Here is a 71,259-nt window from a genome sequence, read left to right on the forward strand (position 1 = left end):
AGCATATTTTCTGTTCATTGTTAATCTGACAACATCATCCCAAAATCTTTTGGGCTGGGAATCTTTGGGTGTCTCAGAATTCCATTCAATTTTGTTTCTTGGAGTCACAATTTGATTCAGAATGTATTCAAGGATCCATGGACTCTAAATCTATTTTTGAATTAGTAGGTTACATACTATAGGATCTACTCTAGTCAGTTAAATCTATTTGCTGCCCCATTTGGCATTCTACTGAGTTAAAGAGCTAGCTGTAGCACTTAGCAGGGAGTGACTAATTTGCCCAAAAAAATATTTTTGAAGTTATAATTGTATTTAAAATCTCATAAGATAAGAATAACAATTTTTACATTAAATTATTAATTTTATTGTTTATTGTCTATTATTGTTATCATCAGCCTTATTGTCCGTCTAGAATTGGCTGTCCATATTCCAAGCTAAATATGTATCTACTTGGTTAGTTCACCCCTTTGTTAATTGTTTAATGCGCATTCCAAAACTATACAGCCCCTCATTCAAACATACATTTGCTAGTATAAAATGTCTATTGTTTCCCAAAAGTCATAAATTACCAGTTTATTAGTGTATTACTAAGAAATATTTCATCAAGTTTGGAGGAGGTCCAATTAAGTATGAAAGGCAAATGTATTGTGTCCTTAACTTTCACCTGAAAACAATACTGTGAACATGGTTTGATTTTCCAACCCTATACTTTGTGTGTCATTCACCATTATGTGCCCTGATTTTAAATAGAGGAAGAATGCATTTGAGTGCTTACTATGGCTTATAGTTTATATCATCCAATCAAACAAAAATACAGTGAGGCAGAAACACTTCTTGTAGCTAAAATACAATTTATTCTGCTAACAGTTCACAATTTTTACAATATGAAGAATCATTAGTACATTTTCACACTTGCATTTTGCACTGCAGTGAAATGTAATGATGTGCTTAACAGCAAGAAACAAGACAGCCACAGTTGTTGAACGGTTTGTTGTCAGTGCAGATGTACAGTATGGCTTCCAGTTCTACACACTGCACTGCAGATACAGGTCAGAAGTACAGTTTAGGATCAGGCCAACACAGAGAAAGCTATCTATCCCTCTTAGTAAAGGAAATTCTCGTCTCAAATACTTTTCCAGGGTGACAATAACACCAATAAGAGCTATGTCTCTATATCAAAGCACAGACTAACATTTGAATACAGACAATATTCTTGTGGTCATCTGAAAGTGAGAGATCAGTCCATGTTTCTGAAGAATGAATGCTGTTTCCAAGTGATTGATGATGATGCAGTTTCTCACGGGAATGAGGCACTTGACCTGGAGAGCCAAAGAGAGGACAGTCAGTAAAGCTTCCTATTTGTGCCTGTAGGCAAATCAAGTTTTATCAGAATGTGGTTCATACCTTTCCATACCATTAATTGTGTATCAAATGAACAAAACATCACATAATTTTGTCTATTTTCATGCTGAAACTGTTGAAGTTTAAATTCATTCAAGAAGCCTGTCTGTTAACTGTAACTCTCACATTGGTTAAAAAAAAAGAAGAAAAGAATGATGTTGTGATGCATACGTTTCCAGTAATAACATACATTTGATCTCTTGTTCTCACACAGGGCCCCGCCGCTTTCTTCTGCCAAACGCCTGAGCTCCTACGTTGGTGGGAACGAAGTTGGCGTGTCCAAGCCCTCCTGACCGACTAAGGAAGTCAGCCAATCGGTGGGTTACACAGGTGGCTGTGTTGCATGCCCGCTTCTGCACTGTTGCATTACTTGTAAGAAACATAATAAACACATTTTTATATGATACTAAAGATCAGATCAGACATTAGAATTTAAACAGCATATGGAACATAATGGAGATATGTGGAGGGTAAAATTCCATTCATTGTATGTGTATAGACATTTACGGCCATGCTTACCCCTTTCTCCTTTCATTTGCATAGTCAGTGATTTTTATCTGTTGTCAATCTTGAAAGGATTAATTACAGCTCAATTGTAAAATATTCATTTATTATAAGAGGCACATTATTACATTGATGAGACAAGTCAATATCAGAAAGGTTTTTAGCTGTTCCTATGTTTTATTATAATTAAGAAAGTTGCCAGAGAAACGCAGCTTTTGTGGTTGATCCAAAGTTTTTTAAGTCTGTCATAAATCTACTGCCTGCCAGAGGAAAATAATGCAGGATCCTAATGCATCAGCATTCTTGTGAATGAATAGAGCTGGATGAACAAGCAAAAGTTCACACAGACAGAAAGAAGAATAGATGGGCTGAAAACTCAGGGATTCAGTTGTTTGAGTTGCTCATATAGCTCGGATAAACTTCGCTTCTTGCCAGGCGTCCCTGCTCCCACATCTGTGCGGGGATAGGTTTGTAGTTTGTGAATATCCTGGGAGAGTTTGCCCAGCACACATGTGCTTAAGCCAGTGCAGCGCTTAGACACGGGTCTATCCAGGCTGTTAGAGACAGAGACAAACATGCAGAAACAGGCTTACAGTAACTGTGGCATGCAGATGAATATTATAAATGACGTGCATGTTGTTTCTCTGAATTGTCATGTGTTTACAGAAAAGCTGTGATAAGAATCCAATTCAAACGCATGCTAACAGATCAAACAGGCATATGAAGACATCTCATTCACCAAAAACATGTTCTTCAGTTATGGTGCTATTATATTCTGCCAAATTTTCTATAAAAATGTATCATGCTTGTTCTTCGTGTTTATAATATCATGCTCTCTTCAGTTTTAACATGAAAATAAAAAATGAATGAATGAATGAATGAATGAATGGATAACTGCTGATCCATGCATATGGAGATTATGACGGAGAGTAAACTAACTTCATTATATATACCTTAATTATCTATCAAAACAGCAAAGATGGAGCTGTTTGGGCTTATAAAAACATGTGGTTATATTGTGTCTAAGTGTTGATGCGATAGATAGATAGATAGATAGATAGATAGATAGATAGATAGATAGCACAACCCTTTACAGTACAATAACTTCAACATTATTATTTTCAGGTTAAATATACTAGAATGAATGTCTTAAGCCATACCTGTTTCCATCAGCTGCTTGCTGCTCTTGCTCATCTGAGGTAATCTGCATGAACTCCTTCATAGCTCTGAGTAGCTTTTGTGCATCATCGTCGGATAGTGTGACTCCATCTGATATCAACTCCTTACTAGTTCAAAATATTAACAGGGATAGGGTTTCAAGGCATAGTTTTGAAGCATTTGTTTTTCCTTTTTTTTTTTCAAAATAATGCCTCAACAACATTTACCTGGAGGGAGCTGCCTGTGAGACATACATCTGACAAACCATCAGTGCATAGGCGAGAAGGAGAGTCCAGAGTTTTAGCATTTTCCTGCTTTCCTGTGGAAAACAAGGGGGAACAAATCTGATACAAGGAAGAAACATTTCTCAATTAAGCATGTTATTTTTTCCACTGCATGCATTCACAGCTATATAAATCCTCCTTCTATCTGACCCTATCTTCCCTGCTCCTCTCTGTGCCTCTCTGTTAGTGCTGCTGAACTTGTAGAGGCTGATCAAAGACTTATAGGGATACTTAAAGCATTGCCAGCAAATATAACAGCAGCTCTGTCCATTAGCAGAATCAGGAGCAGCCTGTGCATGCAATGCCATAATGCCACTTGTTAGAAACAACTTTCTATTAGTACAGTGAGGTTTCAAGTTCACTCAGTCCTCACCTCCTTAAAAAAAATGTACAATTGTTTATATCTTGTATTTGACTGCGACCACATACTCTTAGCAATAAATTAAAATGTTTAGCCAAACTCACCTCAAGATTTCAGATCCTCTGGTAAGGAATAATTTAGTGTAAGACTCACTTGTGAATCTGCTGAACACTCCCCACAGTGCAGGGTTTTATATATGTTCCCCATGGGTGTCTGTGTGAGAACTTAATCATCCTCTATTGGCCAGTCAAGCATTTTACATCCAGTTGTTAGCCAATCAGAAGTCCCACGTCACTAACAGCAAGCCAATAAAAGAAGCGGTACACAAATGACATCAATGTACTGAATCCGTTCCAAGCTAAATTTACAGTACTGCCATCCTTCAACAAGCTTTTGTGGGACTTTAAAATAAACAGTAGATTCATCAGATCAACAGAGCAAATGAGAGACAGGGGGCCCTGATACTTCTGCAGTATACTTCTATTAATCAAATTGACTGAAAAAATATATTACCATTTAGCAATCACGACAGTGAGGTGAGCTTGAAGCTACAACTGAACTCAAATGGTTATTTAGGCCCTTGTTGAAACTATTCAGTAAAGATGTATTATCGGCTAGCAAAGGTTAACAGGGTCAGATATGTAGTGACAGCAAAGTTCTCTTTAAAAAGGAAACAGCTGTTCCACAAAGAGAGACTTCAAAAAAATGTGCAAAATAATTCAAATCAACAGCATTCAATAACAGGCTTTTGTTCAAAATACCCTGAACAAAATCTAAAGCCACCAAAAACAGAACATGTAAATCTATTTAGCATCGTGTGCAGAGATCGTATGGTTCTAGTTGTATTCTGCTGCTGTACCTGCTTATGTTTCAATGTAACATTGCACCAATCCAATGTGCAGTTTAAAAGTGTGTCATTGCAGTTTTAGTCTCTAACTTGTCATTAGGGCTGGACATCTTTGGACCATTTTGCAGATCGTTTTCATATCTGTACAAATAGCTGGATAAAATAATGCCTTTGCTCTGAAGGAAGAGCTTCAGAGTGAATCCTTCCCGTGGATAATCTAAACCTTACCTCCGATTTCTGTAGTGTCCATCCGGTCGCTCTGAGCTAATTACTGGGCTGTTGGTCTCTGGCCATCTTCTAATTACCCCTTATGTAACAATATTGGATGATGTATTATAAAGCATCCAGCCTCCCAGTTAGTTTGTGCGTAAGAAGTAAACTCGTTAGTGTGGATGAGCCTTTCAGAGCTGTTGAGCAGATCTTCAGTAATTGAATTAGTTGAACAAAATCTCAGGTTGATGAACTAAAGACTTTAGAGGGTGCTTGGGTACTTTACTAAGAAACATGTAGTTTGTATGTTTGACATTTGAGGTAAAAGCTTCTCATTGGACATCAACCATGGAGAGCTCATACTGTATGTCAAGAGAAAGAAAACGATATATTACATATCAGAAGAGATTAAAGTGCTTACAATTGAACAAATTAAGTTATTTTCTCAATATTTAAACTATAGCTCATGTAAACAATCTTTCTTACTCTGGATGTCTCTCCTTCAATTACAAGAACCATATAAGCAATTAAAGATCCATCTCATACTAGTCTGCATAGAAGTAGGTCCTTCCACACTTTTGGACCCAAATTGCTCCCAAGCCCCAATTCACCCCTGCATGCTCTGAGCAGGGACATCAGTTGATGCAGAGACATTGCATTCCAAGGGGGAAAAGTTTATTGTCAAGATTGCAATTAACTCACACTGTTCACATTCCCTAATGTTAGGCATGAATTGGCCTGGAAAATTAATTACAACACAGGAGAGCATTCATGACGGAGAGGGCAACGTTATGCTCACTGCATTGCTCATCAATGACAGCCTCAGCTGAGTCAGTGTGAATGTTTCTTCACCCAAACAGAAGCAGGGCCTTTCTTGGCAGAAACTCAAAAACCCCCAAAGAGAATTTCCTTCAAAGCTGTCCCATATCGCCACCTTACTTTATTTAATTTAGCAGCATGAATTGAACATCAGCTGGAATGATCTCACAGTGGGGTTGTTTTAAAGTTATAACACAAAAGCATTTGGTGTTTAAGAGCAAAGCAACATTAGTGTACATCTGTCCTTTGTATGATTTTCATTCTCCAGGGTTGTGTTTGAGGCCATTAGCACTTTCAGAGGGGAACCTTAAATATGTTTTTGACATTATACAAAATTATAAGGTGAGCAGGACTTATATAAAGAGAATTTTCTATTTCAGAATAAAGGCCTCCTTTTTGTGTGAAATTTGGTGTGTGAGTATGGGGAAAGAAGCAGAACGATACTTCTACTACTACTTAGTTTCAAGCAAAAAAAAAGTACAAAATTAGATTTGTGCTACCTGTTCTGCATGAACACTTTAGCATGGCCACTCAACTCACCTCAACTAAAGCAGATTCATTTAGAGCCATGAAACAGAGATTTGACACAATTCAACAGGAATTCACTTGCGAGCATGACAGTGAGAAACACAGATTTTACAATCGTCCAATCGTGTTGGAAAGATACAGTGTACCCACAAACTAAGTTTGAAAGTTTGAAATCATTGTCTTTCGCTCACAGATCATCTAGAAATTTCCATTCTTACAGTTAAAGATCCCCCACCCACAAACATATTTTGAAGGTTTAAACTGTAGTGCACAAGTGCTAGGAGGAGAGAGTGGGGGACGACATGCAGCCAAAGGCTGAGGTCGGATTGTAACGCACAGAGCTGCAAAGAGGAATATAGCCTCTGTACAATGTGGAAAGAGGCAACATTTATTTTAAGTAAACTTGGAAAGTGGGAAATTATCTTTAACTTCACCAACACAATAAAATACAGCTGGCAGCCATGGGTAGTGGAGAATACAAACAGAAATGCTGTATTGTGTAGTTAACCTACTGTATGAACATGAAGTAACTAAAACAAATGTGTCTTACGACTCAAAAAGAACACCATTTAACAAATGAGGCTCCTGGAGTTATCAGCATGAGGTCAAGTATCCATTAGCAAAAGGACTTACACTTGCTGCTCTCCATTAGAAAGGTGACCATCCTAAGCTAACATTTAAACACCTGGCCAATGGATGCAGAAGGATTACAAGACCTCTTGATCTTCCTGCAAAAGCCATTATGTTGTTTGCAAAAAAAGTTCTGGACAGCATTAGTATTTCCAGGGAAGGTCGATAATTATATTTCCTCGTACACATTATAATTCCAGTCATCCGGATGGTAAATAATTTACTGTAGAACGACAGTAGTCAAGGGACCCACTCAATCAAACATGCACATAGTCCACATTATAGCACAACAGGAAGAACACTGTTCAAATGAGCTCTTAATGTTAAGACTGATGCTGATCTACCATGTATACCATAGCTGCATGAAAGCATTTACATTGATCACCTAGGATAGTGTTGGCCAACCATGCAAAAGAATGTATAAAGCACTATGCCATTTATAGGTTTATATCTATTGTTTCTATAATTTTAGTGTTACAGGTATAGTATTTTGGTGGTATGAGGCCTTTCTGGACAATGTTGCAAAAAAGTAAATACAAATAAATCATTATTAAACATCTTCCTTCTATCAACCCATCCTTTGCTGAATAAGTTAATTTTACCCTGGTGATTCATCTGTTGACAATTAAAGGGATTTGCAAGAAAAATCCAAAAGAAGAGATGGCCCTTAATGATAGATGGGAAGCTGAGGCCTTTAAAGCCTTTTTTCATGCCCAAGTATAAGTTGAGCGCCAAAAGTCAACATTGTTTTTTTTCACCCATTTTCTTTAGCTTATCTTGAGCAAAAGCAGTGGCAGCAGGGCTAAGCAAAGATACTCTGTATATACCCTATACACTTTTACAAAGAAGTAAAGGAGTCAAACATAAGGAGAAGACTTCTCTTTACCCAGCTTTGTTCTTTCCAGCTGTTCCTCTGGTATCCTTAAGCGTTCCCAACCCAGATGAATCTTTTGCACATGTTTCGAGTCTATCCTAGTTCTGAACACCAGCTGGACATGAAAAAAAACTCCTAACCAATTCACCTGGTTCCTTTTTGATGCTGTGAATCAGCTGCCCCACTTTATGGTCCCATTGCAAGGATTTAATTTTTATCTATGGAAAGCTTTTTTCAGAACTAAATGGAAATAAAACTGTTCAGTTTGACTTTTAACCGTAACTTGATTTATAAACTTTGTGACATTTAAAAAAAGATGTAAAACCATATTACAGTGTCCCACCCCAGGACATATGAACCCAATTCAAAGATGTCATTCACATGACAATTTAAATATTTCCAGATAAGATTAATTACTTTGCACACCAGACCAAATCTTAGAATAATTATACCCTCAACAAACAGCTAATTCCATCACAACGCTGTTTTAACACCTACAATTTCCAAATGATATCCCTTTTGTGGTTAGTTTTTATATTTTAACATTTACTACCTTTTCACTCTCATTTAACAACTGTACATCCTGTAGCATTGCACAGCATTCTCAGTTGTAGAATTAAAAAAGTTTCACTCTTCCTTTAAATTTCCCAGTAATTGTAATTATGATGGTATCAAATATTTTAACAAATAATAATGATAACAACTGTATTGATATAGCACATTTAAAACGCTTTAAATCACTCTGGGTAAGTTTTCCTGAGTCTATGCAATTACAAAATATGGTCCCCAATAAGCACCTGGACACTGGTGTTGCTGGCATTTTGATGAACCCAGCCAGACGATACAGCAGTGAGAACATGTTTGTTTGATTCCAGCTGACTGATGTGTTAAGTGATTCCAGAAAACTTTTTGAGTCTGGGGATCTGGCTGGAAGCGAATAAGTAATTTGCAAGAAAGTCCTCATGAGGTAGTCCTGACAAATCTGAACTATTGGGAGAGGTCTGTAAAGGCCATTCAAGGCATCTGAGAAAAAAATGCTTACCAGCTGCCTCAGCAGGAAGGACCGGCTGACTAAACAACGTTACGTCTAATGAGGAGTGAGTCATGATGAACTGATCACACAGCAGAGTGGAGAGCAAGGCTTTACAAAAGTGCTAATTGTTTATGGTTTAAAATCCCTTTGACGAGATCATATTAATAACCTTGATTACCTTCTGCAAGCTTTTCTTTTCTCCAGTTCTGTCTACCATGCAGAAAAAAATTTAGGAAATAAATGAATCAGGAAATAAATATGACTAAAGTGCAAATAGTCTATAAATAGTGTGTAAAGTGTGTTTTTGGATTTCCACCATTTCCCAGTCCAAGGTCTTATGTGTTCATTAAATATCCACAATCTTGCACTGTGTGGACCAGTTCAGGTTTTTTTGGTTACAAGCTTGAAAAATATCACCCAACTTTGCAGGTCTGGAATGTGGTGCGCACCGCAACCTTTAACCTCTGACTATCGTGCATGACCTAACCTTTAACATGTTGAGGTGAAGGAACCTGCACCAACTTAGTAGGGCAAAGTTTATTTGCAGGAGTAACACACAAACATTCTTTACCAGGGCTTTTTAACTAGGTAACTACTTTCAGGATTTATTTGGGGATTGACGCATACTTTTTAAAGATTTCTGTCCATAAAATGCAGTAATGACTTCTGATCTATTATACAAAATGGCCATTAGTACATTTTCTAACAGTAGTTATGTGTTTTAGAAAAAAGACTTGTGTGAGTACATCCAATCAACTTGCATACAGGTGCAGGACAAAAAGTATAAACTGCAGAAGATTCTTCAAGAAGATCCTTTGGATCAAAAAGTTGCCCTTAATAAAGTGGCTGATTGGGAGCTGAACAGTGTGCAGACCTTCCCTTTCTTCTCCAGTGTGTATAAATTAGACATTTAATGAAACATGATGTTAATAATGTAAAAGTAAGAAAAACGTAGGCATGACAAAACAACTACATTGTTTAATAGAAGAAGTAAGTACTATACAAAACGTACATTTCAAAATGTTTTTGTCAATGATCCTTCACAGATTTTAGACTTTTTTACTCACCGAACATAACTTTGCAATGTGCATGTTCAGTTTGTTTTCCAGTGTAGTCAGATGCCAGTTAGTACATTAATTTGAAATTGTCAAAGCAATAGAATTAAATGATCTGAAAGCATCATTTTTCTGATAAGTTTCTTTCAGTAAAATCATATTTTTGGAACCTTTGGGATCCCAGTGATGGCTTCTTTGTATATCTACCTTCACAGCAAGCGGCAACATGATGAGTAGCTCCTTAAACACTTCATGTGCAGTATGCTGACAGTCCTTTCCTGCAGTAGTATTGTGGGTGGAGTCAACGATTACATGATACTGGGATCACATGCTGTCTAACATCCACGCCAGTTCGCTGAAGTCACTGTCTTTTTCAAGCCGTAAGCAGTAAGGATCAGGGAGGCAGACACCCTCTCATATTTTAAAGCTGCTGTGAGGATTTATAGCTCCTCCTTCAAGGTCTGCAAAGCAAAATAAGACCATCAGAGGGAACACAGATTTTTTTTATTGTGATTATAAATGCCTGAAACTGCAGCTGTAGGGTAGGTGTCAGAAGAAGTGATCAACAGCATGCCACTGGAGCTTTAAGAGTAGGCTTAAAACTTTCCTTTGTGACAAAGCTTGTAGTTTGAAGGCTTGCCTTGGACTAGCTCCAAGTTAAGTCTAAATTCCACCAGATTCATGTTTGCTCTGTCTCCGCTCAGTAACGGCAGCAGAATTAATAGGTTTTTACTTTATTCAATGTGTGTGCTTCCACTAGCTTCGCTCAGCTCCGTCTCAGCTCCGTAGCAGATATGCAGGGCTTCTCTTTTTGACGCATGGTGCATCAATTTACAACAACAACGACCGAGAGGGCAAGAGGTCAGACACCGAAACGACATTAAATCATCCAGTTCATTTTCAGAATATAACACTCCGTTTTGACTGTTCAAAACAATGACACAAATCACATACATTGTGTTATCTCACGCTGTCGCAAGTGAATCTGTAAAATGAACGCGGGAATTCCTTTGTCTCGGCACTCCAGCTGTCTGGCTGTGCTCTCCGAGCAAATGCTGCCTGTGGGTGTTGACGGAAGAGGGTGCATGGAGCCGTAACCGACCAGAGCGGACATGCGATACACACATATTTGGTGAAAGTTCTGGGTCATGCTGCCAAAGGCTCAGACTGGCAGCGACTGTTGCACCAAGCGCTTGTCTCCATATATCTCTATCTGTTAGCATTCATGTCATATTGCATATATGCATGCGTCTTCAGAACTCTGTATCTTCCCAGAGCATCTTGCTCTTTCATCTCTCAGGTCCCTATTAAATCAATGAACTGATTTGATTTTCCTCCCCCCTTTTGTATTTGTTTGTTTACTTGTCTTATCTTTAGCTTACTATAACATGTAACAACTAAGTCTGTAAGCAAGGTTGTTACTTCATGTACACAGAGTAATATCAGAATGATCATAATGGTTGCTAATATCATAACAGTCAATACAATTTGACAACTCAGCAAACTCAGGCAACACAATAGTTACTTTGGCCAGTACACATGTGGAACACAGTCAACACAAATTGACTTATTTATCATTTTTGCATTACAATAAAATGATTAAAGCCGTTAAGAGTTCAGTTTTTTACATTGCATCGGCTCGGCAGCCCAAATGGCTAGTTGGGCATTGCCACACCAAATTACAAATGTGAATGGTTCTGTAATGTTTCTTATATATCTTCAAGAGGTGTTGCCACTGGTTGCTAGAACCAATTAGGGAAATTAAACATAGACATAGCAGTAGGGTACTTGGCAGGGAAGTTGGTCCCAAAGTCACATTTTTGTAGCTTATAGTTCGACATATAAAAGAGGCATTTGGCTTGACTTGATATCGTGGCGACAACTAAACAGTTTTACTCAAACTGGTGAACTACCACCCAGTTTATTAAATACTATTATACAAGCATATTCAGACCATTGTCAGCTATCTTGATTGTTTACAAAATGTCTGCATTGTGTTGTACCCCTTTAACTGTTCATCACTCCATGAATTCTGCTCCATATGATTTCACTATTGTGATTAGCCCGAAGAAAATTGGGTGGAATTAAAATCTGTTTGAACCAGAAGGAATCCAGATCGAATCCAGAGCGAATACAACCTTTGCTCCCAGATGTGTCTGGCTCTCAGGCTACTGAAAGTCTGTAACTTAATGACTTTGCTGACCTTCTCAGAAGCCGTAGCCGTTGTGTTATTCCTCTTTTTCCTATATATTTCAATCTGTCCTCCATTCCCTGAATTCTAAACTAATATAGTTCTGGTATATGCATTGTGCATGTCAACTTAAATTTCATTTAGCCTTGATCTGCTTCCTAGAAATACTTGTTGAGCTCCAACGTAAAGGCTTATGCAATACATTAAATTAGATTAAATGGCATGTAGCCATGAATCTGAGTTGCCTATATGAACAGTATTTAAGCACCTTTATCCAGAAACATTGTTGACAGTCCATCCATTTGCACTAAAGCCAGCTTCATAAGTAATATGTGCAACTTTTAGATAAAGAGTTGGCTTGATTAACACTTCTGCTTAAATATATTTATTTCTACCACTTTTTATATTTCCTGCAATGGCTCCCTTCTTATTAGGAAATAACCCTCCAATCTGGTAGTTATTCTGACTGAAAAGTTTCAAAAAGTCTCAAAACAATTAATTGTTCAGGGGGCTATTGGTTCAGTTGACCCCAGTCTCCCATACTCTAATTTGCTTATTTATAATTACATAATTGAATGATTGATGTTAAACACTTTCTGTGCAAGTGTTATTCATGCATAAAAGTGCTGGTCTGATGGTTTGTTAAAGCAAATCGATATTTTAAAGTAAACTTAAACCAGATAGCATTTTACAACTTTTGATTAACTAAAGATTTTTAAATGCTTTATTGCACCCTATGTGGAACAAAAGCAGCAGAAATCCTAATCCAATATTTTACTAAATGATCCGGATTATTGATCAAGAGCAGAACAAAGTTCACCAACAGCTGACTCTGACTTTCTGGCCAATCTTCGCCTTAGAGGCGGGGGATAGAAATGTGCAAGATGATACATATGTGCTTCAGTTACTCTGAGGAGAAGCCGAAGTCAGCAGGGCTAGTCCAGCAGCGAAGAACCGGGGTTTGAAAAGATGGTTTCTATTAAAGCTCCGTCTCTAATGCCGGTGTCATGCGTGCAGGCTCTGCTCGGTGTGGTCTGCTTGACTGTCGCCATCCTCGCCTTCCTGCTGGTTCGCCAACTCGTCAAGCAAAGAAGACCCCCGGGCTTTCCTCCTGGTCCATCACCCATCCCTGTGATAGGAAACATTATGTCTCTAGCCACCGAGCCGCACGTCTTCCTCAAGAAGCAGAGTGAAGTTCATGGACAGGTACAGTAACTCACACGCAGCCAAAAAGCGGTAGTCTCTTTATGACTGCAATTCTTTTTCTAAGCGAGTGCTCCGCAGACTGTGATGCCAGGCATCACCGTGCGCCAAAGAGTTAGACTCTCACTACACACACATGGACGCGCACACACACACACACACACACACACACACACACACACACACACACACACACACACACACACACACACACACACACACACACACACTGGGAAAAAGTTATGAAACGAACAAAAGAGACTCGCCCTAGCATTTGGCGGTGTGAAGGATTTGCTTGGAGTAGAAAACTTGAACAATTGTGTGGCTTAACAAAATGTAAGTGTGTTAAAAACACACTGAAGAGCGCACACCATTTTGTGTGGCAAAGCATTTAAGTCATTAAAAAAAAAGTTTAACCCAATTTAGGAGCAGAGCTAGATATCTCTGTAGATGGAAAGTTCATTTTACAAAGGGTCAGTGTGTGGGTTCATCCACTTAGTGTACTGTGAAATATCAGGGAAGCTGACCTCATCTTTAGTTTTCTGCCTAAAAACAGGCATCACAAGAAAAATGTTGCCATTTGGTTGCACATCTACATATTCTTTGACAGGTTTTAAATTGCAAAGAAAATGTTCAGAAGCAGAACAGGGCTCATGTTGTGTTCTGTATCTTTCAGATTTTCAGTATAGACCTTGGAGGCATCTTGACTGTGGTATTAAATGGATATGACTGTGTGAGGGAATGCCTTTACCATCAGAGTGAGGTGTTTGCTGATCGCCCATCTCTGCCTTTGTTCAAGAAAATGACAAAAATGGGCGGTAAGATGATGTAATAAGATTACTATTCACACTTTTTTTTAAAACCACTGTCTAAAATGGAGTTACAGTTGAAATCAAAATTAATTTTTACTCCTTTTTCACTTTCTCCTCAAAGGACTTCTCAATTGTAAATATGGCAAAGGCTGGATAGAACACCGTAAACTGGCTTGCAACTCTTTCCGATACTTTGGCAGTGGCCAGAGACAGTTTGAGAGGAAGATCTCAGAGGAGAGCATGTTCTTTGTCGATGCCATTGACGAACACAAGGGAAAGCCCTTCAATCCTAAGCACCTGGTGACCAATGCTGTGTCGAACATCACCAACCTGATCATTTTTGGACAGCGTTTCACTTATGACGACCGCAACTTCCAGCACATGATTGAGATATTCAGTGAGAACGTGGAGCTAGCTGTTAGTGGCTGGGCCCTTCTTTACAATGCATTCCCTTGGATTGAGTATTTGCCTTTTGGGAAGCACCAGAAGCTGTTCCGCAATGCTGCTGAGGTGTATGACTTCTTACTCGAGGTCATCAAGGGTTTTTCTCAGGGCAGGGTGCCGCATGCGCCTCGCCACTACGTCGATGCCTATTTGGATGAGTTGGAGCAGAATTTAGGTGACCCCAGTTGCTCTTTCTCCTATGACAACCTCATCTATTCAGTGGGGGAGCTCATTATAGCTGGCACGGAGACCACGACTAACACTCTGCGCTGGGCCATGCTCTATATGGCCCTTTACCCCAACATACAAGGTCAGTTTAAGTGGAAACATTTTCCTGCAATGTGAACATTCTACCTCTAATGCGACCATGACAAAAGTTGATATACATTAGTTTGCTATATAAATGCAAAGATGTTGTAATCCTACACATGAATACATTTCTAATAGTGTCTGTTTTCTCCTCAAAAGAGAGGGTGCATATGGAAATTGACAGCGTGCTGGCCAATGGGAGGGCACCCACCTTAGAGGACAAACAGAAGATGCCGTACGTGGAAGCAGTTCTCCATGAGGTCCTTCGCTTCTGCAACATTGTACCGCTGGGTATTTTCCGTGCAACCTCTCAGGATGCAAAAGTCAATGGATACACAATACCCAAAGGCACCATGGTGATTACAAACCTCTACTCTGTGCACTTTGATGAGAAGTACTGGACAGATCCAGGTGTCTTCTTGCCACAGAGGTTCCTGGATAGCAATGGCCACTTTGTGAGGCGTGAGGCCTTCTTACCATTCTCCATAGGTTAGTCTCTTTATCTTTCTCTCAAATTCTCTAAAGCAACCACAGTTTCAACTATTGTGCCTCCGAGTGACGTTCAATTTTCCCACAAATGTAATTTAAAATATGGAAACTGAATTCAGTCGTTTTGGTTTATTTTTGTCAGCGCTAACCCCTCAGTTAAAATACAAAAATGTAAAACTTGCATAAGTTCCCAACCAACATTTTGAAGATTAAGATGTAAAAATATTTAAGGCCAACATTTGCTTTACGGCATTTAACACTGTTGATTGTTCATAGGAGTAACAGTATAAAAGAAATACCTAAGCTTAAAATAAAAACTTTCATAGATATGATAAATGACTTTGCCTCTCCTACATGTAATTTTGGTCAAGTTCCCTTAAGGGTTGTGTTATAAGAAGTTCTTGTTCTTTTATATATATATATATATCTTAAGAACCCACAATCCTCAGACTTAGCCAGATGTTGTGGCTGTGTGTGTGTGTGTGTGTGTGTGTGTGTGTGTGTGTGTGTGTGTGTGTGTGTGTGTGTGTGTGTGTGTGTGTGTGTGTGTGTAAGAGTCTAATTCAAAGAACTGTCTTTTTTTCAGGGCGGCGTCAGTGCTTGGGTGAACAGCTTGCCAGGATGGAGATGTTCCTCTTTTTCACCACTTTGTTGCAGAGGTTTCATCTCCAGTTTCCTCCAGGAACCGTTCCTACTGTCACTCCCAAACTTGGCATGACGCTGCAGCCTAAACCGTACTCTGTCTGTGCCATCCGCAGGCAGCAGAAAAGTCCCTGTTCAGGATACACTCCTTTTTCTAAGTAGCAAACAGGAATTTATTTCAGCATGTTCAGCTGTTCAAGCCAGAATTATAACATTTTGCACAGAAATGCAACCATATGATACATGTGCATGAAACTGTATCACTCTTGACTGCAGCGTCCAGTTCTTGTGCGCTACAGTTTCTCCAAAGGACTTCCAGTGAAAAAAGTAGCTCTTTACATTGTTATTCAATAGGTATCAAATCCCTTTACTGAGCAATATGCATTTTTGCACAATACTTTTAAGCATCAGGAGATGTGATAAGACTGTGCTGCAAGTGCACCCTGGGAACACGAGTATGCTATTGATTTAGTTGTCAGAGTTGCTCTGAGCCCAGAAAATGAAATGTCCATGAACCTTGGGGCGGTAGCCACGGGTTAGGTATGTCAATGATTGATAGTAAGTACATCTATGATGGTTCATAGCTCTGCCTTCTCAGGACAGCTTCAGGTCAGACAGATGACACCACGGGCTTGTATGGGTGGGTTGAAACGGGACTAACAGACTTTCCAAGAAAGTTCTGAACACTCTGTATTGGAGTTGGACACGGGCCAAGATTTACGTCACCTGGACTGACTCTGACCCCTTCTCCAGGGATAGCACTTGATGGAAACTATATCTCTTGGAAAGCAAATGCACCCCATCCTGGATTTCTAGAAACTGACTTGGCAACTCTGGTTTCCGCTAAATGGTGCTTATCAGTACTAACAAAGTACGACATTTGTGTTTGATGTTAATGTTTGTTTGTCCTTCTTTTTTTTAAAGAAAAGAAAAAATTATGTACTGTAATGATTTTTTGTGTATTCATAAAGTATTTCTTAAGATATTGTAAACACACCTTGTCTTTTGTATCTACTAACAGATTAAAGCGGACTATGAATTGTACAGAAATCTTACATTTACCACCATCCCAGATTATGTCACTGTACTGGTGCACTAAAACTTCATTTATAAACCTTTGAACAGGTTATGACGCTGGAAAGAAACAGGAAGGAAGCTGTAAGGTGTTGTGTTCAAGTGTGTGGGGGGAGAGAGAAGTGGGTTTGTAATTAAAAGTTTAGAGGCACATAACAGATGGCATGATTGTTCATTAAAATGATTTAGAGGTTAGGTTAGGTGGACATACGCACATCCCATATATAAATGATCAGAGTAAGATTTCAACCCCTAAAAAGTCCAACAGCATACAGAGTGAAGGAGGTATCAATCATCCATAGTTTAACACAGAGGAGGTCTAATCAGGCTTGGAAGTGAAAACACTTCGAAAGGTTTGCAATAGCTGTGTTTGTAGTTAAAAGGTTACCCTCTGTTTATTTGGGCTGGCATGGATAAAAAAAAAAAGGCAGTGTTATATAACCATATTGCGATTTTTCAAAGACAGACACACCAATAAAAATCAATGAGAAGTTGTCATACTTTAGGAATGGTGTTTTATGACAGCTATAAATAAACACAAAAAAAAATCAGATTCCCCCACAACGTAGATAAGGGTGAATGGTTACATTAGACAAATGTACGTATATTGATGCTACATATGGGTAACAACCAGTCATAGATTTATTTATGGCACAATCATCAGAGAACACTGTGGTTTGAAAGACAGCACAGTGACAAGCCAACAGACTTCTACAACTTAATGAGCCAGAATATGTCGGGTGGGGAGCTACCAAGACTTTATGATCCAGCATGGGTCCACGTGGAGAAACTAACGATGGAGCTGTCAGAATGTACATGGCTCTGACTCTCTTCACTGTCGCTGCCACTTTGAGCCTGGTGGAGTATTTGACCCAAAGTGTTTCTCTTTGCATGAACAGTACTGGAGCCCAGAGAAAAGTTAGCCTATCAGCATATCATAGCCCAGAGATCACTGTATGTAGGTAAAGTTTGGCACTAGTTGGGTTCGAATGAGACAACAGTGATAAAGAGATAGAGGATGAAGAATACAAGAGTGGTTATGATACAGAACAAGGAGACGCTGAAACCAAGTGGAAAACTTAAATCGAAAACACCAAACCCCACATTTCTACACCTGTAAATAGAAGAAGATAAAAACTCTGCAAACACAACAGTTATTACAGGATCTCAATGTACAATATGTCAGCTGCGTGTAGAAAAAAGATGCATTCATTTGATTATTTAAAAAATATATATTTATATGCACATACTCTTTTGTACAGCGGCTAAACACTTGTTTGGTATTAAAATGTGCACACCTGTATCTATTTATTTTTTTTAAATATAACTCCAGATTTTCTTTTTGATAAGGTGATTAAGGAGCTAGGCAACAACTCTGCTTCCCTTTAAAAAAACATCTTATTCTAGTGGAATGCCAAGAGTTTTTGGAGACAAAAATAGAAGTAGTAGTTTTTGAATCTGCCTTGTGGCACATCATAATATACAAACAAAAACCAAAGTGAAATGAAACCCTGGATCCCTTCTTTACAAACTGGCCGAGGTATGGGTTTGGCATTCAAAAAAAAAAGAAGAGGAAAAAGAAAGTCGGGTGAGCTTTAAATGTGTCTAAAAATCCATGTTTGTCTGCTGTCTGAAACACAGAAGAGTAGCCAAAGTACTGTTTGTTAAAAAGTTACTTAATATACTGTTAAAGAACTGCAAACGTGTACAATGAGTTGCTGCAGGAGCAACGTTTGCAGTCTGCTGACAATCAATAGAAGCTTTTCTCCAGTGAGGTTGTAAAAAGGTTATGCAAACAAGTGTCTGAGGGGCCACGAGACGACACATACTGTAAGATCCTCCGTCACAAAGGATTTCAGTTGTTTGAATTTTTGTTTGTAGTCACGTTGGTCACCAAGAGATTACAAACTGCTTCAGTCACTCAGATTTTAATTTTCTTTTTATGTGTATTTCATATTGACACAAAATCTTGCAAAAATTAATTATTCAACTCTGTGTGATATCCTGAGTAACCTTTAAAAAAATACTTAGAAAAAGAAAAATGAAAATGAAGATTCCATTCAATGGAACAGCACTCCTGATCTGAATGAAACATGTTAAACACCAGAGGACAATTTTGCTTATTAGAAGCCAACCATTACTGAAAGGACACATAAGACATACACACAAATTACACACGGAAATAATTAAAAAAAAATGTGCTCTCTTTCTCCCTACTCATTTTCTCTATCACATTTCTGCCCCAAAATTATTCACACACTCAATAAAAATGAAGCGAGGGCAGTTAAAGGAAAGGAAAATGGGTGGTACACATGAGTAAAAGCATCAAAAATGATGCAAATATAATGCTATTTATCAGTCAACATTTCAATAATGTCTCTGTGACTGAGTCTTATACAGTGTTTTGTGTCACCAGCAAGGAGAGAGAACTACACAAGCCTAGGCTCTGGGCATATATAGACTCAGTTAAGGTTCAGACAGGCACATTTGAGATATATACACATATATATATATATATATATATATATATATATATATGTATATATATGTGTGTATATATAATCCAAAAATATACCTGACATTGAGGCTGAAACAATCTCAGTCTCTTGTCTTCCCATGTTTGAACTGTTCACTTTGGTAAAGGGTATCAATCACTTCATGTTGCTTGCTTCATTCATTTTCCTCTACCTCTCATTTTTTTTAAAAATAGAATCGTTTCTGTACCTAAGGGAGGTGTAAGCGCTTTGCATTCAAGGCAGCATCACAGCCAGGTCACCGTGGAGGGCATTTTGTCGGACCCCATCCAAACTCTACTTCTGCACCTTATCTTCTCAGTTCTGGTGCTTTTTTCCTCCCGTTTTCTTTTTTTTTTTTTTTTTGACTGCGTGCACTCGATTCTCCACGGGGTAAAAGTGCATAGGAGTTGGGCTCCCACTGATGCAGCAAGGATCCGCTCACAGTAGTAAGGCCTTTTTGTTTCTCCAAAAAAACAATGTGACTGCGAAAGCATCTGAGTGTCTGCACAGTGAATCTTTCAATGTTCATGTGTATATATGTGTGTGTGTGTCTTTGAAAGAGATAGACAGAGGGACCAAACTGTATTTTATGTGCATTTGTCAACTGTATGCAATGTCTGTGTTTTGTTGTTGTCAAAAGGCAGGTGGTTGAGGGACACGTGTCTTTATACTGCCTCTCCTCTTCTTTTTCACTCATCTCTGCTCTTTCCTTCGTCCATATGCTACTGCCGCTCCTCTCCCTCCTCCTCCTCCTGGATCACCTGGATGTCGTCTGATGGGGAGGTGGGCAGGCTGGCCGGCAGGCTGTCCGACTGCTGCTGTTTGCCAAGCTCTTTGCTGCTCTTCTCCTCCTCCTCGATAGTCTTCTTCCACACCTTGTGGTTCTCTGTCAGGTGCTGCATGATGCTGCAGAACAACCTGCGGCGCTTCTTCCTCCTTTCTGTAATAGATTAAACACAAAGGCATGTTTCAGAAAGTCTAGATATAATATGTGAAGTGTGATGTTACTGTTTATTCCTTCCAAATACAGATTCTAATAGCTAGACTTGTGGATTGGCTTAAACCAAGCAGTGCTTAATATTATAGGACAATAAACATTTGTTTTCAATAAAAAGTATAGCATAATCTAACAGCTATAAGTTATAACAAGAAGTCCTGTATGGTAGTGACATAATTACAATGTTTTTAGTATGGGATGATTAAATACAAAGAACTAATCTAAATCTTAAAACACAAGATGAGTATCCAGAGAAAAGCTAAGCTAACATGAGCCAATAATAATCAAGGAAACCCTGTTTTTTTTTTAAACGTGACTTTTTGTGTTCCTTCCAGTTTATATTATATAATTTAACTTTGACTGACCTTCCACTCTCTGCTAGCAGTGCACCGATCTCCTTTGCTGCTCTGAAACAGCAGTTACTAGTAGTAGCTATAATCTACATTATTTTTGTATAAGCTTAAATTTTGGAAAAGAGGAATCAAGTCAATGGTTGACTTGGATGGTACACTTTACAGGGATGAGCTGTTAAACTCTTACTTGGTGCCAGCTCATCTTCCATTTCATCATCCTCATCTTCATCTTCCTCTGTGTCGTCTGAGTCCACCTGCCCCTCCTCGTCATCGTCATCTGATCCTTCTTCCTTAATCCAGTGGCCAGGAAGAAGTCCAGCAGCATCGTATGAGTTACAAAGTGGTCCGACGATATGAGTGATGAAGGATTCCTGTAGCTTTGCCAGCTGTGGGGATGAGCGGTCCATGAAGGGGCTGATGGGTAATCCCAACTGAGCTTCCTCATCTCCCTAAAAAATAGAAACAAGATTATAGTTTAAAACAGACACAGATATTTAGTAAGGAGCTGTGACTCGAACTACATGAACACAGCAGTAGTCTTTGTGTTCTTTCCTGTTTTTATTTTTGTATATTTCTTTGTTTGTTTTATGTGAACCTTGATGTTTAGATAAGAACGGGTTGTCAGAAGGATGGATAGGATTTAAACGTGTCAGTTATGTGACTGTCTGTCTTGCAAAAAGGAGTTCTTTGGGGTACAAAAAGGGGGAAACACTCTTATATAAGGTATTTCTATTTGCTTAAGTCTTACTTAAGTTAAATGGAATATAGAGATATATCTAAATGGCTTGTGTTAATTGAATTCACTCTGCAGCATCGGTCTGCAGTCTGTACCTGCTCATAAAACTCATTGACGATGCCTTCTGTCCACTTGAGGTGCAGGTCGCGAACTTTGGCCGGTCCATTGATGTCTGCCAGCTTGATACAGACTTGGCACACCAGCAGTCGGTCATTCTCATTGGTCCAATCAATTCCTGGACTGTTCACATCATTCACCTGTTAACAAACAAAGCTCAATGCTTTACACAACTGGTCAACTGATTTGTCCTGCATCCTTTATGCTTAGTACATCTATTTTAGATCAAGAAATAGATTAGGGTCTCTTCTGATATAACTCAGCAAACTGTTAAGATTTCACCATTTCAGACCTTAGCATTGAACTCAGCCAGGAAGTCAAAGTGCTTCTTGAGGTCTGTGGCCAGTATGGCCTCGATGACAAGGAAGCGGAAACGCTTGAACTCCACGTGGTCCAGGTTGACCAGGAAGTTAAACTCTGGCCGGGACAGGTAGAGGCTCCAGGCGGACGCAGCGTGGTGGTTCTCTAGCACCGACCTGTCGTTGTACAGTACTGCCTACAGTGCAGAAAAGAAATCAGAGTATATTTTCAAATTTCCCTTTAAATGTCAACATTTTCTTACAAATTTGAATGAAGCAACAAAGCTCTCTCAATAAATGAAGATGACTTGAGGGAATTTGCTGAGCCTGTTACCCTTCTTTCATAACCTAGTATAGCTGAAGGAGAGCAGGGTTAAAAGCAGTTACAGGGACACATTAGATACCAAGAAAGGCTGAAAGGATCCACTTTACAGACATGGTGGTTGTCAACATCATGAGAAATCAATAGGTTCAGGGTTCCCTCTCCTTTCTTTTAACCACTTTCCTGGGAACAGGACAAAACCCAGACAGTGTGAGTGCTATCACTGGTCATGTTGTGAAAATACAATATTTAAACTGGGGCATGTAGTTTACCTTTTCACCACCTCTCTGGGACTGACCATGGGAGAAACTGGTCAGGTGACAGTTGGTAGAAATAACATATTATGTGTCGCTAGTTTAGCTCAGTTGGTAGCGCAGGCACCCCTTATACATCTGTACAGTCCTCGTTGCTCTGGCCGCAGCTTCGACTCCCCGTCCTGACACCATTTAGAGCTTTTCATCGTCCACTCTCTCTCCTCACATTTTCTGCCTATCTTCAGCTGTCATATAAAATATAATCTTTAGAAATGACTCATGATGATGATTCTGAAAAGAGATATGTATAGCATATCTTTGCTTGAGGGATGCAATAAAAAGTAATGGAAGGGAAATGTTGACTCGACAGATAAAGATGAACAGTAAAACTTCAGATCAAGACTTTCTGTGAGATAGTGTTAATACAGGAGGACAGTAAACTGTTTTTAGATGAACAAATAAAATGTGAAGGGGGAGAGTCATTCAGAGGTTTGTTAAAACAAACAAAATAAAATGTAAAGACTCAATGAAAAAACAGCACATGAAGCTATTTTTTATGTGGGTGTATGTGTGGGTTAAACTCTTGATAACTATAAGGGGTGAAAGGTCCTGGTGTCTCTGTCTTTGTGGCCACATATGCAGCACCCACCTGGGACCACTAACACCAGATCCACACTGAAAGCCTGAGTAGCACATGTCACTCATGGAGCGTCTTGCTTGTCATCTGGGTGAATATGTTAAAAGGCTAGAGCAGACCTGCAGTTATCTACACATCTAGAGAATAGAAAGCACAACTATTGTTCTAGCTAGCTGCCTGCAGTTCTTGGTAAAAAAAAAAATAGAGTGAGAAAACGATCTGATACCAGTATATTACACCTTTCACTTAAGTTTCAACTTCTTTGTCGGAATATTTGATCATATCCTTTCATATCCAGAATTGCATCTTAGCTAAACACAAAAGTATAAAGTATAATGAAAGAATGTGAAACAATAGATTATATTGCCATGATCAAAGCTGACACCCGTTCTGTGTGGACACAGTTACAGCGTGGGCCCCGGCAGTTTAGCTAGGCAGTCATCATACACTGTTTAAGTGTGCAGTGTGTCTCCAGGTTCAGAAAGACGGTACATGTATGATGTTGTGTTTGTATAAAATAATTGTCTCTGGGGCAAAAAACAACAACATTGATGATATATCTGTCCTTTCCCTGTTGGTCTAGAAAGAGCAAGGTTACAAACCACGTATAACCAATACCCTGAACCATGAAAAAAAGATAACTTGGAAAAAGTTGAAAGCAAAGTTGACACATGTGAGAGACATCATGCCATTGGCCATGTGTACACTAAACCCTGGGACACATGTTCTTGATGTTATCAACTTACTGCATATGTATCCTGACTGGCAGGGTCACAGAAACAGTGCAAAATAATCTCACGCATGGTGAGGCTAACTCTTCTTTTACTTAAGCTGTCTCTTCACACTGACAGTTGTAAACCTAAACAGTGAACATCAAATATCTAAAATGAGTGTGTTTATGAGTTTAAACAAGTTGTCAAAAGCATTAGACACCGCATGTTACCTGAGGTGCATTAGTGGCTACTAGAAAGGCATTGGTGCGACCGGGATGGTCATAGTCGTGCATTGCAGCTGCTACATAAAGGGCCATCAACTCGAGGGCGGGTATGTTCCAGGCCAGGCAGCCGTAGCTGTCATCAGAAATGGATGAGCTTTTGGAGGATGCGTAGGATATCCTGCCCGGAGAAATCCCGCTGTCCGAGTCTAAAAGCAAGACACGATGGATTTCAATAAGGATCACAATGGTAAAAGAAAATCATGTCTGCACCATGAAGGATGCTTATAGAATGATTGGTCCCACACTCATTAAATATGTATGCCTCAATTCAAATGATTATGTTCTTACAGGCCTAAAACATTATTTAACCCACTTTTACCAAGTAAGAAGGGAGATTTTTTTCTTTCAGATATTCTAGTAATGCAGAATTTGATTCTCAGGAGGCAAACATGAAGTCATCTAAATCAGAAATATACTTTGTGAATAGCATCCCACCTGTATCACTACCAGTCACATGCTCACTATGAATCTGCTGGAACCCAGGGATTGGTCGAGTGGTCAGGTACCAGACAGCATGGAGCACATCAGTAGCATGGACTCGATTATGATCTGTGTATAAAATCAATAATAGGTTTTAATTAGTCTATTTTGCTGTGTACACCAACAATCATTTGTGAGATGAGATACATCTATCTTTAGTCACACAATAACTCATCCATACGGTTTTCTTTTTTAAATACATCACATACATAATATGATATAATATGAGACAAAAAAAAACACTCACAGGGAATGTCCCTGTAGCCATTTTCCAGAGCACAGAAGTATGTCATGAACTCCCTCACTGGGATCTTGAAAATCTCAAACAGACACGTGTCCTGGAAAAGCGTGTATGTCACCTGAGGAAACACCAGCCAGCTTTTAATGAAGCACAAATCAGAACAGCAACCAGCGTCGTCACTCACATGATGGAACATGAACACTAAATAGATCATTAAGACAGACATCAAAAAGACCTTGAGCATCATTTTGCAACAAGGGAGTCCCTTTGTGTTAAAATACTGAGATGTGATTTAAAAAAAGATTTATAGAAAAAGGACAGATTCTCCTGAATATAGTCAAAAACATAAACTCAACTGAATTTAAAGTTCAAGCTGTTTTTTAATGAACCCAATCTGTTTTATCCAATCCTGTAAATCTGTTGCTCGACACTTTTCATGAACACGTCTGGGGTCTCATTTATAAAACAGTGCGTAGAATCCAGTGGGCCCAAAATCAGGAAATGGCGTGCGCCCAACAATAATTCAGATTCATAAAACAGCGCTCGCACGCAACTTTCCCTTCGTAAGTCACGATCCTCCTGGAAATGTGCGCACGTGGATTAGCCTCCATATTCTGCCTTCTACACGCCCACATTCAACCTTAAATGGTCAGCGCAAAGCACCTCATGAATGAAAACGCATACAAACATTCAAAGGTTTCCAGCGCTGGATCACGACGACAACTGGAAGTAAGACGAAGAAAATAAACTTTGTGAGAGTGCTCACGTCAGTCAGCAGTCTCCCTCACTTTGCCATTTTATTAATCCGAAGTTTGATCAATGAACAACTTTTAGTCGTTGGCCACATTCGATTGTGGCAAACTCTGTCTGCACTGTGAGTAATTATGAGCATATATAGCCCTAGTGATCAGAAGAGAGATGCCCCAACTTAGTTTCCACACTTTATTCATTTACACAATTAATACGTGAATGTAATGAAGATGTGCTGAGTAACGAGAGGGTAAAAACGCCTTTTCTCTGTGCGCTCTGCGAATCTGACAGCTCAGTAATATTTATTAAAACTAAAAATCAATTGATCAATGCACGCCATTGGAATGTATGACTTGCTCTAATGGAGCTATTGTTTTGTGTTAGTCTACTTTGGACCTCTACATCAGTGATCATGTTAGTCGACAGTCCTCTGCGCTCCGGGTGAATAAAAGTGAGACAGTGCTGATGAAATACTGTATAGCAGACTTCATATTTGGTTTTTACTCTGATAACTTAACTCATAATGAAAGTTACTTATGGAAAACGGCTTACTTCATGCACACGTATTAATTGAAGCTGCAGGTTTGAATGATTATGATGATGTGGATCTGTCAGTAAAAAGGTGACCATAAATGTGACCTCTGATGTTTTTTAATGCAAGTCCACGACTTCAGCCTGTTTTCTGTTTGCATTCTAACAACAGGGATATTTTTCTGTTCATATCAATCTTCATCAATCTTTTTCTGAACTAAGGAGCACTTATATAGCATATCACATTATATCTGACTTGTTTAAGTTTGTTGTTATTATCAGGAGCTTACAGACTGGCTGATTAAAGCACATACTAGCAGAGTTAAAGGAGATGGTTGGTTGGAGGTTGTTCTTACATAGCTGAGTATCCTTCCTGTCTTCCCTCCTGTTCTGTCCACCAGGTCAAAGATCTGGAAGTTCCACGTGTTCATCCTCTCCATGACAACCTTGTGGTCCTCCAGCATCGGATCTAGTCTGAACTCCTGCTCACCCTGGACACAATCAGAAATGCAAAAGTAGTTGATTAGCAGCACCGATCATGTTTCCATGGAAAAAGAATGCTCTGAAAATGAAAATCAAAGGTTATCCAGCATAACGAAGGGAGCAGATTTTCATATTGTAATTTGAAGCAGACCTCTGATTCCTGAGTCTGCTGCTCTTTGCTTGGGCTCTTCTCCTGCTCCTCTTTTGCCTGACCCTGGTTCCCTGCAGCGTCTGGTGTCCCATCCACAGACAGGTCAGCCTCCACGCTCTCCTCCCTGATCAGAGGCTCTCCTGTGAATTCCACCCCTTCACCTGCTAAATATTCAGACAAAAGTGAATATATGTCAATGAGCATATTGACACACGCACACATACAAACACACACCTTTTTTTATTTGCAAATGGGACGCCAGCTAGCGTAAAAAGTAAAGAAGAAATAAAAATTGTGTATTTCTTGATTGGCAGTGCATTGTCCTTCAACTGTATTACCTGCTTTTGAAGTAAATTCATCAGAAAAAGAGTCAAGTTTTTAAAAATGGCTCTAATTACTAGAATTACCACTACCCAGTGACTAATGCAGTTACCATGGTCACAACAGATGCTAACTAAAAAAAACTTGTTTTCTTTCAATGTAAAAGGTTACATTTTTTTTAACACATTTAAGTTTAGAAATTTCAAGTTGATAATAAGAATATAATAGAACCGAGAGAAAAGATGTGTAATTCTCAGTCCACCACTGTCTACGTTGTTTTGCTTCAACTTGTATTATCATTTGAGTCCAGCAGAGGGCAGCATTAACTCCCTAAAACTACTGTTAATAGAATTGATTCTCCCTCAAACCCCAACATTATAGCACCTTTGAAGAATTTTCACCAACACCATCAGTCTTTATAATGTTGACTAAATGTAATGATTCTGTACCTGAGCGTCTGCGTTGAGCCTCACTGGAGAAAGGTTGATAAGTGTCCCCTGTATCACCACTGGAAACCCCCTTTAGCATCTGACGGCCACAGCTAGAATAGATAGACATGCCAATCGCACTTGAGATCCAAAAGCAGTGCATGGTTCAAATATTATGACTGCTAGCACAAAAAGAGGTCTCACCTGGTGCAGAGAGGGAAGGCCGAGCTACGGAAGGACTGTTGGAAATCAGGTGAGCTGAGGGTGTAGCCCAGAGGCTTGTGCAGGTTAAGGTTGACACTTGGTTTTGTCAGAAAGTCAGCCGTGTCTGGAAACTCTACAGGTGGTCGCATGAAAGGGGAGGATGAAGAACCTGCGCCCACTGCAAGAGGACCGTGCATTGGTGAGGTGACAGGGCTCAGGCTTGGAGACGTACCTGAAGAGAAGGCAGGGAGTACAGGACAAAACAATATGAGAGTCTGAAACAACATGATAAATAAACCAGCATTTCTTTAGTTGAATGTTGTGGTTATGCTCACCGGCTCTCCTGGGACCTGCATGGTAGGTGAGGGTGACAGAGGAAGACCTCTGCTTGGGAATGGTGAGCAGGTTTGCATTTGGCCCATTAGACAGACCTTGGCTGAAGTACAAAACAGACACACAAATATAACTCAGATACAAAGAATAATCGTTTAATTAAAGCTTTCTCAATGTTATAAATTAAGCTTCATCTTGTGGGAAAAAAGAGTAGTAACTTTATCCTCTGTGAAGTTGGTCTTCCAACACCTCTTTAACAAAAAGGACATGATGTTGGTTGAATGAAAAATGTTATTAACTAATCTTCTACTGCCATCCTGTGGAAACATATAGGTACTACAACCCATTTCCAAAGCAACTTTTTTTTCAAGTAAATTAAAAACTCCTCAATGGTTGTGTTTATAGTTAATTAAGAAATATATTTTTTTAAATGTTTTGAAGTCATTATGTGACAATATAATATGCAGATATTTTGTTTTTACTGTGAAAAGAAACAACACTTTGACCACAAATCCTACTTTCGCTTTCTCAACGCTAACACAGGCTTACAGCTCATTTTGATGTTTGCAGAAAACAAATGTAACAAAGAGAAAGAATAAATATATATGTAGCTAAATAACAAGCTGAAAGGAAATTTTGTTCATAATTAAAAATATGAATACTTACTGATCAATTGTGATATGTTTACAAATTTGCCAGAAAACACTGCTTTTCATTTATTTAATTGTTTTTATAAAAAATGTGCCTGTGAAAAAAGCATAGGAAACATGAGGCTAAATAATGAGAAGGAAGTCTATCTTTAGATTAAATCATGATATGGATGTTTAGTTAGAAAAGGAGGGAAAAACAGAAGCAGCCTTTCTTACCTGATTCTCTGAATAAACCTGTAGACCTAAAGTATACAGCTGTTCCAGTTACTCCTGCGATGGTACTATTTATTAAACAATTTTTTATAAGGAAGGTGACTCATTGCTTATGTAGAACTCACCAAGGCTGACTAAATTAGAATCGCCTTTATTTCACTGTGCACCGTGCTATGTCACATTATTTAGATCTTAATAGAATTGCCAGGCGAGATGACTAAAAAATGTTGAAAAGGTGTCAGCCAGAAACATCTGTGATTGTATCTGAAATATTTCTTGGTGTCCAGTGGTGCTTGTGTTGGTACCTGGATAAGTTGAGGTCAGGGTGGGGTCTCTTGCTGTTGTTGCGTTCCCATCGTGAAGAGGCAGAGTCCAGAGGAGGGAGTCCAGAGCAGGAGGAGGAGGTGGAACTCCGTCTGGGTTGAGGGGTGGGGAGGCTGTTTCTGCTGCTCAAACCCTGATGGGAAAGAAAATCTGAAATATACATTCATTCAATATCCTTGTTTTACCCCCCTCCCCCAAAAAATTGAAGGTCCTGTTCCCCAACAATTCATCACTTCTAGAAGTTACAAGCTTCGTTATCTACTTCCATGTCTAAAATTAAAATAGCAGAGCATCAAAAATGCACAGCCTACATACATTGCAATGATGCAAAAGGAAACAGTGTTTTGTGGTCAAAGGGTTTTACCGGGCTCAAATTTTAACCACAGCACAATGTAACGTCACCTGGCAGCACAACTTCTGGCCAATCAAATATTTGAAATGCTGAGTTCTGTTTATTACACTCTGATTATCGTGATAGATAAAATGATTGTCGCTGTGATAACTTTCTGCAGATTTCTAAGACGCGGTTTTACTTAAGTGTCTGATTAGCCTAAATCAGTCATATTCCACTGGACATTTCTCAAGCATTACCCATCCCTGAACAAACCAGCTGTGGTTCTCAATGCTGGGAACTCTGATAGACAAGGGACATTTCTTTTGGTTGATTTACTAATTATTGCATGATGCCTTACATTGTGGGCGGACAGAAAAGTTTAGTATAGTTACTTCTGAGAAGGAAATGTAAGCCAGAGTCTGCTGAGGTCACTTGAAGAGTCTGAGTTGTTCCTACTCTGGTCCTTTTTCGGTACTGGATCTTTTTAGCTAAACTGGCCTATCATGCACCTCTTTATGTTTCATTACAAAATTGATGCTGGAATAGTATTTACACTAACCTTAATGGTTTTCCTCTCTCCCCGCTCTAGAGAGTCCTCCACCTCATCACAGGGGTAGAAACCTGGGAAGGGGGTGAAGGGGTTGACCCTGGGGCGGCAGGAGCCTGAAAACGTGCCCATGAGGCTGGAGACGCTGCGCAGAGAGGAGATGGTGTGTGGCGACAGAGACGAGTCCATCAGCAGGTCCGACACCAGGTTTCTGGCCTCGTTGATGACTGAAAGATCTACACCGTTGCCCGTCACAGCACCCTGATGAATACAAATGTGACTGTGAGTGGAGTTTAAACAAGAGACAGTGTGATTCAAACTCAAACTGAATTCAAAAGGCAGTTTGAAGCCGAGGTGTTGTGGTATGAACATCAGAATAAACCACACCGTGCTATCACTAAACATTCCTTCTATGCTCGAGTTTTTGCTTCTTTTTTTTTTAATCTCTTTTGCAAACCAGGATGTCTCTTAATTAACCAGGTTAATTGAAAAAAACTGAATCCTGTCCAAACTCTCTCCTCTCCTATCGTCTCCTAAACCCCCTTCTCTTCCTCTGGAGTCTTTCACACAGGGGAGCTGTCCCAGGGATGTTGGGCCCCAAGAAAATAAAATAAAATAATGAAAAAAATGATCTCATGTTTAATAAAACCCCTATATTTTTTCAGTGACCACATTCATGGGTCTTAGAGTCCTCCTAACTTTTCTCCCCCATAAGACACCCCTGCGTACACAACAGAAACAGAAACAGAAACAACAACAAGCACATGGTAACAAACAAAGTGAAATCTTTTATGAATTATTATTTTAACAAAGTGAAATCGAATACGATTTTGAGCCACGTTATTTATAATCTCAGATTTTAATGAGCTTGTTTCATTTTAACTATTGTTTTCAATTTTCTATATTTCTTTCCCATGCGTCTGTTGGCTTCTTTGTAAGGCTTTTTTTGGGGATGCACTTACATTTGAATGCTTTCTAAAGCTTTGTTAAGTCTATGTTTTTAATTTCATATAATGTCTTCATTCTATGAAAAAATCTCGTACAGCTGTTTGTGTGGTCTATAAATAAGGGTTGTTAATATTGTTTCTGAACATCATTATTATTTAAGGGCAAGAATCATGAAGAAAGACGTTTCGGCTGCCTGTGCTTGACGGGCACAAATACTGAATTTTGGTGTGTGGGAGCTAAATTCTTCGACAGATTACAGAAATAGTTCAAACAAGACAAAGAATGTCTGACTGAGATAAAATGTGGCATGACGACAATGCCAAGGTCATGGTATGCCAGGTTTTACACAATGTGTATTTTGCCTAACAAAAAATACCAAGGGAAAGAACTGAATGTACCCCAAGAGGCTTATACTCAGCCTCTTGGGGTGGACAATAGAGACCACTATCTATTATCTGTGTGTTACCTGAATGTGTACCTTTAAATATATGAGCAGAAACAAACACAGTACTGACCTGATACTGGGGTTTGTACCAGTGTTTCAGATCCCAGTCCCACAGGATCATCTGAAAAAAACACAAGAGAGACACACAAACTGTCAGAGCAACATCAACACTGTGTATGTCATTGTGCAAAACAGTGAATATTTAATGTATTTACACAGGAGGGGGCACTCTTTGACCTATGCTCCACTTTCAGCACACTGCCTAATGACTTTTCAGCAGGGCACAGGCAGGTCAGCAACAAGGGGACAGAGCCACTGCAAGTCTATTCTGCTTGTTATCAAAACACACACAGTGTAGTAATAGTTTACATTAAGTCTTTCCTGAACCACATGATGTCTACTACAGGTATGCAAACGCACACAGCCAGAGAGACGGCAGATAGAGGCCTTTCACTGAGAGCACATGAAGAAAAGCAAACCACTAAAACCACCGCGCTGCGTCTACAATGGAGCTATGAGATCTTATCAGGCCTCAACTACGTCAATCGACAGCATTTCCACGCTATCTGTTGGTAACCAAACAGGAGCTGTCACACGTTACAGCAGTGCACAGTCAAAGTTGTTGAGGTGTTGTGTAACACTAACTGGCTGAACCTGAAATGACCTAACCCTCTGGTTCAAACAAATAGAAATTAATTGAGGTTTATGGGACAGTCTTATTATACTCATTTAGTGACTCTTTATGACATGCATCTTCTTGAGACATTCACATTTAACTTCTTTTTACAGCTTAACACTTGAAACATATTTTTGATAACATAAGCAGCCAGAAGGGAAATTGTTTTCGGTCTATTTTAACTTTTTTCATGTGGAGAAATGCAGCTGCTGGTCATGTTAAATCTTGGTTGGTAATGTATTTTAATAAGCCACAATGCATTACTTCCTTAGACCACAAGGGGGAGAGACACAGGATTGAACCTCAGTTTGAGAAGCAGCTCCACAAACATTATCAGACTCAACATAAATGTAAACAAACACCCTGGATAATAGAATTATTATTTTTTTTTTTACTTCTTATCCGGTCTAAATATTGCCAAAAAAATTGCTTGTGGTGTGAAAAGATGTTGAACTACATAAAAAATGTGAACACATTCAGCAATATAAAGTATATAAAGCTATAAGACACTACAATGTCATTGATCTATTGAAACAGTTACACATTGTGGAGATGTTTACATTTTAAATATAAATGCCTCTTTTTCTTCTAGTCTGGATTGTTTTTATACAAAATTAAACATTTGTAAAAAACTGCAAGGCAAAAAGAATTTCAATAGGGTAACAACAGTCCCACCTTTTAATAACAAAATAAATCTTCTTGTTTGTTTATATTGTTACATAGATGTCTTACTTTTAAGCATGCGATATGTACAGTACATGAAAGCTCTAATTGACTTTGTTAACGAGATCAGTGTCTCAATCCTATCTTCTCTAATCAGTAACTGATTCATTGATCAAAGTGGGATGTTGGGTGTTTGTCATCAGCATCTGTACAATGCTGCCAAACATTTAATATGGCAAATAAGCCCTGCCATGGCAACCCGACATAGAGGCCAGCAAACAATGCTCAACACACCATGGCAACAGGATGGCGGGAGGAGGAGGACGGCCGGAGGACAGAGTTGTTGGCCTTCTGCTTGTTTACGACACACACACGCAGGCACGCACGCACGCACGCAAGCATGGATACACGCCAAAGCAGGCGCACACACACACACACACACACACACACACACACACACACACACACACACACACACACACACACACACACACACACACACACACACACACACACACACACACACACACACACACACACACACACACACACACACACACACACACACACACACAACAGAGAGATGGACGGGGAAAAGCTGAAGCAGTGGATGCTATGAAGGAGGGGGAGATGAAAGGACGATGAACTACTGAAGAAGAAAAAAAGAAAGAAGGAGGCACAACATATGATGTGAGCCTGGTATTTGTTTAATTTCACTAAAATAAGAATTTATTTGATTGAAGTTCAATTTTTCTGCTGACCCGACACATCTGGTGACATTGAAAAGTCTTAAGTGAAGCGTGTCACCCTATCTACGTCATGCAATTACAGTCGACATTTCTCTTTAATCTATGCACAAAGCATGGATGTCTTCTCTGTCTTTCACACGCACAGAAACAGGAAAAGCGAGCTATATGGGCCCTCCCACCAGCAGCAATAATGTGTGCACCACGCAGCAACTTATTTACGGGGAGGGCCATGTGCAAGGGAAGAGATTTAAATCTTTCTATGGACAGGAGATATGTTCTGTGGTGATGTTATGAAAATACAAGATGAGGGCAGACACACAGACAGAGAGACTCTCGACACAGCTGCTGTCACTTCAGACACCTGCACACACGCAGACACATAAACACACATGCACACATTCAAAGCACAGTCACACTGTTTTCACCGCGGTGCAACAATAAAACAGACTGGCTAGCACGTTGAAGTACAGTCAGGATGTACTGTAATCTTTTATAAAACTTGAACTCAACTACACTGAATTGGGATGTATCGTAATTCACTCTACTGCCTGTGCTCATTACCTCAAATTAAACACTACTCTGTGCAGATTCAGATTATACATACAGCATGAGAATTTTAAGGGGAATTTGATGCAATGTTATACAATTAAGGACAGAGTATTTTAAGAAGTTTAAAGTGTCATTAAAATGCTGCAGAGAGTCCAAATATTCATTCTTCATACTTTTAAATAAGGGACATGATCAATTCATGGATTTTAATTGTAGTAGCGTATATTTAAAATCATACAATTTCTGCTCACACAGGACTACTTTTCACTAAATTATCTTCAAGTAAGGGACACTGCAATATTAATGATGTTTCATATGCTACTAACCCACACTACTTATTAAAAAGTGGAACGTTCACAGTTTAATTTGGTATGGACATATTTGCTGCTCTTAATTACTCATTCATTACCACAACTATTTACACAGAATAATGGGACATACCTGCCACAAGGTCACACTGTCTGCCTGTTTGGTAATCCTGCTCAAAATGTCTACGTTTCTTTTTCAGGGGCGATTTTCAAACCCGCAGAAAACTGTGTGCATACCAACATGTGCGAGTGTATAACTATTATTTATGTTTGTCTAAAAGGAATTTTTTCCAGTATTTACCTATTGCATGTAAGAATACAAAGTAAAACCATTTATTTAGCCAATGGATAAACAATAAGAGACAGGAATAGAGCAGCCTTTCAAATAAAACTTCACATACATACAGTTATTTACACGGGGGGGGGGGGGGGGTCGAAAAGTAAAATATGATCTTTCCTTCATGTGCAGCGTAAAAATGACAAGAGAACATGAATCTCCATCCAGGTTGTTCAATTAAAGGAATACCTTCATACTTTAATAAGGTGCAATGCAACATAACATTTTGGCTGTTATGTTGAATCATTACCCTCACTTTGTGCACCTGACCTTTATGTGGTAACTAAGCGTGAGCCAATCAGCTGGCCAGCTTCATAAAGCTGAAGGAAAGCTTGGATTTATTTAAAAAAAAAATTTTTTTAACTCAGTTATAGATGCTATTTAAAATGTAGCAAAGTACAGTACTTCTCCCAAAATATACTTAAGTTAAAGTAAAGTGACTCATTTCAAAAACAACTAATAAAAGTGCAGGTTCACCAAAAAGCTGCTCAGTTACAGTAACTGAAGTAAATGTAATTTGTTACTTTCTACCCCTTGTTATTCAACATGAGACAAGTTTTAAATATTCCCTTACAGAAGCCGATGAACCTGTGAGAGCTATTAGACGACCGGTTTGTTACACCTGTGTGTCATATTAGCTGGGGTCTGTGGTGTGAGAGGTGCTAAAATTGATAAAAACACGCTAATAAGAAAGTGGGGGACAGAGGAAAAGGTATCAATGGCAGGCAGAGGGGGGCATTTGCAGGCAGAGAAGCAGTGCAGTGCTGACGTCAGTGTGCAGCGACACACACCGCGTCAGCAGCTCGATGCACATGCACACGCTGATAATGAGGGCTGGGCTCTGACTGTCAAGACACGCACGCACAAAGAAGAGATGATATGGAGAGAGGAAATGGAAGCACAGGCTGGCTTGTTTCTTTTCAGTCCATTCAGAATTGAGAGCCAAGAGAATGAGAGGTCTGCAGTTTGTGAGTTCTGTTGGTCAGAGAAATGGTAGATGGACTTGAGCTTGTATAGCACTTCTCTATTCTTCTGACTATTCAAAGTGCTCTTTACACCGCATTTCACATTCACACTACCTTTGACGATGATTCGACCACTGATCCATAGCCGCCCAAAAGATAAAACGTAAAGTGCCAGGCAATAGCTGGGCTTGTAGCACAGTGCCAAAGCTCAGGCAGGTTAGCTGAGAGTAGGCCAGCGACTAATGCTGCATGACGGAGCAGACAGGGATTAAAAAACTGTCTCTGAACTTTTGACCCAGACTTATTCACAGCAAAGACGTATCTGTAAAAACAGATAAAAACAGATTTGAAACTTATAAGAAAATATAAAAACTAAAATTGTGTTAAAAACGTGTTTACTATATAAGTAAAACATTTTTACCATTTAAAACAAACACATGAGCTTGCAAAATATGTGCACATAGACTTATCCTGATAAACATTTTTGAAGAATGGATATTTCAGAAATTATTAGTGTCAATTAAAAGATTAAAAAAAAAACACATAACAAGGCATTGTCTTACAGACAGATTTTCTTCTGGATCTGAATATGTGGTGTACATAATTCAGAGATCTTAATAAGGCTGTCCTTGAACTATCATTAAACCCATATCAAACATGAGCAGGTTATAAAAGTCAAACAACAATTACCGTATATGAAATGAGTTTTTTTTCAAACACGTGGAAGCAGGGATGAACATGCTGATTCACTCAATTTAAACCTTAACAACATGCAATTGTGTCCTGGTTTTATAGCCATATTAAATAATAATTGATAGGTGCCAAGGTTATGGTAGATGATGCAACTGAGACAACTATTAAGACAGAATAGTAATCAAAGAAAACATTTCAAAGATGAGGATTCCAAACTGTTCTGCTCATATTTAAGAAAACCACATTATAATATGAATACAAGCAAAAACTGATAAATCTGTATTTATCTATTGGTTTTTATAACTAATTATTGTATCCATATCTGGCTGCCCTATAAATATAATTTGGGGAACTTTTGTTTCACTGACATATATCTGAACAACTATTCAAACAGAGCAAGCCAACATGAAGCAGTGTTGCTTCAAGCATGCCATTGTGCCAAAAACTAAATCTTTGTCAATCATGTACTGTTTTTTAATTCAGTTGCTTTCCAAAGTACAAGCAATCTGTCAAGGAATCTGGTTCAAAAGCAACTCTGTTGACGACAGAAGTATGGAGTGATGGGGCTGTTGGAGCGGAGAGGAAGTATTTCCTCCCAGTGACAAGCCAGACGATCTACAAAAGACGCGTAAAAATCTTTTTGAATCTGCGTCGCTTGGCTCACCAGCAGCCCACAGGTCATTAGACCCAACAGGATAACTCATGCTACTCCAGATGGTTGGTCCGCCAATGGCTGTCACCTGTGTTGTCAGGGCAACCTGGCAAGACCATGGAAAATTCTTTGACTAGGGAAAGGAGCTCGTGCAAAATGTCATCCCTCGCTTTCACACTCATGTACCACTTCACTCGACTGGTGTTGTTCACTGTCTGCTCTGCAAAAGGTCCCTTTTATTGGTGTCATTAGAAGTATTTCAAAGTACTTCTATAACAACATAACTTTCTTTAGACGCTGACTGGTGTTCGTTCTCTGAAACCAAACTAGTGAATTAAATTACTCACTACTTAATTTTTCAAAACATCCAATCATCCCAGGAATGAGCAATTTAACAGTTACAAGTCTCATGTCTTGGTAGCACACATATAAAACAGGTCTGCAAAGTTAGCAGGAAGACAGGGACATTTTTTTAAAAGCCACAGCATGCTTATAAAGAGCAACAAAAAAAACAGGCCTTAGAATCAGAGTCACCACTTTCTGCATTTAGAGGCTGGTCTTCCATACTTGTTGGCCTCCAGTGTTTGTTTACACACAAAGAGGAAGGATTTTGCGCTTCCTTATTGGCATACATCTCCACGGATTTTTTACCTTCACCATTATCTTCTGAGTATTTTGGATTAAGTAAAAATCTACTGGTAAACTGTGTCAAGTGTAGGTTACCACTGTTGTAGGCTTTAAAGACCTATACAAGCCCATAATACTGATGATTAGCCAGTCTGCTACATAGTGGTAGTATCACCTGCTACAAGTATCCAGTGTCATATGATACTACAAGATAAGTGGATATAAGCACAATGTAGCACAGGGTACAAGACAGACAAATACAATTGAACAAGTGTGCAGTATCAGTATGGCATTAGGTTACATGACACAATGTTCCCATGTACTACAGGAGCCTATCAAAGTATCAACACTGAAGAAATGGCCAAAGACCATCACCACCAAGACCATTGTCAAATGTAACAAATGATTCGGCATATTATATGGTAAACTGCACACCTGTATGCATTGATCCAAAGAGTAGGCACACCCAACAGCAGCTCATTAGCCTGCCTTTATTAGTATCTAATCCACCAACCAGCTTATATTAATAAAGATGACTTAAACTAGCAAAAACATTAGATTTTAGAACTCAAAAACAAAGAGAAGCAAAAATAACAAAATTAAGGCCCAAAAGATGTTGGACAACAACAAACAACTAATCAGCTGAAAAATGAATTCTTAGGTTGTCTGTTTTACTTCAGTAAAGTGGTCAACTAATCTCTCTCATCTTCTATCTCAGGGGTATCATCACATGTGGTTTAACTATGGCGTTTTGTTTACATGAGTCAGGAGACGCACAGCACATTGCCTATACACTCACACCCACTAATTCCTTTGAAGCAGGGAAGATAGCGGTTGATGTCTACTTCCTGGCTGTTTTGAGTTTGTCAGCCAACTAAGTTCCATAGAAAAAAAACTGAATGGAAGGGTTACAATACTGCCACATGAAACATCAGTTTGGATGTTGTATGAAGACCATGACGATAAACTATAACGGATGGTTCATTAAACTAATCCAAGGAACTGAAATGATTTTATTAGACAAAAAACATGGTTCAATAGATCTGTGTTGACATGTTCCAATATGTAGCTCTGCTTTCAGTTCTTAACACGTTACTTTCTTCTAAAGGAGGTTTGGTGTTATGGGTGGGAATTTGTGCTTTTTTGGTGAAAGGAACCACTTTGGTTTTACGACCAAAAGTAAGTTTGTGTTGATAATGGTAAAGACCAAAGAAACTGCTGGAGGTTTAAGGAAAAGAATGCATATGCCTAAAACTCTGCATCTGCCAGAATCAGAAATATTTCATAAATTTGAGTGTGCGTGTTTTGAGATGTCATAAGAAATGGAGGCTCCAGAAGAAAAGGAACACCAGGTGATCAGTCAGGCTGCTCTGAGGCTGCAGGTGTGCCCGGGTTTCAACAGAAGAATCGGAAGATAATCAGCGGTTCCATCAGAACTTTTAATTCACCATCTCTTTCAGGTGACCTAGGTTATATTTTAAAATCCTCCAGAAGGAGATGCAAAATAAAAGACTTAAGTGTTGGGGCGCGCTGGTGGCGCAATGGTTAGGGCGCGCGTCCCATGTATTGAGACTCTCATCTCAAGCTGTAGGCCCGGGTTCACTTCCACCCACGGCCCCCCTCCACATGTCATTCCCCACTCTCTCTCTCCTTGGTTTCCAACTCTATCCACTGTCCTCTCTCTGCATTAAAGGCACGAAAAGCCCAAAATAAATCTTTAAAAAAAAAAAAAAGACTTAAGTGTTGTACACACTGTAGTCGAGTGCTAGTTTTGCCAGAAGTTGGTATCATTTGTAGACGCAGTTGTGGGGTTACTTTATGGTTGGCCAACATATAAACGTGGTTTCCTATGCCAAGTCACGCTGTGACCTTCTGTGTAGTTATTGCCTGCCATCACCAAGTAAAGATGTATGTTGAATTTCAATCCAGGATACTACCTGCACTGTGCATGTCCACAGAGGCCACATGTTAGTATCGCCTTGTGTATCACTAAATGTTGTGAATATCTAAATGTTCTCATAATAAACAGTCTGTGTGACGCACTCATCCATCAATCTTTCAAAATCTATTATGGTCAGTTGCTGTTGTGAGTATTAATAGGCAGCTACTTTATACAGTGTTTTATCTTTGTTTTGTTTCATGGTCTGCAGAACAACATGTACGTAAGCTCAAAGAAGCTACAAGATTGAGCAATAAGATTGTCATCACCTTAAGTCTATAGCTTTAAGGAAGAAGGAACTTAACCTGACAGAAAAATAGTATGAGATGACTTGTTCTGAGAGATGGTTATCAATGTAGAGGACAATCTAAAAAGATTCTTATGCTAATCCCTGGGAAATCAGGACATCAGCTTTCTCATTACCAATGAGTTTAAAGAGATGCACGTACAGGAGAAGAATGTGTCACCATAGCATTTTAAAACATTGTTTCTATGTGAATCAATCCAGGCATGCTGGTTGTGGAAGAGAGTGACACAAGGCTACCACAACACACCCGTATATTATCATGCAAGACTGAGTTAGTTTAAACAGAAGAAACAGTCCCGTACAAGTGAAAGTTTAATTTGAAACGACAAAAAATAATTTCTTCAGGAAATACACCCAATAATCTTGCTGCTACAGGCTTATATGTTCTGCTTTGACCAGCAGTTTAAGTGACTTATGTTTAAAAGTTGACAGTGATATTATAGTGTTGCCTATTAATGTGTCAGCTGCCTCTTGTATTGTAGTAGTTACACTCATTATTTTTGTAGTTATGTGCTCTATTAGTATACATACTAGATGAAACCCCATGAACTTAAATAAAAATAATAAGAAAATAAAATAAAATTTTAGGAGTGCTTAGACTCCATCACTGCGGAGGGACAGAGAGACTTCTGAAAATCCCAGATTTAAGATTTTGCATTACATCACACAACAATGTCAAACATGAAAACAGAAATAGACCAAGCCAAAAAAAAAAAAAAAAGATGTACTGTACACCAGTGGGAGGAAAGCAAAAGAGGTCATGGTGACGTATTTTCTAAAGAAGTGGAACAGCAGCGACTTGGTGTGTGTCACGCTAAACGTTGAGGAGAATGTGTTGATGCTACTTTAAAGGGATACTTCACCCGTTGAAACATCAATCTGTATTGACATTGGGTCATATATGTAGTAGAAATGTGAAATACATTTTGAAGTTGGTGCCTTCTTGGCCAAGAAAAGGCAGAAAGTGTCTTTTTGGCTCATGTTGATGAAAGACACCAAATCCCATAATGCACAGCACCGCAGGCCACTCCCACTAAGGTCCTCTATTTCAGAATCAGAAATACTTTATTAATCCCAGAGGGAAATTCGTTTCTCCAAAATATATAATATAGCAGTAGAAATATAGAAATAAAAACATTTACAGACATATTTACTTCAACACGAGGTCATTTCCTCAACTGATTCCGAGATTTCTTTCAGAATTGATCTTGGAAATTCCTGGCAGAAAACAGACTCTATGTCTGTGTCCATAGGCACTTGTTACTTTAATGTTAAATTAACTCATTCATTGACCTCAGAAGTAAAGCCGCTGTTGGTAACTGCTGTGTTCAGGCTTTGACTATCAGATGCTATGCCTTATGCAAAACGGGAGGGTCTGACCTCCTGGAATATAGTTCTTGACTTCTAAACTTGATTTTTATTTAGAAATCAGCTCTACCAGGGCGGGGAGGAGGGCAGGACTTGGGATAGAAAAGGCATGCTATCCATGGGCCTATGCGAAAAGTGCAATGTGAAAACGAACCGCACCAAACCAGAAAATAAACATTGTATTTGGTCCGGACCAAAGAAAGCGAACTAAAGGGCTTTCCTGGTGTGAATACACCCGTATACTTCCCAGACAGATAGCTCTAAAACTAAGACTTTTTGTTATTAGAATATAAGAATTAGGGGCGCTGGTAGACTAGTGGTTAAGGCGCATGCCCCATGTACAGAGGCTTAAGTCCTAGAGGGGGGACGGCCCATGTTAAGGTCCGACCTGTGGCTCCTTTCCCGCATGTCGTTCCCCACTCTCTCCCTTCCCTGTTTCTGACTCTATCCATAATCCACTATCATAGCCCTAAAATAAAGGCATAAAAAACCCCAACATACACATTTGTAACAAGAAATTAAAGACCAAAAATTTGCCAGGTCTGCTATTAGGCCTTATGATTGAAGATACAGTAACTAAAGTAGAAGAGGTGACTGACAAGGCGAACATGTCGACAAAGACTCTGCAGCTTAACAAGAAAAATCTCAGTTTAGCTGTAAGCTTTGACTCACACAGATGACTTTTGAGTCCGTGCCAAAGCCACAATCTAAGTAAGGTCAACCCTCATACGTCAATGATGAACTTTTTCCCACAATGGTATGTTTCATGCTCAAGCGGCCCGTAACTTTTGATTGTACTCGACACCAAAACTCAGGAGGCAGCTACCAATGCTGGCAAAATAAAGCCTGCACAACACTTGCAGTGTTTTTAAGATCTGCAAACCGTAACTAAAAAAACAGATGAAGCTGCATTCAAATGTGACTGCAAATATGCACGTCTGGTTTTCTCTTGTGTTCCTATTCCACTGTGTGACAACTATCAAATGAGAATACATTTACCAAATTAAAACAAAACCATTGGCATTAAAAAAAAAAAACAAATCGCAAAAGGATTGAATCCACAATTCACTGTGTCCCCACATTGACTGTAAACCCTTTAGTAAATCATGCCCCTATAAATAGTTGCAGTGCAGGCTGTGCATGCAGGTTACATTTTATCTGAGCTTAGTTTTTCTCTTGACCTGGAACGCAGCAATTCATCGCTATCAGAAGAGATTGGCATGGCAATAGGCATGTCTGACCTTTGGAGAGTGGTGGCAGAGAGCCCAAGTGTAAATAGTCTGAATAGTACTTCTCAAAGTCCTCTCTGCTGACATTGATCTGCTGATCTGCAGGTTCGTATATATATCTCAGGTTCACCCATTGTTAACACAAGTAATTATTAAAAGGACTGTTGACCTTGTGACGCACAGAATGTACAATCACAACCTGACAAGAGCTTCTTATGACAACAACAGAATAAAACCAACTGTTAATTAAAAGTACAGCAAGTGGCCACATGTGATTCTGACTGGTCTCTGTGTTTACTTCCCTGATAGAGTTTTTGACCCCAGAGATTCAAAGTTAGTATTTTCAAAGTTAGTATTTTCAACAGCTCAATATATACCAGGGGACAAAGGTGATCTCAATGGCAGTGTTTCCTGAGGAAGCTGTTCCCAGACAGCTCTGGAAAAGTTGTTTTTTAACCAGCGTAACAATGTTAAACCGAGAAAACTTTGATAAGATCATGTATAAGGCTTACTGTAGGTTTTGTTGATTTTTGTGTATCCATATTTAATCAATATACTTGTTTCCAATCTGTCTCGCGACATGAAGGTATGAAACATGATAACCACTCAGGCTGGAAGGGAAAAGAAATGAAGGAGTCGGTTTAAGAACAGGCAGTCACACGGGATCGGACAGTTTGTTCAATCCCCAAACTCTTCAAACGACATTAGCGCTTAATCATCTAAAACTAGAGCCTTTTTATTTATTTTAAGAAACCACAAAAAAGAGAGCAGTCCATTGAAATGAACAAATATGTGCAACTTCACGCTCCAGGTAGCTTACCCTTTAAAGTGAACGGCATATTTCTAGTAGGGCTGGAAATCTTTTACTGTCTCACGATTCGATTCAGAATCTATTTTCTATTTTTTCCAAAACGATTCTGGATTCATGATTCAAAGTCTATTTTTGAATTAGTACATACTTCAGGATCTACTCCAGTCATCTGTTAGACTGGCTGAATTTCTTGCTGCTCCATTTGGCATTCCACTGAGTTAAAGAGAGAGAATCTATTTAAAATCTCAGAAGATAAGAATCTCTATTTCTTCATAAATCGATTTTTTTTCCCCACCTCTAATTTCTAGTGTGTACGTCATAAACGTCAGAAGCGTCTGATAAGCCTTCAGCATGTTATTATCGAGCAGATCTGATAGCAGTGATACCTTGATCTTTTAGATGACTTGTGAATGAATCTGTGCAACTTTTCACTTCTGCTCCTATCCCAAGTGTGGATATTAAGAGGATAATGCTAGCATTCTAGTAGACTTAAACAGAAACTTAGATCATTTTGGATCTAAATGACTTATAGGCACAGGATTTTTTTACATTCTGTGCAGTAGATCAACTAAATCAGAGGCAGGCTCCAATGGCTGCCGTGTAGTCCTTTGTGACTATGCCCAACCTGCCACTTAAAGAGATTGTTTTGCCACTGGAAGGATCAGAATGTTTCTCCAAATGTAAGACGACATTATGGAGAGTGTCTCTAAAATGTAGACCTTTTTGGTCAGTAATTAGATTTAAAGAAAATCAAGATATTTCGGTTTAGCCACAAAGAGAAGACTCACTCCAGAAGTCTGGATCTGAACTCTCGTAAGAGGCATGTTGTTACAGGAAGACGATGGTAAAAACCTTCAAGTCCTTCAAGTTGCATCACAACACAGCATGTAAATGTGATCTTCAGAAGCTCATGTTTAATAACTTTTTTGTTTCTTTCTTTTCTGACTGTTAATATGACCTTCTGAAAAAAGTTCAGTCTGCATTCACCATACACTCTCAGACCTTTTCTCTCTTTTGAAGTGTAAATCTGTGATGCACGTCCTTCACACACAACCTTTTTTGACCAGCGTGAAACCCCAGACACTGAGCTATAGTTTGGAGGCTGCAAGGCCCGAGTACAACAGGAAGGTTATACCTGATATGGACATGAGAGCTAGATGAGGGAGGCTCGAAGCCTTGTAAGGGAACATCTGGTTTTATCATGGAATCAGTGCAGGCTCCTCTCATAAACACAACCTAACGCCTGAGCCCTGGAGCTCTGGCCAATAACAAGCATGTGAACACAAACGCCATCCATCAGAGCCCAGCAGTGGGAGGAGGAGTTAACAGGGAAGTAGGGACACAAAGAACACTGAGAAAAACACCACAACAGAAATAATGTGTCGAGTAAATCATTTACAAGCAAGTGATCAACGCTGGCCGTATGGAGCTTCTTGTTTCTACGTCACGTATCACATTCACAAAGCTGCCATTTCAATTGAAGGGACAGAGGGTGGAATTTTAAAAAAAAGAGCTGAAGAAGCTTACAGTTGTACACTTGTCAGGTTAAAGGTCAAAATTGATACGGACTTAACCACACTGAGGCGCCCAACATCTGTCAAACTAGTTGTTACTCAAGTTAAATGAGAACACATTGAAATCATTATACAGCATGAGAGTCATTTAACCAAATTTGAAACACTCTTCTACGTAAATTCATAGTGAGAGTCTGTTTAGTGTGCTCTATAGCAACAGAGGGCATGTGGCAGCTTGTCCATTACTACTCTCCTGATCGCGGTGTGAAGGCCTTGGTTAGAGCAGAGAGGTAAGGGTCAGCATCATATGGAGCTCGAACATTTAGTGTAAGCTGATTCTATCTGGATGCTTTCTTATATTTACAAGTTGTGACAATCAACAGAAACTTTGCAATGCAATAAAAAATCATACGTTTCTGTAAAACTAAAGCTGAAGCTTCAATACACTCAGTCACAAACATGTCTAGAAGTATTACTTGACTCCTTAGCTTTATTAATCAATTTAAATCAATCAACTATTATTTATATTCGACCACATCATATAAGTATAGGACTAGACCGTACTCTTTGTTATTATTAACAGAGACTCAACATGAATCCACCCTGAGCAAAGCCCTTTGCAACATATAGCAAGTAATAGTGGCCAGCAATTCCTAAAAGGCTTAGATTAACCCACTCAATAGACGGTGAAGAGCAGGCACCAAACTCCACAAGTCAGACATACTTCTCAGGAGTTGGTGGAGACCAAAATGGAGATAAAAGCAGAGTACATATTGGATTAGCATTAATGTGATGCACATAAACATGACTCCAATTGAAAAACTATGTTTTTCAAATTTTGCTGAATATTAAGCAGAAAAAAAGTTTCCAAACATTCTCACAGTAAAAACATTATTAGGGTGTTTAGCTGTTTGTCTATGAGCAAGTGTTGAGAATGACTCCGCCTGAAGTTTAAGAATGCAGCTTTAAGTTAAGATTTACAAAGAGAAATGTGATCTGACTTTTAATGCTTTGTTTTTCTTCTTGCAACATTTCAAACATTTAAGGATACTATAGGTCAAAGACTGTACACCAGTCCTGTTTTTTTTTCTTTTTTTCCTCGATGTTAAAGGAAAAAAACTCTCATCTGATGCAAGGCAATAACCCACAAGAATGACACGATCCACTTTCTTTGGTACGGCCAGACAATGGTTAACCAGACACTTTCTAATTCATTATGTGGACTTGCTAAAGTGAACATACATTCTACAGCAGTGAGTGCAGACCAAAAAAAGACTTTGTTGCAGCACCTGAGAGAATAAGATGGTGTTTTAGGGATATTATTGGCCTTTAGTTTGCACAGGGGTGGGGTGTTTTCCCTGTTGTGTAGCACACACAATGAAGTGAGACTGTCATCCTGCCATGAGCCTGTGCGCTCTCGGAAAGGAACATGGGGAACCAGCTGTTAGAGAAGAAAAAGGGAGGATGAGAGAGATTAAGAGACTGAGGTCACAAGTTTGATGACTCAAGAAAGATTCAAATAAAATAATAAAATAATGTGACTAGGATAAGGATAAGATTGAGTTTTATGAAATGATGGGTACCACATTATAATGTATTGTATTGTATTTGACATCAACATCCAGCAGCAGCAAGTTTACTCCCGCTCCAACCCCGAAGAAACATTCTTCTTTCCTTGCTTAAAGTATGATTGCATTAACAATGCAACAATTTTAATTGAATGGATATTTCTAATAAGCACAAACCATTTCATGGAGACTATTTGTGGGTGACCTTCATCAAAGGATGCAACAACCACATGACTCCTATTTCAACAAGTAAGCACAGGATATCCAATTTATTTGTAGATATTATCTGCTGCTATTGATGCATTCAACCAATATAAATCTGAGCAAGCACTGCCCATTAAGCTAAGTGAAAAAATAAATCCCAAATGACTATCAAAGACTTGTGTTAAAGTACAACACGGGTTACAACATAGTTGACTTAAATGTAATCACTGCTCTTTTTAAGCGACTAATGTACACTTCCTTACAAAATGAAGTTTCCGGTTTAAACACTGCGTCATCAGGAAGGTGGAAAGGTGGATTTCAGAGTGACTGAGGTCTTCAGTTCACACAATATCCCAGCTCAGCAGGCTGCACGGACAGGTCAGGACACAAGGGTGGAACAGCCAGAGATCAGCATTTTACATCTGGAAGTATAAACGTAGAGTTCTGCACGCTCTGCCTGCATCACCTGAGACAGATGCCATATGGCATAAATACTGGAATACTGGCTGACAGTCAGATGAGTCAGAGGCACACAAACAAACCTGAGCTAGGTTTACTAAACACAGTTAAGGAGAGCAAAGGTAAAGCTCAACGTGTACCAAGATTTATGCAGTGTACGTTTTGGCCCAACTTTGCAATTTGGATGGTGTGGCACTGCTGAAAGAAGCACTACTGTCTATAAATCCCATTTACTGTATTAAAAAGAAAAACTAATATTTGCAAAGACTAAAGTTGAGTAAGAGCTAAAATGTGTAGATTTGTTTAAATCAAGCACAGAAATCCTAAAGACAGACTTTATTACATAACAATTTAGATTGGCCCTTTAAATTGCATTTTTATGTTTCTTTGTATATTACATTTGTCAGAATATTTGTATTTCAATAACATATGGGAAAATAAATGACTATCAATAGCATTACACATAATATGTGCTTAAAACACTTTCATTGCAGTTCTTTTTGTGTGACATTTGTTTGGAGTGCAGTGTCGCCTGACTGTCTTCCTGAATGTGACCTTTACCTTGTGTCTGTCTGTCACTGCTCTGACATGCTAACAGTTAACTTCACTGGAAAAGTTAACTGTTGCTGCACAAACAGCCTATAAATATGTCGAAAACACGATGAATGATCTTTACTGTATACACAGTGTGCAGAGTACCTCCACAGTATCTTTTAGCTTTTGGTTTAGGGATGCAGGGGTTTAGCAATCTTTGCTTTAACAAGCAATTAAGGTGATTAGTTACAATATTGATGATTTGCCCCGTGTCAAACCTGGTGCAGCAGATTGATTGCTTCCTATTAATCGATGACATGGTTAGAATTTCTGAGTTTTCACATTAAAGATGGGATCTTTAAAATTACAGCAGTTTGATGTAAGCATTTAGTATTTTTGTGTGTGTTGCATGCTATGTTTTGTCAATAATGATGGATTTACTCCTATATTAATTACTGATTTGTACTTGATTTAAGGTTCAGAAGTACATTTGTACGAGTCTCATTCAATGAACAATAACATTACTGTTTTGAACCTGTGGTCAACACGTGATTTTTCAAAAAAAAATCGTTCTGCCAGCTAAAAATCTTGTAATATACTGTAAAATACTGTATTTGAAATGTTGTAAAATTCTTAATTTATCTTTCAGCCTATATTGTTGAAGCTAGTTCAAACAGTTAACTAGCTCCCAGCTCTCACTGCCTGATCATGACTGGTGGTGTCTGGTGCATTGCCAGGGTGCCTACTGTTGATATGTGGCATCAAGTCCACTGTTGATCCAGTTGATCCGTAGATACAGGGACAGATGAGGACAAAGGGTCACACTAGAGCTGGAAAGCCTTTAAATAACACAATGTATGGGTATACAGTAAGGAGGAACTATTGTGTAAAAATATATTCATGCTGTGTACTTACTTTTTCCCTCCACAGTTTAAGATCAGCATCATGAAGCCACGGGGGGGGGGGGGGGGGTAGATTCTTGCTAAACAAAATTGCCAATAGTTTAGCTGCTTGAAAGAAAGTCTCTTTGGCCACTAAACTTCTGTCGATCCAACCTCAATCAATCAATAATCCTTACAATCACATCAAGTCGAGGCCTTCACTTGAAGCAGCAGCAGCAGCTTGGGTTGGGCCGCAGCCCTGACTGTATCTGAACAGCATAGTGTGCGTCAGCTGCAGAGAGGGTGTGCGATTAAAACAGCCCTGTGCTCGCTCGCTCTGCCATCAGCGTGCTCCATATGACTGATACAAACACCTATCTTTGCCCATAGACTGGCAGTCTGTGCTGATGCAGCTTTATCTCCTGCAGCAGCCTGCATCAGAAGTAAAAAACATATATATCACACAGTCCTCAGAGCACAGAGGCAGCTTACATGACTGTCTTCAACTGTATGGAGGCTGCTAAATGACTGTCATTTCTTTTTCTCACATAAAACACAACGATACTGCCATGGATTGTTCTGTCAGAAAACTACAACTCCTTTTCGAGTGGTAACTACAAATAAAGAAACTACTGAATCATTGTGAAAAGAGGGGACGCACTAGTTTTCTTCACAAGAAATGTAGATAAGCAATATGCTCGGTCCACTCTTACAGGTCAAATTTCATGTGCTGTTACAGGACAGAGGAAGGAGGGGTGGGGGGGGGGATTCATGTCCCCGGGGAATTGATTACACTGAACAATGGGGAGCAGATCAACAACAGCCTTGGCCATACGGGGGAGATATCACACTGGTCAGATACAAAGTCTATCTACAAAATCTCACTTGCGTTATTTGAGGGGAAAGGAGGTGGGGGGGGGGGGGGGTATTTGAGAATGTGTGCATGTGTCTCTGTATGTGTTGTGTGTGTTGGGGGAGGGGCAGATGGGGTTAAAGTGAGAAAGAAAAGGAGACAGCGACAACCAAAGAAAAAGTGAAGAAAAGGGGGTGGGGATTGGCTGGGAGAAGTTTCTCCATTTTTTTTTTTTTTTTATCTTAACCTCATCAAAGATTTACTTTTTTTTTAAACAATAAGTCACTCCGAATTATTTGTGCACAGTAATTGGAAATGGTCAATCCCGTTGGTTGAAGTTCAGGTTTTCATAGCTGTGACTAATAGTGCTTCTCAGTTTTGCCCTTTTCAGTGGGATCTGCCCTCAGCTGCTAAACACACACAAGCCCTCCTCTGTAGCTGCGGCTGACGTCAACCGTCACTTAGCAACAGCCTTTTGGTGTAAAAGCAGCAGTGCTGACACCGTTTTCAAAAGAGGCGCACAGAGAAAGACAGAAAGAAATTCAGAGTGAATGAGAAACAGAGATAGAGAGAATAAAAAAAAACACGGAGAAAGTCAATCAAGTGAGTGCATTTTTGGTGAGTTTGCTGTGAAGGTTTTGATGAAAAAAAAACTTTGATTAAAAAAACATTTAAAGAATTGAATCCAAATAAAAAGCTTAAATCCTGTGTGGAGTGTGAATTCTCCTTTCAATTTTCAGGTGACAATAATGAAGGAAAAGATGATGTTACATTACTAAAGTCCTCTGGAGACTACTGGAGAACAGTCAGTTAAAACCTTAAGTAGGTACTCATTTAAATTAAACTTACTAAACACCCCCACCTCTTTCCCTCCATGCTTTAATTCTCACAGCAAAGTATTTAAACCTGAGCTCACACCATGTATGTCAAAGCACCTGAATCCAACTACACCGCCATGCTGGCTCTCTTTTTTCTAAATACGTCTTCTCTCAGCCTGTCACTGGACTGAACAGTCAACACATGCAAGGTTCAACAACCTCATCCTGAACCGAGAAGCTCAGCCACCTGAAATGTTTGCATTGTTGGCAAACACGTGGTGTCATCAGAATCCTTTGATGAGAACAGAAATTGGTATTCAAACTTAAAAAACTTCATTTCGTCATTACTGATCTATGTAGTCCTTTCACATGCCGGTTTCACACATTGTTGAATCTGGAAAAAGTATAGGAGGACATTTGAGGGGAATGAAGGTCTAATTAGCCCAAACTTAACAAGACACAAAACAAGCAACAAATAAGCTTTGTATGTATAATAATATAAGCAGATCGATGAGGTCAGGACATCACAGCTCATTAGGGCAAACACAGAAAGAGGGGACATGCTTCACAGCTCATTGCAACTCACAGCAGAGAATACAAAGGCATGACCCCGAGTTTGTACAAAAAATATGATTTTTTTTTTAATGGAGTATTTTATCAACAACCTTCTTAAGGATTAAGCAAAAAAAAACAACACTTTGTTTGAGTGTATTGTGAGCCCTCCTTTCATGGTGTCTGCAGACACCAGAGTCATTAGGCTAAGCTCTGGTAGACCTATCATGAAAACTAAAGAGCTGCAAGCTAATTGCTGGTGATCATGACGCAAACCGTTTCCAGGGTAACCCGAGTTTTGGAGTACCCGCTCCAGCATTTCCTCATCTGTTTGCACTCACACCAGCAGGCTGACAATGCAGTCGCTGCATCCTGTTTCACTCTGCAGTCAGCCAAACACACACACACACACACACACGGCACCTCGATCCACTTAACCCTTTCTACCTTTACTCCTGCAGCTGCTGCCTGTGAAGAATGGCAGGCCAATCTGCAAATTTGTTCTGAGATTTAAGAAAGTGAGATGAGACTATCTGTCATGTGCAGCATGTCTGGATAAAGTGACAAGACAATTCTTTAAAGAGTACATTTCCTAAATATTAAGTATATATTGAATATTCACTGAAATCTTCTTAAAAAAAGCTCACAATATTTTATCCTAAATGCTGATTCAGCTCCTGATTATGCGTTCATAAAATCTTTATCTCCCTACTATGAAAACTGCCTGTGGCACCAATGAGGAGTTGCTAAGCGATGAATTAGGACATCTTGGTCTTGATATCGCAACTATTACACAAGCTGCTAAACACAGAGTTTAATGTCACATGTCACTCTGCTGTAGTTAAACATCAGCACAGTTCAGCCCATATTTCATCTTAAAGAACTACTTCATAATAACCAGCTCAGCAATGTAACATTTACTATACTTTTAACTAATATGACCATATTTATCATTTCAATTAGAATCCAACAATTGTTCAAGTCCAACATATTGCAAATAAAACTGCATAAGACTGAAAGTAACTGTTCACAATAATAAATATATCAAGATGAGACACAGACACATGTAACCTTTAACTGCACATTAGTCATTTAATGGCTTTTATTTTAAGGCACTGCCCTTTTGCTCCATCCGCAAAGTCCATCCAGCTACATTAATATCAACTAAAGTTCTATTCAACGTGTAAAAAAAAAAAAGTAAAAACTGGAAGGTTAGGTATTCGTATTTTATTGTCTTAATTTGTGTCACTATATAAATGTGAAAATGTACTAAATTCAAAAGTTAAAATAAAAGGTTACTTAATCATGCTGACATTATTTTCAAGCAAGGCACAAGTATGAATAAAATAAGAAGAATATGAGCAACAAAACAGAATTTGATTGTATTGTTCTCTTGGGTTTTCTCGATGCATCCTGAACGTCCAAGAGGTCACAAATGGCCAAAAATGTTCCTCTACTTTTTATTGCTTAAAACAGGGTTCATATCCAACTTTATTTCAAGTTTTTATAGGAGACTGAAAACAATGTTGTAAGCAGTAGAGGATTAACCATGTTCTCAGTAAACTGGATTCTTGTTTCAGCACACACTGCAGACGCACATTACTCGTCTTGTATCTAACACGTGTTTAGGCAGTGGTGTAGTTCAGACTATGGTGACTTAAAGGTAAAAAAAAGAAAAAAAAAAAAAAGGCGATCAGACAGCAACCAAAAAATGCAATGAGCCTTACATCTCCATGGGCATACAGATAAAGAGGCTGAAGGCGGAGTGTAAATTGTGTGTGAAGAGCAAATTCATTTGGCCCTGATTTTAACTCTCTAGACCTCTGACACAATTTCATTCCATTATTATAAAATATACTCTTAGATCAAGTCTAATTATGTACACTCATCGTGTAACACATAATGCTCTAAAACACAGATGAACAACTGGATTTTCAAACAGAGAAAACAAAGGTGTAAAAATAGATTTGATATTAATTACGCGTTCTCTGCCCTACTGCCCCAATGCTGTATGCATTTGCCAAAAAAATAGAAATTCTAAATTATGACTTTTTTTCTTCTTTTGAATAACCGAAAGACATAAATGGAGAAAAGCCAATTTCTTTGTCTGAATTTCTGCAGCTAAAGAAGCTAAGTGGTCTGAAGTGTAATCCTCCGTGGCAACTTTTCCTATCGAAAGCCTCTTTCTATTGCAAGGCGTCTGCAAACAAAGAATTTCTCCCATTCTCATCACTGCTGGAGGCAGACACTATATTCTACAGGGCGATTAATAAGACTTGGCATTTTTTTTTTCTTCATTGCAATCACCCTGTGGTACGTCACTGGGTTGTGACGTCAATGTTATATCATTCCACATGGCTTTACAGCAAGCGAACGTGACAGCTGAGCGCTGCTCTGCGTTTTCACTGCTCTCCCTTCCAACCTTTTCTCTCTGCAGCCTGCTTCTCTGTTCGCGTCTGAATGGGGGGTTAGTTAAGTGTGTTATTTACCCCTGCCTGCCCCCGCTGAGTGGCAACCACACAAAAAGAGGGCCTTCGCCTCCTGAATGCAACATCGCACTGCCAGCTCTGCCCCTAAGGTCTTAGTCATGCAGTAGTGAGCTCTCAGATTCTTGCCATGAAAAAAAAAAAAAAAAAAAAATACAATAATCCTGCTTGGAAATGATCATCTCCACTTAATTCTCTTCATCTATTTTAAAAAATGGGGCTTAGAGTCGCATGCTGACGTACAGTAGTTCGGGGAGGGAGCAGGTTGTCATTCAGGCTGGACAATAAAATCATTGTTATGGAAAACAGATATTTGGAATAAAAGACATCAAGCAGGGACTTGGCGCATATATTTTTCATCTGCAAATTGTATTGACTAAATACTAGGTCTCAAATTGAGACATATGTGACTTATGGACAAAGACAATGCACTAGAAAATTGCATTGAAATCAGCAAATACAAAATGTTACAGGCCTTTGTCACCATGTCACAATTAAACAATCCTCTGAACTTTTTAGATCCTTTTGATGCAAATCTATCACAACAAAACAACAAAGTTTATGCAGTACATTTGGGATTTTGTGAGCTGTCCTCTGGCTCTTGAAACAAGTCAGAAAACTTTGGTTAACAAGAGGTTTTCAGACTGGAGATACTGAAATTTGTCAGCAGAAAATGAACATTTAATAAATCTCTAATGAGGGAAATCATGCAATCTTCTCTCCAACACTGCATAAAAGGATGTGTTTATGGGCAGTGCTGGGTTTTTTCTTTTCTTCTCCATGTGTAAATGTGACGATACTTACACCTCTACAGAGACTTTGCCCAATGATTCATGATTTCTAAATAAGCAGTCTTTTTGCTGTTTAAATAGACAGTGTATAATATGGGAATATGCCAACAGCCATCACGACAGGCTTTCCTTCCTAGTCAGTCTGGCACAATTAAGAGTCACACCTACCATAGAAAAGATGCTCAGCTACAGTGACAGTAACACAACATTGAACACGAGTTGAGGAGCACGAGAAAAAATGACCTTTCAAAAAACAAATACAGCAAACTTTTGAATCCTAACGTGACCACAATATGACATTAAAAAGATAAAATGTATACAGGTTGTGCATGTGAATTTTGAAGCCTACTTTTCAGAAAACACAGACAAAAACGTTTTCATCAAAACTTATGTTGACAAAATAGATCCTTTAAAGCCGCAGTTACAAGCTGTCAAAGATAATATTACATATGATCCTCTGTTACACCGTTTCAAATAATTGCACAAGTTTATTCAACTATTTAAAAAAAAATAGTATCTATAAAACAAAATAAATAAAATTGGGAGCAGTAAATTAAATGAGCCTGATTCTTACGTGGATATCTTACAACCTTGGTTAAATAATGTGATGAAAATGAATAAACAGACTGGCGCTGACGTGTCGAAACTATTCAGACAAAATGTGTGACATCATCAGATCGCTGAATTGGATTGAATGGTGGTGAATCTGCATAGGATGTACTGTAAAAGGCTTTACAGTTTCTTTGTAATTGCTGTAATAAGATAATCTCATTTGGTAACTTGTTTCCTCTGAATCTCAGCCTGTTCTTCTGTCAGCAAGTTTTATTACGACATTAAGTTTTCTAAAGAGCCATCACAATCGCTCATTTGTCTCGACCTCTTGTGCTTGGCATTCTTGTTACATTAAACTTGTTCTCTTCTCAACAAACGTGGCTGTGGTTACGTTCAGCTTTTGGCGTTTTTTTGTATCTTATAAAATATCTGTCAAGTTGATTCCTTGAATGTTTTTTCTTCACACTTTTTGCTTGCATTCTCATTCTTCTACTTTTATTGGCTCATAACTGCCTTTTAGGGCACACTACCATTACTAACTATGCATTTGTTAACAGGTGGAACTGTGATCCACATGAATTATCTACAATATATTTGAGGATTTTTTCCGTAAAACTTCTATTTTAAAAATATAACCAGTGAAGTTTTACAGTCAATATTGCTTTTTTATGGCACGCCGTGCTAGGAAATATTTGTGTGCAGCTACCTGCAAGCATTTCAAACTCAAAAACAAACTTCACAAAGACCAGCAGATCAAACTGATGCTCTACAGCACCACCGGTGGCCAACAACTCCCCAGTTCACCTTTAACACAAATTACAGCAGTAAGCTCTGTCAAACCCAAAGAGTGATGTTGAGCCATAGGTTACACTAGGCCTGCAGGACATGAGATAAATATGCCATGTGAGATAACATTGTTCAGTTTGCAATAATAATATGGCGTACTATAAATAAATAAAAAGGTACATATTCGATATAACTCAGTTTTTAGCTTTAACTTATTAGACTGCATCAACATTGTGTGAAAGCATGACCACTGAACATAGGCATATTCCCAGAGGGTAAATGTAGTTTAGTAAGAAAGCATTGCTTGTTTACATAAATAAAATGTATTTAATTTACATTGTGATAAATTAAGACTTTTGTAATGTGTTAATGGCAATGCTTATATCACCATAACAATGAAATGGTGATGTCTTTTCCACACAGTGAAGTTCAAATCCACAGTCGACACCTGATTATAAAAAGTACTCCTTTTGCAACATGACATATTATTTTTTAGCAGGCTGAAGGTTACATCTTCCTTCACTTTCAGTGGATGAAGAAAAAGATGTGACTAACATTAAGAGAAATACACGCCTGTCCTGAGGCTGAACTCTCTGTGTGGATTCACAAGTTTGAACACTTTATTTCTGGCTTTGATGAAGTATTAATTTGGTATTACAGCTGCAGCTCCATAATAACTTAATGTACATTACAAATGAAAAGCCTCACAACCAAAAACATGCCTAATATTCTAAATGCCACCACCCTGATCCTACAAACTCTGGACACATGCAGTATACAACTCTGGTCCTGGTTTCTCTCAGGCCACCCACAGTACAAGAGCGGCTTAGAGGAGCACATCAGGTGGATAGACCCCCACAAACTCATAAGCATGTATGCCTTTGAATGCATATGTGCAAGACCTTTAGAAAAATTACAAAGAAAAGATGTAATTCCATGTAAATTGGAATCGTGTCTGCAAGCTCCATTTTTTTTGTGTAAAGACCCCATGGAGTCTCAAGCATTGAAACTTTGACAGCATGGTCATATTCCACAAGTTTGGTTTCCACTATCATGACTTTCTAAAGCGTATTGGCTGGTTTAACTCCAGTTGTTTGCACTTTCTGGTAGATGTAAAGCTTCAAGCAAAGGTACTGTAACTGTATTAATCAGCAGTGTAATAAATAATTAACACTAACTTAAGTTATCAGTTTAACCGTTGACAAGCTCTTAACTTGATTCCTCTCTTTTTACAACAGATTACACATTAGTGTGTGTTATCCCCGACCAAAACTTTCAATTCCAAGAAACAACTATTTTTCCCTATTGATGATGAACTTGCTGTAACAAAAAAACGTGCATTGCTGCTTACAAAAAAAAACGCTCCTCGCACCTGAGAGTCAATAAAACAATGACCCTCTCACAGACAGCACAGAGCGGAGCTGATGGGTTTGAGTGTGTTAAAAGGTGTAAAGACGAAGAACATGTGTGACATCAGCAGTGAACCCTGAGTAACCCCCTGTCGAGATTTCCTTTGTTCTGCTTTTTGCCTGCCTATAACGCTGAAACTGTCGGGGTATTTTCAATATAAAAATCGCTCATTAATACATAGAGAGTAAATTGTTTTCTCTTCAATGACTATATGTTCTGATTATCAGATTCAGGAGGGGAAATGCTTAATGCCATCAGAAGCTAGATTTTTTTTTTTTTTTTTTTTTAAAGAGAACATGCTTTCATATTAACTACATGGCAATGATGCTGTCTCAGATATGTAAATAATATCTTTCCCAGCTTGTATGGGCCACAACACCCCAGACAGGTTTCCAGCAAATTGAATCACAGGACTGACACCTACAAACAGACACACTCACTCAACAATGCACGCACAACTAACAGTCAATCCAGACTTGAATCCACCTGACTGTCATGTCCCACATGTTTGTGCCATATCTTTGTGTCCTCAAACTTTGCTTTCACACAAATATTACTGGCCAACAAGTTGAAAATCATTTTTTTAACAGTGGGATGACAATCCCTATAATTTTTTGTCTCTATTTACATAATATACAGAGTAGCTGTCAGAGACTCAACCTAAAACACGACACATATCAGTTATAAGTACCAGTCCCTGTATATGTCAACACTGAAGTCGTTTTTTAGACTAAAAGATAAGTAACTACCTGAAATAGATTCAAACTTTATCTATTGAAAATATTATATGGAAATACTTTGATAAAGAATTGTCCAAATGAACAATGTGGTCTTATTTAGTTATTTCATAAATCACAATTATTCAGAAAATACTATTAGAGCAACATCTACACACCAAAGTTTAAACTTTGATTTAATAAACACCTCATTCAAGGATCAAGTAGATATTTTTCTCTTCCACATAAAAAGGTTAACAAATGTTAGAGCTAAGGCCACAAAACTTTAAAATATATTACAGTCACCATACATAATCGTTTGATTGATTCAACCTGTTTTTTTCTACTCGTGTTTGTTCAGTTTGAGTGTGCGTGCCATGTTTAAGGCCTATAGTTTAAATGTGGGCCATTCTGCTTAAAGCCTTAAACACAATGAAGTGGAGAAACAACTGCTGGAAATTGCACAACTGAGACAAAGTGGACTTATATATTTTTAGTTGTCTTATCATTACTAACAAAGCTCCAAGGACATAAACACAATACGTGTGAGCTGATGGCTTCAACTTAAAACTGCACATTTGTCTTCAACTACACTGTTCAAAATAATAGTCACAATGTGTCTGCATTTTTCTACATTGTCTACATACAATCTAAGCCAACAGCTTGAAACAAATGTATTTTCTATTTTTTTTGTACTTATAGTATGCTGCATGATAAGTCTTCATTTTGTTTTGATATAACCTGATAAAGGTGTACTGGTTTACAGAGCTCATGCAAAGTAAAAAAGAGCCTGGCTTTGGATTGGATCTGTTGGCTGCTGTGTGTAAACACACTTGTTTTATGCAGCCTGTGTGTACAATCTTACTAAAAGAAATGGAAACACATAGTCTGTGGACACTGACTAATCCCTGCGTGTGCTCACCATCTTTTTGTTTTGTTGACTGCTACAGTCAGAGGGGAGCATAGGCCACATCAATGGCTGTGCTGCTGCTGCTGGCTGTGTTGTTACTCTTGCAGGATAATGTAGACAGGCACTCACAATTCATCGATTACCTGGTCTATAATCTTATAAGTGATCATTTACCAGCAAAATGTAGGGGAAAAAACATTAAAGCTGCAACTCACTAAGGTATTTACTGTCAGTTATATTCAAGATGAAATTGATTGGTTTGTTTGCTTTAAACATTTCATGAAATGTTGAAAAATGTCTACATTTCCCAGAGCCAAAAAAAAAAACCTATGCCTTTAAATGTGCTAGTTTCTCCACTGCACAAAGGTTTTCATTTGAGCGTGTCCAAAAAGACACCATAAAGTTTGCATATTTAATTAAGAAATGTACCTGTTTTCTTTTTCTTTTTTTTAAAAACATTAATAAAACCGATTAACCATAAAAAAACCAGTGAAATTACCGGTAGTTGCATAGTGAAAAACGTATCGTTGAAATGTTGCAGTCCTTGTAAACATTATAAAATGATAGCAAGAAGAGCTGTCAGCAAAAGAGCTTCCCACAATAGCATGGTGAGAATGTGGATATTTTATCTTTAAGTTATTAGAGGATATAAAACACAGTTTGCATTATTAAGTCAATGCTGAAATTGTATTTGTTAAATTAAATTTTGACAAAGCCATTGTTTGATATTAACACATATGGGACTGTATAGTAGCCTACAATAACACTGAAATAATTAATGGCATAATGGTCGCCTGCTAAGGCAATTCTTAATACATTGCACTTTCTTTCTATGAATGCTTGTATCGATAAGAGGCCATTTACTTTATTAAATATTAATTTTAGACTGATCATTTGGAGAAATGGTTAAGATGTTTTGTTTTGATGTGTTTTTTGGGTTTTTTTTTTTCTGTAGGTCATTCGTATGATTTGCTTTGTGTGGGCTTGTTCGTGACATAAGCCTGGGTGTTTTCCTCCTCTGATGCACATGTGCAATCGGGGTAGCTGTTGGTGATCATCGGGCCTAGATACTTTTTTGAACAATAAAAACAGCCGTGGTCCTGCAGGGGGGCAAAAGACCTACCTGTTCTCTGGATATACAGGGCAACGAAGGTCTGCGAGGCATTTTACAACTGCCATAATAGCTGGTCGACGTTTCCCCAAGTGAAACACAGCTGGACCTTCTCCGAGGTCTGATCACTGGGACCTTTTCCTCCGTAGTGGAAATCCCACTCGGTGCTTCCCTCGTCGGGTAGTAACGATCAAAACAGAGCCCCAACAGGGAGCCACAAACCCCCGCAAAGCAGGCGAAGAGAGGTCTGAGGAGAGCAGGCAGACCGCTCAAACTTGTGAAAGAAACAAGCCACACAATGCTGGCGAAAACCAGTATAAGAACACTGTGTTTGAGTTTCAGAGTGGGGATGAGTGTGAGCAAACCCACACATCCCAACACGAATAACAACCTGCCCACCATTTGCATCTGGTGTTGGTCCTCTCCCCATTGCAAAAAGCGCAAAACCAAAAAATCCCCGAGGTAACACGATGCTGGCAGTGACAGGAGCCAACATTTACTGCTCTCCTTCTTTTTCCTCCTCAGGTAAAACGTCAGAAAGAAGAAAGCACATCCTATGCTGAATAAAGGACTGATGGACTGGGAGAAGCCTGACAAGAAAGTCCGCAAATCCCACTGCGAGTCACTTTGCAAGCTCCTAGATATTAGAAAAGAAACCGCGAAGATTACAAACGCGCCGACGTACAGGGCAGAGACCTTCAACACTTTAGAGTTTAGTATGTCTTCGTTGCAAAACCTGCACACGTTTAGCAAAAATCCCCTCTGATGGTCCTGTTTAAGAGGGGTGACGCAGCTCTTCACATAGCCGTTCCTGAAGCCCTCTGTGCTGTTTACACTTCCAGCTCCGTCGTGGTGCCTTATTTTACTGTGCAAAACCTCTCCTTCCTCCCGTGCAGCCATGGCTCGACTGTGGCTCCTCGTATCCACGCCACACACACACACACACACACACACAAAAAAAAAAAAAGTGCCCCCTTCTTCTAATATTCACGCCGTGTTAACGCTCAACAACATGACAGCAAACGCACTCCATGGTCACTCAAACGTGCTCCAGCACTTGGACTAAAGAAAGAAGGTGAGATGTTGTTTTTACAGAAATGGGGGGGGGTGGGGGCTCTCCGTCGCCCCCCAGAGGCCACAACTCAGCACGCAGGGCTTCTTAATGTGGAGCGCTGAACCAATCCTGAGCTGCATCTGAAATACAATCCAAATCAATATACTGAGTTTACAGTCAATGCAGACACTTAAAAAAATAAATAATAATAATAATAATAATAAACTTTATGATAGGCCTAAGTGTAATTTCCACATAATTTCAGGTTAACTTCCTATAACCTAGTTTTATCTTATAGTAGGCTATATGTAAGCCTACTCAATCGATAACTACCGATAATCATAAGTCTAAAATTAAATAAAATTGTAGCGTTTGAAAATGTAATAGTTCACATGTTGTTTTTATGAGGAATAAATATATATATAGTTTCGAGGTAACTTAACTCTTGCACAGTTTGTCACTATTTGAATGTTAACGAGTCAATGTCACCTTCCCAAATACCAATATAGCTAAAGTGATCTTGTACTATCCTGTGGTCTAATGATATGGTCCTTCGGTCAAAGAGTTCCCTATCTTTAGCTTATCCTGGGTGCGAAGTGGAAGTACTGCATCTTTTTCTCTGGGATCCTTTCGTTCACCTGCCCTGATATGGTAAAACAAACGATTGCCGATTAAAGTGATCTCAACGACTTTGTACCTGCTAGTGGCTGCCAAGTGGTTGTTGTTCATTACTGGCACACACACACACAAAAAAAAAAAATTACTGAATACTTTAGCTGGCTCCATTAGTAAGCTGCTTTTTGACATCCTAACAAACATAAACATATGAGCATGTTTGCTGAATAAGACGCCAAACTCCTTGAAATTAAGATTAATGTATGACAATTTCCAGCTTCAAAACAAGATCTTACCCTAGAATAAAAACCCATTATGTAGTCCAAAATGTCAAGGTATTTAAACAGTTTTTGAGCCAGGCTACAAACAGCTATTGTAACAGACCTTTTCACAACATAATGTTTGAGGTAAAGTGTATTTAGGTATTATGTCAATGGTTGCATTTCATTTAAAGCCCTAACATTGTAAATTCTGGCTTACTGGAATTGGAAAACTAATGAGCTATATCAAACGCTGGCCTGCCAAACCCAAGACACAGAGGGGATTTTCAGTTTGCCTTACTTTGCATAACTGAACAGTTCATAAAAGACACAATGACTTTCATTTTTGCACATTTTCTGACTTTACACTATGGATTTAGAATGGGACTGCTTGCATTCATGAAAAGCTAGCTTGTGTCTGTTTTTCAAAAGTAAAATCTGTATGAGCTCCTTTCTATAAACCCTTGTCAATTGTGTGTAATGAGGTGACCCTGATGTGTGATGTTTAAAAAACGCAAAATTTATAGAAAAGTTTAAACTCACACTTAATGTATACATAGAATATCCATTAATAATCCTTATTTAAGTGAATTTAAATGCCCATTCAAGTTGCATGGCACTGGTTGTGTAAGTGAAATCAATTTAATAATACAAATTGATTGAAAGTACAGACAGAAAATGATGATAACTATATGTTCCTGATGATTCCAAAACCAAAAATAAATCAACTTTTTGAATTAGTGTTGTTTGTATATTAGCAGCCCTTGCAAGTTAAATAATAATAATAAAATAATAAATAAACAGATGGACGTATTTCAATATGTTGACCACTGTTTTAATAAATACTTGCTGCATGCTGTTGCTTTTGGCCTTAAGGTGTGAGTTGTTGCAATGGTATTTATTGTGAGGTTAAAAGTGGAAAATGGGAACTGAATGAAACACTAAATCATTCACATGATAGCTCATTCAGATGCCTTTGCAGCCACTGTGTCAATGAGGCAAAGTTTCCACTAGACGGTGCTGCATACCATTCAAATCCGTTGAACTATATTGTTGAAGCAATAAAGCAAATACATTTTTGTAAAGCCATGTTTTTCATTGTAGGCTACACATTTTGATTTGATTTTATGACACAGGAGCCAAGTCTGCTGAAGACTTCAAAGGCAAGCCAAATACATTTTGAAATGTTAGTTACAGTAAACAATTTTGAACCATCAAACCCTTAAACTACAAAAAAAGAATAGTTCCCATAAGAAAGTTTACCATGGTATCCCATAGTACATAGTACCGTAGTACATACCATGGTATACCATAGTACCATAGTACATACTATGATATACTATAGGACATACCATAGTACATACCATGGTATACCATAGTACCATTGTACATACTATGATATACTATAGGACATACCATAGTATACCATAGTACATACCATGGTGTACTATAGTACATACCATAGTATACCATAGTACCATAGTACACACCATGGTATACTATAGTACCATAGTACATATTATGATATACTATAGGACATACCATAGTATACCATAGTACCATAGTACACACCATGGTATACCATAGTACCATAGTACATACTATGATATACTATAGTACATACCATAGTATACCATAGTACATACCATGGTATACCATAGTACCATAGTACATACTATGATATACTATAGGACATACCATAGTATACCATAGTACATACCATGGTATACTATAGTACATACCATAGTATACCATAGTACCATATTACATACCATAGTATACTATAGTACCATAGTACATACCTTGGTATACTATAGTACATACCATAGTATACCATAGTACCGTAGTACATACCATGGTATACTATAGTACATACCATAGTATACCATAGTACCATAGTACATACCATGGTATACTATAGTACATACCATAGTATCACAGTACCATAGTACCAACCATGGTATACTACAGTACCATAGTACATACCATGGCATACTATAGGACATACCATAGTACATAGTACCATAATAATAGTGCCATAGTAGCCTACATACCATGGTATACCATAGTACATACCATGGTATGTAGCCTATAGTATACCAGGGTATATGATGACAATGTATTATTTTACTTTGCAGAGCCAGTGAATTCACAACTGCTTATAAAACGCTTAATGCAGTCACTACACTTCAGCTATTTTAGGAAGGGTTTACCAAACCATCCATTTTTCAAGTTCTTCAGCAGGGTGAACCACGGCTGTAAAAAAAAAAAAAAAAAAGTTGTTTCTTCACTTTATCTTGAGACGATACAAACCTGCCGGGATTGTAACGGGAATCAATGTGCACAATTCAATCTTTAATAATTAGGACTCAAGGTCCAAATCAAATCCAAAAACAGAACAAGGAACAATGTAAAACAGGTTGCCTCCTACGAGGTCCTTGCAGCGACATTAGATTTATACCAAATATATAAACACTGCTGATAATAAAGCTATTACCAATAAACGATAGAAACTCTGATATCTGTCTTTTTTTTGGGGGGGGAAAGGCTTGTTTAGGAGCTTGTTTCGTTCCTTGCTCTGGGATATTGCTCTCGCGTTTGGACCTTGCGGCGCACGGTAGCAGTGATGTGGCTCAGAAAGCGATCTTCCACGTCATTAGGGAAGTGGTGGAGAATCACAGGGACAGCTCACCAGACGGAGCTCCAGCGACTATTTACAGATGTAAATATCCAACATTGGATATCGAAGGCCACTTCGGAGGATACAAGTCGTGCAGATAGGTATGTTATCTTAATAAGTTTACACCAATATGAGCTGTGTTGTCTGTCCTTACCCGTGATCACAGCTAACTAGCTTACGTTACTGTCCTCCATTTCAGTGCTAGCCTGAGCAGAAGCTACCTTGACGTCAGCTAACGTTCACTGATTAGCACATTTAAGTGTATTTTCTTTTCCCATTAACAACTTGAATGGTTTATTAGCTAATTGATAGTTGCGTTTGTTCAGTGTTTTTTTTGCACAACTTAGTGCTAACGCAGTAAACTACATTGAGGCTACATCAGCGAGCTAACCGCAGTGACACAGGAGGCTGCGTGTCTCACTTTACTTACTTCAGTAAACATGAAACAGTAACTTACGTGTCTGTCGCTGGCACAATGAGAGCTGTTTAATGTGCTGTTGTGTTCATCGATGACTAGTTTTTGCTGTGTATAGCACCATTGGGAGTCAGTGTCAGATAGACATCGTTATACTTTATTATATCTCTTCAAAAAGTGTTTAGATTCTCCTTGTTGTTACTAACTTTGATGAGTTCATGAGCCTTCAGGTTATCTATTAAACCCTGTTATGTTTACTGCAAATATGCAGCAGCCTGAGTGATGTGTAAAAAGTGTGAATCTTACAGGCTTTATGGTACACAATCCCCCTTTAAATTACACATTTATGTTATTATCATGTTTTTTTCTTCTTCATTTTTTTACCCCAGGTCGTCTCTACATGGGAAATATTCTGTACTTCAGAGACTTATCTAAAGATAGCCAACTATTCAGACACCAAATATTTACTGAAGTTTAAACTCTTAGAGATATATTTTTGAGCAGAAGATAGATAGATAGATACTGTTGATTTTAAATACCTTACAAACAGGCTTCCACCTGTTTAGAAGGAGAAGGTGTTCAAATATGAACTGGAAGAATTATTAATAACAACCAGTTGAAATGTACACATGGCCAACTCGCTATTGTTCTAAGAAAAACTGTGAATCTTATTTTATGAGTTGGTTACTATCAAATTGTTATTTTTTTATTATGCAGAATTTTTAGTTTCAGTTGCTGCTGTTTAATGTAATAAGAGTCACAAACAACACTTATGAGTTCAAGTCACGAGTATTTATTCTAACTTTTGCTTGAAGAACGAGTTAATCTGCATTACACGTAGACAATTTCTTTCAAGTGTTTGGGGATGTGGATTCCTGGGACTATCATTTCTTCTTGACTTAAATCGTATAATTATTATAAGACCTGAGATATCTTATGTTCATCTACGTTATAGTGGGAGCACCTGTTACTTATGTTTTTCTCTGTAACAATTCCATGAATTATATACTGAGTTCTTTGTCATCACTGTAGATAACTACATGTACACAGTGTTTTTATAATGATAACTTTTTGTAATTCTTCTGTATTCTCTTTTTATGCACCATGACATGTTGCTTTGCAGTTTATCTCACATGTTGCTTCCTACAGTTACTCATGTGTGGAAAAAAACCAATATAATTCTCTAATTCTATTGTTCTTCTGTGTCCCACCACAGTTATTATCCAGTGAGCAACATTCATAGAATTTCTTCTTAGCGGGAACAAGCACAGCAGCAAAAATGACAGCTGCAGAGAACGTTTGTTACACCCTGATCAATGTTACATCTGATTCAGAACCCCCTTCAGAAGTCAGCCTGAAAACTGATCTAGGTAAGTAATCCTAATGTTCGTCTGAAAAGCTATGCAAACAAGCTATGCAAACAAACTACCAAACTGACTCACAGTTTCAAACTAAAGGGGAGATGTCCATTTTTAAAGCCTGTCTCTCCAACTAACTATAAAAGAAGGTGATTTGATTTGTGGTACTCTCACAATCAAAAGCAAAACACCTTTGGTTCCCAAACTGTGTCAGAAACTTACCTAGTTTTTTTTTCTCCCAGAGAAAGTAATTCAAGATAAAACTGTTAACAGTGATGTCTGTGGGTTATCTGTTAGCGATAAGCCCAAGCTGAATATATTCATATAAATTACAATGAAGATACTTATCATTGTTCTACAGAAAAGGGAGAGATCAAGGCAAAGACTGAAGCCTTAAAGAAGGTCATCATCATGATTCTGAATGGGGAGAAGTTGCCGGGACTTCTGATGACCATCATCCGCTTTGTGCTGCCACTTCAAGACCACACCATCAAAAAGCTGCTGCTGGTGTTCTGGGAAATTGTTCCCAAAACAACCCCAGATGGCAAGCTGCTTCAGGAGATGATCCTGGTCTGTGACGCCTACAGGAAGGTAAATTAACTGTCTGTATATTTGTAGACAAGAGTGTGATCTTTGTTGTAATTAATTATGTGTAACATTAGGGAAAAGCTTGTTAATAACAGTTTCAGTATAAAAACAGCCATTCTCACATCTTAAGAACACATCTGATCAATGGTTCCATTAGCTGAATTTTTGCGCATGCCACCTATTCATCTATAAATGTAATCGTTGAATTCTTTCTTTCTTTGAATTTCAGGACCTGCAGCATCCAAATGAGTTCATCCGTGGCTCCACTCTTCGTTTCCTGTGCAAGCTGAAGGAGTCTGAGTTGCTCGAGCCTCTCATGCCGGCAATCCGAGCCTGCCTGGAGCACCGTCACAGTTATGTTCGCCGCAATGCTGTCCTGGCTATTTACACCATCTACAGGTACAAACTGTTAAATACTTCATGTTCATTTACCTGAAAACCAACACACATGTTTTCCATTCACAAGTGAACAACAAACAACTCATGATATTCATCTGTTTTTAGGAACTTTGAGCATCTCATCCCAGATGCCCCAGAATTGATCCATGACTTTCTGGTCAATGAAAAAGATGCCAGCTGTAAGAGAAATGCCTTCATGATGCTGATTCATGCAGATCAGGTATGTAGAATATTGACATTTTTATTATTGTTGCTACTGTTGTTTTCCACTTCGACTGATAGTTATAAATCTCAAATGCCCTTATTTATATAATCTCATTCATCTCTTTACAGGACCGAGCTCTGGATTACCTCAGCACCTGTATTGACCAAGTTCACACTTTTGGCGACATTCTCCAGCTTGTCATTGTGGAACTGATTTACAAGGTGAGTTAAGGCCTGTCAGTCTTACTTGGGCTTTGTAGTATAGCATCAAACGTAAAGAAGAGCACCTGAAATGACTCCGCTGTTGCTGTTTTTTTTCCTTTGTCTGTTAGGTCTGTCATGCTAACCCGTCTGAGCGCGCCCGTTTTATCCGATGCATCTACAACCTGCTGCAGTCCTCCAGTCCAGCCGTTAAGTACGAGGCTGCTGGTACTCTTGTAACCCTCTCCAGTGCTCCAACCGCCATTAAGGTACATCACCAAGGTTTAGTTAGTGTTCTTTTGTATGAAATATGTTACACTGTGTCGGTATTGTGCCTGTAATGACGTATTCAGTCTCTTACCAAATCTGTGCTTTTTTTCACTCCAGGCTGCAGCCCAGTGCTACATCGACTTGATTATCAAGGAGAGTGACAACAACGTGAAGCTGATTGTTCTGGACCGTCTCATTGAACTGAAGGAGCACCCCACTCATGAGCGTGTACTCCAGGTACATAGTGTTAAGGCTGGGGTTCATTTCTAATACAATTAGAAAAATAATACTTACTGTCTTAAAACTGTGAAGATAATTTCCCTCTATAATTGTTTTTACTGAAAAGTAAAATGCATAAAAAGTCAGAAATATGTATATTACAATCCAATTCATGTAGTGTTATGAAACAGTACAGGTTTTCTGCACCTACAGTGTATTATCTGTCTTAAGACTTGAGTTGTTTGTCACCGAATGTTGTTTATCCAGGACCTTGTGATGGACATCCTGCGTGTTCTCAGCACTCCTGACCTAGAAGTCAGGAAGAAGACCTTACAGCTGGCACTGGACCTTGTTTCATCTCGCAACGTAGAAGAGGTCAGTGGCACATACAGTTGATCTGTGTTATTGTTGCTGTTTTCATGTGCGAGCATGGACATAGAAGGAAAAAAAAGAGATATCACAAATTAGCATTTTATTTCCCCTCTGTCTTCCAGTTGGTGATTGTTTTAAAGAAAGAAGTGATCAAAACAAACAACGTAACAGAACATGAAGACACCGATAAGTACAGGCAGCTGTTGGTTCGCACTCTCCACTCTTGCAGTGTGCGCTTCCCTGACATGGCGGCCAATGTCATACCTGTGGTGAGTTTCCTGTTTTTTTTTTTTTTTTTAGCCGGGTGTTTTTTCCTTTTTTCCAAAGAATACACTCTTAAAATGAGAATAATGATATTAATTACTTTTCTATGTGTGGATATGATTTACAGCTGATGGAATTCCTAAGTGACACTAACGAGGCAGCTGCTGCTGATGTGCTGGAGTTTGTACGAGAGGCAATTCAGAGATTTGACAATTTGAGACCCCTTGTCATTGAGAAGATGCTGGAAGTTTTTCACAGCATCAAAACTGTCAAGTAAGTCTTTCAAAGCACATTGAGTGACGCATTGTCTTTGCAGATTGTTCCGAGGACATCGAGGCAGTGAGGGACATATCAGTGGTTCAAATTTTACAAACTGTTTCATATTTCTTCACTGATTTGAAAAATGAGGAGACAAGATGATAGAACATAGAAAATATAAAAATCCAGTTAAATACAATTTAGCAGCATGTTCACTTAGAGATGGTCTGGTTTTGGTTAAATGCTCAGCTTTATACAACTCACCTTTTCTGAGAGTCATGTCAAGTATCTTTTTTTTAAGAAACAATTGTCAACATCATTAGTTTCACCGACATGGCTGAGATTTGTAGTCATATCAATGAAGGAGTGTGTTGCACTGTGAATGCTCATTACCTCTGTCTCCATTATCCTTTTTCAGGATCTACAGGGGAGCGTTGTGGATCTTGGGAGAATACTGCAGCACCAAGGACGACATTCAAAGTGTGATGACAGAAATACGCAGGTCCTTGGGAGAGGTATGTTTCCCCCATTGAGTGTTGTGTAATGCAAACTTACACATTAAAATGTTCACAAACATCTGACACATGCCTCTTGCCTGGACAGATCCCGATTGTTGAAAACGAGATTAAGAAGGAGACAGGCGAGGTGAAACAAGACGACGAAGTGAGTGCAGCTCCAGCCCAGAAGCTGGTGACAGAGATGGGCACATACGTGACACAGAGTGCCCTCAGCTCCTCCAGGCCTTCCAAGAAGGAAGAGGACAGGTAGGCACATTGTTGGACTCTGGTTATCTGACTGTAACATTGTGGTGATTGCAGGAAATGTTGTCATCTTAACACCAACTCTGATTTTGTTGTTCCAGACCTCCTCTCAGAGGCTTCCTGATGGATGGAGACTTCTATGTGGCAGCTTCCCTGGCCACCACACTCACCAAAGTAGCTTTGCGCTATGTCGCAATTGTTCAAGACAAAAAGAAACAAAATGTAAGTTTTTCCTCCTTTACTTCACCGGAAGAGAAAAGTTTTGTGAAAATCAATAATTCTAATTCCTGCTGTCCTGTTCCCCCTCCCAGTCTTTTGTTGCAGAGTCCATGCTGATCATGGTCACTGTGCTGCACCTGGGCAAGTCTTCTCTGCCCAAGAAACCAATTACAGATGATGATGTGGACCGCATCTCACTGTGCCTGAAGGTGCTGTCAGAGTGCTCACCACTTATGAATGACATTTTCAACAAGGAGTGCCGCAAATCACTGTCACATATGCTTACCGTCAGACTGGAGGAGGAGAAGCTGTCACAGAAGGTAATGACTGATGACCCAGAGGGACGAACTCAATATTTAACCTGCTGACAGTCAGGCACAGCTGAGACGTCAGCACAGTACACGAATAAGTAGTGTTGATTGCATATTTTTCGTACCCAGCTCTTATTTGTTAATAGTGTAAGTCCCAAGTCATGTCTGTAAAACTTAAAACATCAAGGCTGCATTTTCCCTCCAACAATAATCATGTGTTTCTCATTCTTGACCACAGAAAGAGTCTGAGAAACGTAACGTCACAGTGCAGGCAGACGACCCCATCTCCTTCATGCAGCTCACAGCCAAAAATGAAACGTCTTCTAAGGAGGACCAGTTCCAGCTCAGTCTGCTGGCTGCCATGGGCAACACTCAGAGGAAGGAGGCTGCTGATCCCCTGGCTTCAAAACTCAACAAGGTACACAACAAGCCCTGCAGAGATCTTACCAGACAGGAGACATGGAAATAAAAAAAAAAGAGAGAGAGAGAAAAGCACATGTGTGGGAGGGGCTAATTGGGGCTGTAAATAATGCCTCTGCTTGGAGATTATTATTGTCATTTATTTTAAAACCTGCCCATTCTTTTTTATTATTATTTTAGATTGTATTAATTGGAGGCATTCGAGTAGTATATACCTAAGAGAAGGATGCTGTTTTTCCTATTGCTTTTTATTTGACTTTATGTAAAAATTTAAAAAAAGGTTTATCATTAGGGTACATGGAGTCCTTTATTCCTTGATTATCGTTATGATGAACTGTCACTGTCATGCACATGAACTGATGTGAAAGCCAGGGTTCTTTGAAAGTGACTGGCATAAAGAACTTGAAATCCTTTCATAATAGTAAAAATAATTGAAACGTTGTTCCATTCTAGGTGACCCAGCTGACAGGTTTCTCAGACCCAGTGTACGCTGAAGCCTATGTTCATGTCAACCAGTATGACATTGTACTGGATGTTCTGGTGGTCAACCAAACAAATGACACTCTCCAGAACTGCACCCTTGAGCTGGCTACTTTAGGTGAGTCTCATTGGTTTAACACCTCACTGGACAAATGCACTATTGAATTTGTTTTGTATAGCTGCATCAAGCCAGTCACATTTTGTTTTAACATTGAACTGTCAAATTCCCTGAACGTATCCCTCCTACAGGTGATCTGAAATTGGTTGAGAAGCCTTCGCCTCTCACTCTGGCTCCTCATGATTTTGCAAACATTAAAGCCAATGTAAAGGTGGCGTCAACTGAGAATGGCATTATATTTGGCAATATTGGTAAGAGAATCATTTTGTGACAGTTAAACACAATAATTAAATATG

General features: G+C 38.8%; 4 protein-coding genes across 8 annotated transcripts in view; 2 read left to right on the forward strand and 2 right to left on the reverse strand.

Annotated features, from left to right (window-relative positions):
• Window positions 1–828: 828 nt before the first annotated feature.
• On the reverse strand, window positions 829–10,285 carry calca (calcitonin/calcitonin-related polypeptide, alpha). Of its 4 annotated transcripts, XM_065952924.1 has the most exons (5): window positions 9,912–10,285; window positions 3,291–3,382; window positions 3,066–3,191; window positions 1,592–1,770; window positions 829–1,319 (listed from the first exon to the last, which is right to left on the reverse strand). In XM_065952924.1, the coding sequence occupies exons 1-4, from the start codon at window positions 9,930–9,932 to the stop codon at window positions 1,608–1,610; spliced, it is 402 nt and encodes a 133-aa protein (XP_065808996.1). In that variant the 5' UTR covers window positions 9,933–10,285; the 3' UTR covers window positions 829–1,319; window positions 1,592–1,607. The 4 variants fall into 4 exon arrangements, with proteins under 4 accessions (XP_065808996.1, XP_065808995.1, XP_020488191.2 ...); XM_065952923.1 differs by lacking the exons at window positions 829–1,319; window positions 1,592–1,770 and adding an exon at window positions 1,873–2,459 and having other exon boundaries at window positions 9,912–10,092; XM_020632535.3 differs by lacking the exons at window positions 829–1,319; window positions 1,592–1,770; window positions 9,912–10,285 and adding exons at window positions 1,873–2,459; window positions 3,813–3,939.
• Window positions 10,286–12,754: 2,469 nt separating this feature from the next.
• cyp2r1 (cytochrome P450, family 2, subfamily R, polypeptide 1) lies at window positions 12,755–15,956 on the forward strand. The gene is made up of 5 exons (XM_020632494.2): window positions 12,755–13,101; window positions 13,775–13,916; window positions 14,032–14,664; window positions 14,823–15,152; window positions 15,739–15,956. Exons 1-5 carry the CDS (start codon window positions 12,865–12,867, stop codon window positions 15,954–15,956), a joined length of 1,560 nt encoding a protein of 519 aa, XP_020488150.1. The 5' UTR covers window positions 12,755–12,864.
• Window positions 15,957–17,366: 1,410 nt separating this feature from the next.
• On the reverse strand, window positions 17,367–60,582 carry pde3b (phosphodiesterase 3B). 2 transcript variants are annotated; one of them, XM_065952921.1, is made up of 16 exons: window positions 59,510–60,582; window positions 31,550–31,600; window positions 30,099–30,347; window positions 29,187–29,338; window positions 28,021–28,121; window positions 27,686–27,917; window positions 27,503–27,594; window positions 26,733–26,893; window positions 26,455–26,589; window positions 24,824–24,935; window positions 24,532–24,645; window positions 24,043–24,242; window positions 21,880–22,083; window positions 21,566–21,727; window positions 20,922–21,183; window positions 17,367–20,324 (listed from the first exon to the last, which is right to left on the reverse strand). In XM_065952921.1, exons 1-16 carry the CDS (start codon window positions 60,395–60,397, stop codon window positions 20,107–20,109), a joined length of 3,333 nt encoding a protein of 1,110 aa, XP_065808993.1. In that variant the 5' UTR covers window positions 60,398–60,582; the 3' UTR covers window positions 17,367–20,106. The 2 variants fall into 2 exon arrangements, with proteins under 2 accessions (XP_065808993.1, XP_020488137.2); XM_020632481.3 differs by having other exon boundaries at window positions 26,733–26,896; window positions 59,510–60,580.
• A 3,466-nt stretch (window positions 60,583–64,048) lies between these two features.
• copb1 (COPI coat complex subunit beta 1) overlaps window positions 64,049–71,259 on the forward strand; it is an 8,636-nt gene continuing 1,425 nt past the window's right edge. Inside the window, exons 1-18 of the mRNA XM_020632528.3 lie at window positions 64,049–64,207; window positions 65,738–65,891; window positions 66,241–66,470; window positions 66,697–66,866; window positions 66,972–67,086; window positions 67,200–67,292; window positions 67,403–67,540; window positions 67,659–67,778; window positions 68,028–68,135; window positions 68,255–68,401; window positions 68,524–68,669; window positions 69,073–69,169; window positions 69,258–69,418; window positions 69,517–69,637; window positions 69,727–69,954; window positions 70,184–70,363; window positions 70,819–70,963; window positions 71,095–71,214. Of these exons, the coding sequence (XP_020488184.1) occupies window positions 65,801–65,891; window positions 66,241–66,470; window positions 66,697–66,866; window positions 66,972–67,086; window positions 67,200–67,292; window positions 67,403–67,540; window positions 67,659–67,778; window positions 68,028–68,135; window positions 68,255–68,401; window positions 68,524–68,669; window positions 69,073–69,169; window positions 69,258–69,418; window positions 69,517–69,637; window positions 69,727–69,954; window positions 70,184–70,363; window positions 70,819–70,963; window positions 71,095–71,214 (2,410 nt within the window). The 5' untranslated portion in view covers window positions 64,049–64,207; window positions 65,738–65,800. The remainder of the gene's footprint in view (window positions 64,208–65,737; window positions 65,892–66,240; window positions 66,471–66,696; window positions 66,867–66,971; window positions 67,087–67,199; window positions 67,293–67,402; window positions 67,541–67,658; window positions 67,779–68,027; window positions 68,136–68,254; window positions 68,402–68,523; window positions 68,670–69,072; window positions 69,170–69,257; window positions 69,419–69,516; window positions 69,638–69,726; window positions 69,955–70,183; window positions 70,364–70,818; window positions 70,964–71,094; window positions 71,215–71,259) is intronic.

This window comes from Labrus bergylta, chromosome 3 (assembly GCF_963930695.1).
Source record: "Labrus bergylta chromosome 3, fLabBer1.1, whole genome shotgun sequence".
Taxonomy (NCBI): Eukaryota; Metazoa; Chordata; class Actinopteri; order Labriformes; family Labridae; genus Labrus; species Labrus bergylta.

Excerpts from the sequence above, each read along its gene's own strand:
- calca (XM_065952923.1), bottom strand. The coding sequence starts at position 9,932 with ATGTTGCCGCTTGCTGTGAAG. Across the intron at positions 3,383-9,911 it reads TGTTGCCGCTTGCTGTGAAG|GAAAGCAGGAAAATGCTAAA; the intron begins GTAGATATACAA and ends TGTTTTCCACAG. Across the intron at positions 2,460-3,065 it reads CAAGCAGCTGATGGAAACAG|CCTGGATAGACCCGTGTCTA; the intron begins GTATGGCTTAAG and ends TGTCTCTAACAG.
- cyp2r1 (XM_020632494.2), top strand. The coding sequence starts at position 12,865 with ATGGTTTCTATTAAAGCTCCGTCTCTAATGCCGGTGTCATGCGTGCAG. Across the intron at positions 13,917-14,031 it reads GAAAATGACAAAAATGGGCG|GACTTCTCAATTGTAAATAT; the intron begins GTAAGATGATGT and ends TTCTCCTCAAAG. Across the intron at positions 14,665-14,822 it reads CCTTTACCCCAACATACAAG|AGAGGGTGCATATGGAAATT; the intron begins GTCAGTTTAAGT and ends TCTCCTCAAAAG.
- pde3b (XM_020632481.3), bottom strand. The coding sequence starts at position 60,397 with ATGGCTGCACGGGAGGAAGGAGAGGTTTTGCACAGTAAAATAAGGCAC. Across the intron at positions 29,339-30,098 it reads GAGAGAGGAAAACCATTAAG|GGTTTGAGCAGCAGAAACAG; the intron begins GTTAGTGTAAAT and ends CTTTCCCATCAG. Across the intron at positions 26,897-27,502 it reads GGCTCAACGCAGACGCTCAG|CAGGTGAAGGGGTGGAATTC; the intron begins GTACAGAATCAT and ends CTGAATATTTAG.